This window comes from Glycine soja, chromosome 13 (genome assembly GCF_004193775.1).
Source record: "Glycine soja cultivar W05 chromosome 13, ASM419377v2, whole genome shotgun sequence".
Taxonomy (NCBI): Eukaryota; Viridiplantae; Streptophyta; class Magnoliopsida; order Fabales; family Fabaceae; genus Glycine; species Glycine soja.
This window is the reverse complement of record NC_041014.1, coordinates 10,798,361-10,869,704: the sequence shown is the minus strand read 5'-3', so window position 1 is coordinate 10,869,704 and position 71,344 is coordinate 10,798,361. Positions and strand designations below refer to the sequence as shown.

At 31.4% G+C, this 71,344-nt stretch overlaps 3 protein-coding genes and 1 long non-coding RNA gene across 34 annotated transcripts in view; 1 reads left to right on the top strand and 3 right to left on the bottom strand.

Moving 5' to 3' along the window:
• Positions 1–20,450: 20,450 nt before the first annotated feature.
• LOC114381265 (probable calcium-binding protein CML44) lies at positions 20,451–21,315 on the bottom strand. Its single transcript, XM_028340484.1, has one exon. The coding sequence runs from the start codon at positions 21,185–21,187 to the stop codon at positions 20,693–20,695; it is 495 nt and encodes a 164-aa protein (XP_028196285.1). The 5' UTR covers positions 21,188–21,315; the 3' UTR covers positions 20,451–20,692.
• Positions 21,316–28,817: 7,502 nt separating this feature from the next.
• Positions 28,818–30,694, bottom strand: LOC114382135. Its single transcript, XR_003660187.1, has 4 exons — positions 30,152–30,694; positions 29,792–30,058; positions 29,589–29,690; positions 28,818–29,399 (listed from the first exon to the last, which is right to left on the bottom strand). It is a non-coding gene; the product is annotated as an uncharacterized LOC114382135 (long non-coding RNA).
• Positions 30,695–31,983: 1,289 nt separating this feature from the next.
• LOC114380730 lies at positions 31,984–39,780 on the bottom strand. Of its 10 annotated transcripts, XR_003659854.1 has the most exons (5): positions 39,464–39,779; positions 39,223–39,262; positions 37,826–37,981; positions 32,449–34,709; positions 31,984–32,364 (listed from the first exon to the last, which is right to left on the bottom strand). XR_003659854.1 is itself a non-coding variant. In XM_028339747.1 (2 exons), exons 1-2 carry the CDS (start codon positions 37,784–37,786, stop codon positions 34,293–34,295), a joined length of 441 nt encoding a protein of 146 aa, XP_028195548.1. In that variant the 5' UTR covers positions 37,787–37,808; the 3' UTR covers positions 32,881–34,292. The 10 variants fall into 10 exon arrangements, 1 of the variants encoding a protein (XP_028195548.1); XR_003659860.1 differs by lacking the exons at positions 31,984–32,364; positions 32,449–34,709 and adding an exon at positions 38,776–38,889 and having other exon boundaries at positions 37,841–37,981; positions 39,350–39,780; XR_003659861.1 differs by lacking the exons at positions 31,984–32,364; positions 32,449–34,709 and adding an exon at positions 38,776–38,868 and having other exon boundaries at positions 37,841–37,981; positions 39,350–39,780.
• A 28,109-nt stretch (positions 39,781–67,889) lies between these two features.
• The window catches only part of LOC114380868 (pentatricopeptide repeat-containing protein At1g22960, mitochondrial-like), a 15,202-nt gene continuing 11,747 nt past the window's right edge, over positions 67,890–71,344 (top strand). For 20 of the 22 annotated variants that reach the window (XM_028339978.1, XM_028339972.1, XM_028339961.1 and 17 more), the window contains exons 1-3: positions 67,890–70,425; positions 70,514–70,600; positions 71,167–71,344. The exon at positions 71,167–71,344 is cut by the window's right edge and continues 6 nt beyond it. In XM_028339978.1, the coding sequence (XP_028195779.1) occupies positions 68,204–70,267 (2,064 nt within the window). In that variant the 5' untranslated portion in view covers positions 67,890–68,203 and the 3' untranslated portion in view covers positions 70,268–70,425; positions 70,514–70,600; positions 71,167–71,344. The remainder of the gene's footprint in view (positions 70,426–70,513; positions 70,601–71,166) is intronic. The other 2 variants (XM_028339977.1, XM_028339976.1) reach the window with 2 other exon arrangements.

The window sequence follows — 71,344 nt, the reverse complement described above, 5'->3', positions numbered from 1 at the left end:
GGCTTATTTTGATAAGAACTTTAACTTCAACTCATGTTATTCCTTAATTTTTTTTTAATCTGAGAGACTAAAAAACATGGAGTACTAGTGGAATTTTTGCAATGATAAGTAAAATGAAGTTGAGGGCACGCGGTTCAACATTGGAATTTCTACAATGATTAAGTTCCTTAATGCGACATATAAGGTATTTTTCTTTTGTCTATCATTCTTACAATATCTTGCCCCCCTCCAAATACATAAGGTATTTTTCTGTTGATATACCAACAATGGTGGAAGTAGCATGTCAATTGGTAGTGTGGAGGGGTGGCTGTAGCAATGGTTGCAAGCATGTGGCTGTGAACCTATGAAAGGCCAAAATTTTTGAAATGGTCATTCCTTTTAATTTGTATTGAATGATGTTATTTTAAGATTATAAATGTTTGCAATTTATTCCGTTTTCTTAATTTTAATCATGATCAACTACAACTTAAAGTGAAAGCATGTTTAAAATAAATTTAATATTTGTCTACATAGATCAATTTTGTTTACCTAAATCAATTTTGTCTTTTTTATTCTTGTTAATAATTTTGCCCCTAATTTCTTCTTGTTCTATTCTTGTTTAGTGGCTTGACATTCCAATTATGGATATATTAGCTAAATAATATCATCATGGTAATTCTATTCAATTTGAACAAATTTTTTTAAAGTTTTGTTACATTTTTTAATTTTTTTTTAAAAAATATTCTAAGACGGATTTATGAAAAACCATCTTAAAAATTCTATTTTCTAAGACGGTTTCTGGGAAAACCTTAAAATCCTCATTTTTTTTTAATTTTTTAAAAATTGTCTTAGAATCTTCAATTTTTTTATTTAAAAAATATATTTTAAGATGGTATTTGAAAAAATCATCTTAAAATTTTCATTTTTTTAAAAAAAAAGACATTATAAGATAATTCCAGGACAAAATCATCTTAGAAATTTAACATTTCTAAGACGATTTGAAAACTATCGTGGAAAGTCAAAACTTTTTATGACGGGAGCTTTAATGATGATAGAAAACCATTGTTAAAAGCCTATTAGAATCGTCGTAAAAAATGTTTTTTTAGTACTGTACCCAAACCTAAATCTATTCTGCTGATTTGTTATAAGTCAGATTTTGTAATTTTTTTCTCGTTAATTTGCATTTGGTTTTCATTGTCTTTCACCAATAAAATAAAAACACTTTAGCTGCATAATTTTCCCCTTGTGATTTACTTAAATATTTGGGTTGACAATATATAGTTTGATACTTTGATTCAACATTATGACATTGGTTTTTCCACTTGGGTAGGAAGTATCACCACATGTTATTACTTTGCTTATGTCGATTCATACTTGAGTATTAGAATGTTTTAACATGTATCCACTCCTTTCATTTGACACCACACAACTTTATCACATGAAGTTGGGTAAGAGGCATGTTTCTCCCTCTTCACTTTCACTACTCTCAAATTAAAGTACTTGTTTTAGTTCTCGTTGAAAATAAAATTAGATAGCCTATCTAATCCCTTATGTTTTGTACAATTTTGGTTTGGAAAAATATTTCCTTGTCTTACCCATATATTCTTTTTTTTCTTCAAATAAACTAAATGTAAAGTACATTTTAGATTAATAGCACATAAAAGTAAACATTAAGAACTTTAACATAGTGAGAATATCAAAACAAAATCATATTTGTAATATAAATTCAACTTTCACTACTAAAATAATAACATTCCACGATGTTCCGTCGACGATGATTCCCAAAAAGTCATTGTCGAAGAAAATGCGGTGGCAATATCGTAATTAAAATGAAATGGACGACGTCAGTTTTAACAAAACCGTCTTTATTTATTGTGTTCAACGATGATTTTGCACCTAAACTGTCGTTGTCTATTCACATTTTAGTAGCTTTTTACCAAGAGTGATATCTTTTTTTCATTTTTTTTCGTCTTTCTCATAGTGCATATGAAAAAGATGTTCTCTCTCTCTCTCTCTCAGCTGGGAAAACATCATCGATTTGGAGGAGCAGCAACGACACCACCTCCAAAGGCTCCACGCGAAGGGAGTGTTGTGGAAGCCACCATCTGAGGAGGAGGACTCGTCGTCGCTATCCTCCTCCGCCCTCAAATCCGTTGTCTTGGGGCTCTATGACCACGACAAGGTCTCCATCGATAGAAATCGCCTGTTCACGGCGTTGCTGTAGGCAAAGGTGGTGAGGACTTTGACATGTGCGAGTTGCAGCGACGAACGATGGCGCGGTTCTTGGAGGATCTCGGATTTGCGAGTTTTGAAGAGAGGGAAGCGATCCATGACACGGTTCTTGGGGATTCATGTTGTTCTGAACTGGATAAATAAGATTCCACAGAGATGATGACTTCGACGGTGGAAGCCAGTCACGTGGAAATATATCAAAGAACACGTTGATGAAATCGGCGAGGACTAAAAGGTAATTCATCATCTGAATTATGAGCTTTTTATTCATTTTTCTCTGTCTCCTTCCTCATGTTCATCTTGGGTGAGAACCCCACCTACACTTGGCAGCAGCTACACAACTTAACAACAGGTGAAAAGATCGAACTTGTAGCGTAATTATTTTTGTTTAGCTGAAATTAAAAGTAAATGCTTTCTGAGATTCTACAACCGCATGAAACCCTAGAAATGAGTGCCATAGGTATTTGGTTTTCTTTCCTTTCTCATCCTTTGCTCCACAAATTCCTCACAAATTGTTAAAGGATGGAAAAAAGACTTTAGATTCTATAGGTTAACTTCCTTTGCGTATTCCTAAACTAAAAATTTGTTTGTTGTGGACTATGAATATGAATACTCGCTCGCTTTGAAATGAAAGGTGGTGCATTTGGTGGCAATAGGGGGCTCAGTCCAATGCCTCTTGGAAAGGGGATAATCCCATTGGACCACATGCATTTGTGTGACCTCATAATATGCTTTTTCTTCTCTAACCTTAGACATTTTTTTACATGTTTCATGCCTTTTTTCACTTGTTTATTCATTTCAGGAGAAGATAAAATATCTCAATTGTCTAAAGACTATTGGGCGTCAGTATAAAAATTGCATGCAATTCTTAAAAAAATACTTGTAGTGTTGCATAGAGAAGTGAGTTAGTTGGTTTCAATACGTTACATATTAGTTTTTAAAGCATATTTTGTTTTTTTCTCTCCTTTTTACTATCCAAGGAGCTGACCATTTATAGAAATTGCATAGTCATTGCAACATTCTTTTTTATCTGCACAAGGACAAAATTCAAATGAAAGCTTGTCCTTTAATGACTAATGAGACATTTTCCAAAAGATAGCTTATTGATTTGGTTGCCTCACTTTTTATTACAATATGTGAACATTACAAGATCTTTTGAAAGTGTTTGAGACACTCCACTAGGCTCGCTTGTTGGAATGACTAATGATGCTGACTTGATATAGCGTAAACAACGTTCTGAATTTCAATGTAAGATCCTCTAGGTCTACATGCTCATGTGACTATTAATCATGTCAAATTCAACCGATCTCTCGTCTTAGCTGAGTTAGTTTTTTCTATTCTTACTGCTAAAGTTAAGGAAACACTTTTTACAGCCATAAAGGTATAATTTTGACTTGCATTTAACTGTAAAAATTGACTATGCATTTATGCAACTGTGACACCCTCTACTCTAATATACATATTTATATAATAAAATACATGAAAATATGAAATTACATAAAATGAGATTTATTTTCTAAGCATAAAAGAGTTCATATGGGTAAAAGGTTCATGTTTACTTTACTGTTACAAAAGAACTCAAGTTAAGCAGCAAAATAAAATAAAGTAAAATAACATATGCAGAACATCATGCAATTAAAATAGAAACTCATGCCCCAATGTCATATCTTATCATAGCATTGTGTCCTGACGTCCTCCAACACAAGGTTTCTTAAAGCAATCCACCTAGCCATCTGCTCCCATGAACACAAGGTTCGAGATCATCATAGGATCCAAACATAAACAACACACAGGGAGTGAGTTATCATATTCCTAAATAGGTAGAGATAAATAAAAGCACATATATGCATAGAATGTAAGTATAACAAGCTTAACTTAACACAATTCACATCATTTAAACACTCATTGTATAACGTCACTTGTCCCCAAGGATTTAATCACATATCACATTCCATACTTTCACATTAATCATGTGTTTAGAGCAACACATCTCTATTACAACACAACATCTGACACTCACACAATTCCTTACCCACCATAACGTAACAAGTTACAATGATCATTACACAGGCGTTATGCAACAGATATACTAAGACTCAATCCTATATGCAATGTTGTACCATGTTAATGAAAAACAACACCAGAACGCTTAGGAGTACATAACAAGACATACCACACAATGAGTATGTCAGGTAGTGTTGTGCAAAAAAAAAAAATCCAAATATATAAAACCAATCCATATCCTATCCAATCTAATCCACTTTAAATGGTTTGGTTTAATATCCAAATCCATTTTTTTTGGATTTTGAATCCAATCCAATTAATTGGATATTTGTTTGGATTTTTAAATCCAATACAATTTTTGGGACAATGATGGCTAGGTTTTTTTGGCCAACTTCGATAGGTGCTATTTTTTTGTCGATCTCGTCTAGATTTATTTTGGACAATGTGAATTGATGATGTTTTTAAGTCATCATCGGTTGAGACTATTTTTTGGTTAACGTTGATAAGGGTTTTTTCGGCCAACATTGGTCGGAATTATTTTTTGGCCAATGTCATCCAAATTTTTTCTGGCCAACATCAGTCGAGATTATTTTATGGTCGATGCCAACTAGGGTTTGTTTGTGATGTCTGTCGAGATTATTTTTTGGTCGGCGTCAGGTAGGTTTTTCGACCACCATCGACTAGGGTTTTTTTGGTCAACGTTGGACAAGACTTTTTTTTGCTGACATTGGCTAAAACTTTTTTGGCCGACATTGACCGAAAAACATCATTGACCGACATCGGCAAAAAGAAAACTAGCTATTGTCAGCCAAAATATTCCCCCAACTGACGTCGATAAAAAAAATCCTAGCTAATGTTAACAAAAAATATCCCTAGCCAGCGCTTGCCAAAAGAAATAGTCATGGTCAATGTTGGCTAACAAACCCTAGCTAACACCAACAAAAAAATAGTTTCAACCAGTGTTAGCAAAATAACCTAGCCAACATCGACCAAAATATAGTATTGGCTAATGTTGGCCAAAAAATATCAATGACCGTCATCGGCAAAAAAAAAAACCTTACTGATGTCACAAAAAAATTCCTAACCAACGTAGACAAAAAACCAGTCACGATCAACGCTGATCAAGAACCCCTAGTTGATGTCAGCTAGAAAATATTATCGACTGACATTGACTAAAAACCCTAGCCGTTCTCAACCATAAAATAACCCTACCTTAGATCGATCCAAAACATCCTTGACCGGCGTCGACCCAAAATACACTGACTGACATCGTTCAAAAAAAAGTCTTGGTTGACATCGGTCTAAAAATGCCTGGGTCAATGTCAGCCCAAATTGCCCTAGTTGAGATAGGCTAAAAATACCCAAATTGTTTTCACTTTTTAGCGTTTAATTACTAAAATTTGTAAAAAAAATATTTATAACATTTAAGTGGATATAAATTGGATATGACCAAATCCGTATCCACTTAAATGGATTGGATCTTGATTCCAATTTTTTTTTAAAATATGGATATAGATTTAAATCCAATCCATTTAAGTAGATATGAATTAGATTCTTAAAAATCCAATCCATGCCCACCCCTAATGTCAGGTCACTCTCACTAACTGAAATCATAAGGTGACCAATTAGGGTCATTCTATTTTGCAAGAATTCTCCAACCATATGGGATCAACATAGACTTAAAGAAACACTTAAATCGAGTGTATTTACCCTCAAGACCTAAACTTTGAATAATCCATTAGGGCCTTACATACCTGATTCAGGTTCAACCCCTAGAACAATTTTTTCATGCAAACACTGCTGATGAATTATACAATACCCACGACCTCACACTTATTTTCAAAACATATTCAACACAATGCACTACAATTTAACACCCCAAGTTCTTAACTTGGAACCCTACACTTTCTTTTTAACACCTCACGCATTGCGCTACAATTTCATACCTCAGGTTCCTAACTTGGAACCCTACACTTTCTTTTTTAACACCCCACGCATTGTGCTACAATTTAACACCTCAAGTTCCTAACTAGGAACCCTACACTTTCCTTTTAACATCTCGCGCATAAACACTTTTCTCAAGGTAAATACCAGTCGGGTTATTGTATAATTCACAACTTAAAACACAATTAATATCATGTCATGGAGAGAAAAACCCCTCAATCAATTTCAAGAAAACATGCAAGAATCAAGAATTCCCAAATTTCTAGGTTTCTAACATTCAAAGCCAAACACTCAATTAAACCATCCAATTCGCATCAGGGCATCAATTGACTCGTCAAACATGAACAATTTGTAGTTATCATTGTACAAACAAAATTAAAATGCATAAAACACTCCAAAATTTAACCCCAATTTGATCCTTCAAGGATCCCTACACATGTTCATTGTAACCCTAATTGCGATAAACCCATCCATTACCTCTAAACGGGCTCACGTGCGTAGTTCAACAACGATAATGGTGTCTCTAGCGGTTCCCTAAGATCCCTCAAGTTTTTCCTTTGGTTGCTCTGCTAGGGTTTCCAAGCATTAGAGAGAAGGAGAAGAGATTGAAACCTCAATTTTACTGTCTCATGTGCAAAAATAAGTATCAAACCTGGTGTCCAAATTTCAGGACGATCCAACGGTTAACGTTTTGGGATTGTAGTTTTACTGAGACGGGTTTGAGTGTATGTGGGAAAAAGAGAAGGTTTTGGGAGGGAAAGAAGAAACAATGAATTTGGGAGGAAGAGAGAGCATAAAAACATATATTTTAATGTAAAAATTGACATAATATGTCTCTATTTATAGTAAGGGTACTCCGAGTCTATTATTTACTCTATTTTTCTTTATTTTATTATTTTATAAAAATGAAATCTATTTTCTCATTATCAAATAAATAAATATAACATCCTTTTTATTTTCTAAAAACACATTTATTTTATTTACCTTTAAATAATTATTTTAATTAATACAATTGTTTCTCCTTATTTATTTAATTACAAAAACCTCATTATTTTTCTAAAACTGTATTTATTTTTAAATAAAACACTTTTTAATTTATTTTATGAAAAAACAGGATGTTACAACAACCCCTATGGTGTGCTTTCTTATTTATAAGTAGTGTATCTTAAATTTTTGGTTTGGTCTCCTTCAGTTGTATGCATAAGAAATTTTTATTTCATTACTTGCTAATAGTCATAATCTTTTCACCTTTTTATTTTCTTATTCTACCTGAAGCTCAGAAATAGGTAGACCAGAAAATGCATGGCTTTCTACTGCCATGAATTTATTAGAGGAACAAAAATGGAAATAGCTCATATTCCAAAGGTGGACCCATTTCCTATGCAGATGTGATCCACTTTGCAAGTTATACTTTTCATCATCACCTAGTTAATGCTTAATAGATATTAACAATACTTGTTTCTCATGTATATTCTATGTCTGTTAAATATGACCATTTATTTAAAAATTATTTGTGATTATGGTGGGTAGAAGTTGTGGAGATATGTTCTAATTCCCCTAACTTTATTGACTTAATTTTTGTAGTACAAAGTGCAGCCAAAGCTACATTTTTAGTTGCTGTCATTCGCAAGTGTAGTAAGTCATACATACCTAAAGTTCAACTTATTGAGGTGCCACCTACTAACTTTGATTGACACTTCAAATCGAATATTCAACACTTACCTGATTGTCTGATCATTTGTCAGGCTCTAAGAAGCTTAATGTTTTGGATAAGATTTCCATCTAAGCTTCTAGTTTGCACTGACAATATGATATTGTTACAAATACTCACCAACAATACTTCTTCTTTGTCACTTTGATGGTTTTCATGATTCAAAATCACTCGAGGTTTCACCACATAACCAAAGAGGAAATACATTTGAAGTTGCATCAGTTATTAGGAATTGATAATTGTCATGTATATGTAATTTGTGTATTTAAATCACATAACAATTACCTAATTTTCCTCTCTTTTATTGCTTCTTTGTGTTTAAACATTAGGAATTCAATATCTTCTGAGTTTTTATCTAGTAGATGCTAAAGCTAGTAAATTTATAGTGTTTTTGGTGGTATACATTTTTGTAGAGATACAATAGAAGGAACGAAAGAGAATTGAAAAGCTGGAGAGTCTCACTAAGCGTGTGAGGACCACTCAGTGTGATAGCCTCGCTTAGCGCCAGAAGCCACATGGGAAGCCAACTGTTACGTGCATGCACACTTAGCATGTGGTCACTTATGTTAGTTGAACTTTTTGCAGCGCGCTTAGCGCATGGTCACTTAAGCCAATTGTCCCGTGCTTAGCGCTTAGTGCACAATCAATGTCAAAAAACATGATTGTGTAGTGTTTTAAAAGAAAGAAAATGAGGGAACAAATATTCATTCATTCTATTGAGCAACAAAGAGCTAGGGCACGATCAGAGGAGAGAGAGAGTTATTCATTTGGAGCATTCCATCTCCATTCTTCTCCATCTTCCTCCATTTTCTTCCACTTCCTTTGCCCTTTTTTGTATTTTTAAGACTTTCATGACAATGAGAGGCTAAACCTCCCATTATTAGGAGTTCATCAACCAAACATTCTTGATGTAGTGGTTCTAACTATGTATTTAATGTTATTTCAATATTATTGTCTCTTTTATGTGCTTATTATCGTGCTTATGACTTGATCACCAATGCCCATGTAGTGTTATAAGGTTTAGGCATTGGAAAATGTTTATTTCTTAAGAACTGAAAAAGAGCATCTAGTTAATCCATCTCTAGGGATAGAATGATGTTATGTAGCCTAAATTATGCTTTTATGTTCATAATGCAATTTTTCTGATTTATCTCTTACCTTGTGTTTGGATTAAGAATTTCAAAATTTCAGAGAATTTAAGATGTCTAGAATTTGAATTACTTTGATTTTAATTTCCTTCATTTTTCAAATGCTTTGTTTGGATAAATCAATTCAAATTTCTTCAATTTTAAATTCTTTGTTTGGATATAGCAATTCAATTTCCTCCATATGCAAAATTTTAATTTTATAGTTTAAATAGATGAAATTTTAATATTAAACTTTATAGAAAACAAAAACAATCTAATTTTGAAATATTAATTAAAAAATATTTTTTAAGTTTTAATAATTTAAAAATATAAAATATTGCTAATTTTAACTAGGATTGTTTTGTCTGACCACAACGAGTGATATTTTTAAACCGACATCAACCAAGGCTATTTTCGGTCGACATCAAATATGGTTTTTTTGTCAAAGTATGCCCAAAATATTTGTCAATTGACATCAGCCGGGACTATTTTTCGGCAAACGTTGGTTGAGTCTATTTTTCAGTCGATGTTGGCTAGGTTTTTTTTACCAACATCGGCTAGGGTTTTTTCAAACAACATTGACCAATGGTATTTTTATCCAACGTCGGCCTAAATAAATCCTAGCAGGCATTGACAAAAAAAATTATCCAATATCAGCTAAAAAATAGCTTGCTCGATGTAGACCAATAGAACATACTCGATGTTGGCCGAAAAACATCATTGGTCAACGGTGGCCGAAAAATCCCTAGTCGAAGTTGACTAAAAAATAGCCATGATCAATGTCGGACAAAAAACCTACCCAACATCGGCTATAAAATAGCCTTGGCTGATGTTGGCTAAAAAATAGTTTTGGCTAATGTCGATCGAAAAAACTCTAGTGGATGTCGACTGTAAGAACCTAGTCGATGTCGACTAAAAATAGTCATGCTAGATGTCGGTCAAAAATATCTAGTTGCTATTAGCAGAAAAAATCCTAGCCAACATCAATCAAAAAACCTAGCTAATATGGTTAAGAAAAAGCTCTGACTGTTGTCAGCCAGAAAACCCTAGTCGATTCAGCAAAAAAATCCTAACCAATGTCGACTAAGAAAATCTAGTTGACATCAGCCAAAACACCCTAGCTAACATCGGCTAAAAAATAACCCTAGCCAATATTGGCTAAAAAATAGCTTTGGTTGGTGTTGGCTAGAAAACCTAGCTGACGTCGACTGAAAAATCCTTGCAGGTGTCTGCTTAAAAGTTAGTGATGACCGATGTCAGTAGAAAAAATCTAGCCAACATTGGCCAAAAAAACCATTGGTCAACATCAACTGGAAAAACCTAGATGACAACTGCAAAAAAAAAATCCTTGGCCAATGTCAGCAAAAAATTTCCATGACTGACGTTAGTGAGAAAATAACCATAACCAACATCATCTAAAAAAAAAATCTTTGCCGATATCGGCAAAAAATAGCTTTGGTTGACATGATACAAAAAAATTCTGACCGAAAAAACCTCGGGCAACGTTAGTGAAAAATAACTTATGTCGATGTCGGCTGTAAAAACTTTGGTCACATGTAGTTGCGAGTGTTGAGCGAGAAAGAGTCGTGAGCAAGAACGAGAGTTGGAGTAAACATCTCCGAAAAAAGAATTTCAAATTCTATATTTTTTGAGAGAATTTGAAATTTCATTGTTTTAGTCAATTAAAATAATTCATAAAATACCAAAAATTAAATTTCTTTTCAAATATTCTATCCAAACAAGCTATTTTATCATGAATCATTTTAAATTCCTTGAAAAAATGAATTCCCCCGCTGAATTGCTCCATCCAAACACACTATGTGCTTATTATCGTGTTTATGGCTTGATCACCAATGCTCATGTAGTGTTATAAGGTTTAGGCATTGGAAAATGTTTATTTCTTAAGAACTAGAAAAGAACATCTAGGTAATCCATCTCTAGGGATAGAATGGTGTTATGTAGCCTAAATTATGCATCTATGTTCATAATGCAATTTTTCTAATTTATCTCTTAAGGAATTAGGAGTGAAATTGGGTAAGTTAGGCTCTTTCATGTGAGGAACCATGGCTAGAGTATGTAAGTAGATGTAGGTAATAACTAAAATAATATTGAATATAGAAAAATCATTAATGTTACATCAAGAGTAGTTATGGTAGGCTGAGCACCCAACATGTCCGTAATTCTGCATCAATTGTCACTTCATTGCTTTGAGTGCTTGTTTTCTCACCCTTGCACATGCTAGCTCCATAGTTTAATATATGTTGAATTTACATTTATACGTCATCAAGTTACAAATATTCGATTCAATTCATTAATTACTTAAAATTAGACATATATAAACCCTGAGTATTGTGACACCCTCTATCCTAACATACACATAATTAAGAAAAACATATATAAAATCTGAAATTTAATTAAATCAATTTTATTCAAATCAATTAAACAAATTCACGAAGGTAAAAGGGTCACATTCGCTTCACTGTTACCAAATAAAACTTATTAAAAAAAATCTTCGGCTTAAAACAAGGTCGTCCAAGTTAACATAAGAACGCAAGTTAATCAGCAAAATAAAATAAAGTAAAATACATGTTTGGAACATCATGAAATTAAAATATAAGCCCATGTCCCAATGTCACATCATATCTAAGCATCATGTCTTAGCGTCTTCTAGCATGAGATTCTTTAAAGTCATCCACTTAGTCATATGCTCCCACGAACACAAGGTTCAAGATAATCACAGGATTCAAACACAAACAATACGTAAAGAGTGAGTTATCAAATTTCTAAATAAAATACAAACAAACAAAGACATAAGAAAAATATATTATAGAAATATTTATAACATAGTTCAACTTAATACAATCGACATCACTTCACATTATCATTTAAAATTCATTTTTCAATTACCAATCACATTACACATGAATCACACACTCGAGTCAAGACATAACAACACTCACCAATTTCATAATAAAAAATTCACAGACATTATGCAATAATTATACTAAGACTGAAGCCTATATGCATGTGGTACCATGTCAGTGAAAAATCACACTAGGACGCTTAGGAATACATAACAAGACACGTCACAAATAAGGAGAAGTAAACTTAAAGAAATATAAACACAACAGAAAGTAAAAGAGATTAAGGAAAGAGAGAATGCAAAACCAGATTTATACTGGTCCGGCCACAACCCGTGCCTACGTCCAGTCCCTAAGCAACCTGCTTGAGATTTCCACTATCCTTGTAAAATCCTTTCCAAGCAATGAACTACAAAGGACTTCCCTCCTTTGTGTTCAGTGATTACAACCAAGAAGTTATGCCCACTTCTTGCAATGAACCTCAAGGAACGTTGGTCCCTTGTGTTCAGTGATAACCAAGAAGTTATATCCACTTCTTACAATGAACCCAAAAGACATTGGTCTTTTGTGTCCAATGATCAACGAAGAAGCAAATCATGCTTCTTGCAATGAACCCAAGGAACGTTGGTCCCTTGTGTTCAGTGTTTGCAACCAAGAAGACCTTCTCTTGAAAACAGTGCCCAAGAGTAGGTCTCTTGAAAAGCTTTTTGTAAGAATAGAGGAGAGGAAGAAAAATAGAATAGCACAAGTTTTTGCCCAATGAACTTTTCTTGACAATGAAAGTGTTGAACAAAAACTCTTAGAAAGGTGTTGAGAATAATCATTTTTGAAATTCGTGCCATGGTCACATATTTATAGCCATTTGATGGCTCTTGAAGAAATCATGTTAAAAGTTATGACTTTTGGCAATTTTCTTCAAAATCAGTCACTTTAAAAAGTTGTGACTTTGGTAATTTTCTTCAAAACCAATCACTTTAAAAGTTGTGACTCTTGACAATTTCTTCAAAAACCAGTCACTTTAAAAGTTGTGACTCTTGGCAATTTCTTCAAAATCAGTCACTGGTAATCGATTACCATAATGGTGTAATCGATTACACAGTTTATTTTATCAAAAGTTGTGACTCTTCATGTTGAGGTTTGAAATCCAACGTTCAGAACCACTGGTAATCAATTACAAATATTGTGTAATCGATTACATTATTTTGAAAATATTTTGTCACAAGTTGTGACTCTTGAGATTTGAAATTCAATGTTCAAAAATATTGGTAATCGATTACATGCCTATGGTAATCGATTACTACTTTGTAAAACAGTTATAAAATTGTTTTGGGCTTCTGGTAATCGATTACTGCCTTATGATAATCGATTACCAGAAAGTAAAAACTCTGGTAAAAGATTTTTCTTTGAAAAATTCTTTTGGGCAAATTGTGCTATTCAATCTTTTCTTTGAAAAATTCTTTTCATACTTATCTTGATGCTTTTCTTGAGGTTCTTGCATATCTTGAGTCTTCTCTTGAATCTTCTTGATTTCTTTAATCTTGTTTGAATGGATCTTTAATAATCTTTGGCATCATGAAAATAATTTTGGAAGCTTTGCTTCTACATCACTAAGTAAAATCATAAAGTGACTAGTTAGGGTCACTCTGTTTTGAGAGAATGCTCCAACCATATGAAATCAACATAGGCTTAATGAAGTACTCAAACCATGTGTTTTTACCCCAAAGGCCTAGACTCCGAAGAATCCGTTAGGGCCTCATCTTCCTGATTCAGGTCCAACCCCTAAAACAACTTTTGCACGCAAACACTGCCCATGAATTATACAATACCCACAACCTCACACTTGTTTTCAAACACGTTTAACACATTACGCTACAATTTAACACTTCAGGTTCCTAACTTGGAACCCTACACTTTCCTTTTAACACTTCGCGCATAAATACTTTTCTCAAGGTAAACATCAGTCAGGTTATTGTATAATTCACAACTCACAACACAAGCAATGTCACATCAAGTATTAACCATACACTTATTCATAACCATATCCCGTGTCCACAATTTAACGTCTCACAATTCATTACATATTCAATTTATCACTTACACACAATTTTAATCATAATTTCATGATCCCAATATAACAATTTATCACTCTAATATAGTAAATCTTGTCCAAAACACAAACAAATTATACAAAAATGTTTCTCTTAACATGGGGAATAAAACCTTTCAAATAATTTCACATAATTATATCAAAATCAAAAGAATCAAAATCATAGAAAAAAAATACAAAAACACCAAGAGCACTCAATTTATCAACCAATTCATATCAGGGTATCAATTGATTCGTCAAATACAACAATATCCTAATTATAATCATAAAGGATGAATTACAATAACAATACAATAAACATTCCAAAATAAACCTCAATTTGATTTTCTAAGGATCCCTACACATATTCATTCTAACCCCAATTGCAATAAACTCATCCCTTACCTCTAAGCGGGCTCACGTGTGTAGTTCGACAATGATAGTAGTATCTCTAGCGGTTCCCTAAGATTCCTCAAACTTTTCCTCTGGTTGCTCTCCTAGGGTTTTCAAGCATTAGAAAGAAGGAGAAAGAATTGGAGCCTCCACTTCACTGTCTCCGTGCGAGGGATATTTGTCTCACCACACACATTAATTCGCGAATCCCAATGGTGGGGATGTGTGAAAATGAGTTCCAAACATGGTTATCAAATTTCACGATGATCCAACAGTTAACGAGTCTAGAATCGTAGTTTTACTGAGACAGATTTGGGTGTATATGGGAAAAAGAGAGCTCCATGCGAGGGACATTTCTCTCACCATAGATATTATTTTGCAAATCCCAACAGTGTGGATGTGTGAAAATGAGTTATGAACTTGGTGTTCAAATTTCACAACGATTCAACGGTTAACGTGTTTAGGATCATAGTTTTACTAGGATAGATTTGAGTGTATGTAGGAAAAGAGAGAATTTTGGGAAATGGGGAAGGGGAAAACGAATTTGAGAGGAGGAGAGAATGTAGAGATGTATCGTAAATATAAAAACTAACCTATTATGTCTTTATTTATAGTTAGGGAACTTTCAACCTATTATTTACTCTATTTTTTTATTTTATGAAAAGGAAGTCTATTTTACTCCCTATCAAATGATTAAATAAAATATCATTTTTATTTTCTAAGAACATATATTTATTTTATTTACCTTAAAATTATTATTTTAATTAATAAAATTATCTCTCCTTATTTATTTAATTACAAAAATCTCATTATTTTCATAAAACTCTATTTATTTTTAAATAAAATTATTTTTAATTTATTTTACAAAAGATGAGATATTACAAGTACAGTCAAAGTTCTTATAAACTCGACACTCGATCTTACCATTTTAAATTATTATTTAAACAAATTGATATATTTGCTAAAAAGTTAACAGAAATTAACAAAGCCAGTCAATGAAATGATGAAGATGTACAATCTAACTTAATTCAATTTACTATTGTTGTTGTTATTTGGGCAACAACCTTTTTCCGTTAATTTTTTCCCTGCACATGGCCGATATTGTATCTTGTATTGCTAATCAGATAAGGAAGTAAAGCAATCAAAAGAAATGGAGAAACAATCACTTTTTTTTTTAAGAACTAGATTGGAAGCTTGGAACTAAAATATGAACGAAGAATTGAACCAGAACTACATTAGCATAATTGTCAATAATTGGTACAAGAACTAAAATATTTTGAAGATTTGAGTGGTTATTACTTGTGGCTATAGCACGAGGTCATCATGATATAAAGAATCATTACTTAAAATTTTGTTTCTTTTCCTTGCCCCTGTTAAACTGTTAATGCTTTTGTAGAATATTTATGTTCCCTTTTGTCTTCAGGATTCTTGTTATTCTAAATTGTAATTTTTAAGAGATGGTTTTGTTATACTAATTATTTATTTTGTGGGTTGCATCAGTCGTATTTGGAACGAGACATGGCTGGCAGGTTTCTTTTATAAACCATGCAATTATGAATTTTTTGTGAAGCAATCCCTCAAGATGGAGATGGCTATTGTTATGGCTAGGGTGTGGCTAACTATTTTGTTGCACAAATCCTTATTTTTCGCCATTTTTTAAAATTATGGTTTGGTTTGATGCGTAATTTGTTCATCAACGCAATGTTTTGCTTGCTGAAATGAAATATTAGGATTCTGGCATGGACTGGATTCTTCATCTTGATACAGATGAATACATCCAGCTGGTGCTCGGGAATATTCTTCAAGGCAGTTGCTCCTTGATGTTCCAGGACATGTTGATATGGTCATATTTCCTAACTATGTGAGTAGATAGAATCTGCAAATTCTTTTTAATTGTTTATTATTGATGTTTCATGGTATTGGAAAATATTTTGCTATATTGTTAGCTTCAATTTTGTAACTTGTGTTGCTATGTTTGTCTCTTTTAGGAGAAGTATTGAGCGAAAAGATGTCAAAAAGAACCTTTTAGTGAGGTAATTAGTCTTGGAAGTTGTACATAATCATTCCAAAAAGTGTCTAACTTATTGCAAAGAACCTGAAATAAACAACGTGTCATGGATATAATTGTAGTAAGCTCGTCAATAATATATGTAAATTCGTTTGCAATGCTATTTCTTTTATTCAATTATCCCAAAAAGTTGTTTTGTTATTTTGTGTTTGTATATTAAAATATCCACTTCTATGTTGAAATAATGTGTTATAGTTTCTATTAATTAAAGAAATGAAAATGATTTGTAATTCAACTTTTTAAGGAAATTTTTGCCTATTTTGAACTTGAGAAAATATATTTTCTTTCTGTAGTCTAATTGGGTAGCTGTAGTCAATTTCTTGATAATTTTTAATTTTTTTTAAAAAATATTCTAAGACAATTTTTATATTAATCATCTTAAAATCATCAATTTTTTAAATTTTTTACAAAAAAATATTATAAGATGATTCTTTGAAAAATCGTCTTCTAAAGTTTACATTCTAAGAGAGTTTAAAACTATCTTAAAATCATCAAATTTTTTTAATTATTTCTTTAAAAAGAATTTTAAGATAATTCTTTCAAAAACTATTTTAGAAAATTTATATTTTAACACAGTTTTAAAAATTATCTTAGAATCATCAATTTTTTAATTTTTTTTAAAAGATATTTTAATATTATTCTTTGAAAAACCTTCTTAAAAAATTTATTTTCTAAGACGGTTTTAAAAAAAATAAACGTTTTAAAATTTTTAATTTTTTAAAAAAACATTCTAAAATGGTTTCGAGACAAAATCGTCTTAAAAAAATTTAAGACAATTTAAAAATCTTCATAGAAAATCAAGATTTTTCATGACGGTGACTTCAACGATGATTGAAAATCATCATAAAATATCTCTTAGAACCATCGTAAAAAATATTTTTTTAGTAGTGTTTATAATTTAACACTACCATATAATTTAAAAACTATTGAGAAGTCAATTAAAATGGAGTTAGAGGTGAATATTCATATTCCTTAACTATTATACAAAGGGAAAACCCATCTCCAACCCCAAGCTTGGGCATTAAGTTTTTCTTTCAAAAGGCAGGATGAAAGTGAATTTTTTTGGGGGGTAAATTGAGATTTGAGAGTGGATAGCTGTGAGTTTTTGTGATGATAAAACTCAACAAGAAAATGAAAGAATTTTAATAAATTTGACTAGTGGCTGATAAGTATCTAATCAAATAAAGTTTATTCTAACTTCCAATGCTTGGAATGTACATGTTCCTGTAGGCTCCTAACGTTGTAGGTTGTATTTGAAGTCAACTAAAGAATACATTTCCTCTGGACACAACCATTCTACGCTATGGTCCAGTCATGACCACACACTATAAAAGAGAATTTTGTTTCCACGGCTAACCCGAGGCTATTTCAGCAAATGCGGATATATACTATAGAGGAACATAAAATAATTAAGAGAAATAGAAGTTAATTAGCAACGTTTCCATTTCCTTTTACTTGATTATACACATCAAGACAATAAAAAGTTTGGTTAATTTCAGTAAAAATTAAACACTGGGTTCCTAACCATAGTGCATATATACCGAAAAAGGTGGAGTACTTCAGATACGCACGCACCTCATCATGGATATCTTGGCATGCATGTTATGAAAAGTATATCAAAGCCAAAACGAATAAACCATCTATTCATCTTCAAAATATTATTCTTTCATATAAATAATTTTTAAAGGAAATAAATTATATAAATGATTCTTTAAGTAATAAAAATCATATTAAATAATATCTCAAATATTGAAAAAATCTAATTAATCACTAAATTTTATTAAAATATGTTAACGAATGAACTAAAATAATAGATACCCATGTTACTCTAACTTCCGGGACTGTGAAATTCCTTCTCAGCAGTTTATATATAAAAATTTGCAAGGAAAAAATAATACCATGTGTTGGTCAACTTGATTCTGCTACTTGCCTTTATGTGTCATATTCGAACATTTGCAGGACCATGGTTGAGAGGAAAGTAGCCATACTTTTGTGTTGAACATTATATACGTAGGAAAATAAAATTAATAAGTTCATAATGAATTGCAAACAAAAAAAATGCATTAAAAAAATAACATAAGCATTTCTATGAAAACTTCTCACTCGCTATGCGAAGTTATAGTCACGTATGCAGATTTACCTTTTGTATATGTAAAGAGATCATTTTGGAATTGAATCCATGACCTGTTATAAGGCGCGACTTACTATTGTGTTAGGGAAGTAAACAAAATAAAGGCATAAGAAATAATACGAAACCAAACACGAAAGAAAGATAGATGGATGGATACAATACAAGGGTGCAAATTAAGCAAATCTCATTATTGAAATTTGAAACCTGATTCCGACTATGTATATATAAGCCAAACTCCTGAACTCTATAATAGTACCATCCACAAATCCAGAGTAATATACTTTGATGAAGTGAGAATTTTCGCAATCACAAATTTAAAGTAAGAAAACGTAATTACCACAAGAGCTAGCCTGCTTACAATTTGATAACGTTCTAGGAGAATCTGCCTTGTGGGTCTGAATTTTTAAAACTAAAAAGAAGAAAAGAGAACTCGTAGGAGGGCATGCAGATGGGAAGATAATTAAGCAAGGCATGGAAGAATTAGGAAATAAAAAAATCAAGAGTATAGATATTGTGAAGGCCAGGTCTCAACGAATATGATCAGAACGCTACAAATTAAGGCTTTAGATAATGAAAAGAGATAAGACAAAAAGACTTTCAATTATATACCCAATAATGATGAAGTGATAGAGGAAGTGCTTCGTTGCAAACGTGGAAACCATATACACCCACAGCATTTTTACACCATGACTGGTGGATGATAATAAATTGCTGTGGACGTCGAAGATTTCTCATACTGAAATGACAAGTTGAATAATTATTTTCATATAATAAAATTGAAACTTAAGGATGAGTACAGTGTCAATTTATTTAGACTTGAATAATTATCACAAAATTTCTTATTATAAAAGCCTTGACTAATGAGTAATGACTATACAATCTAGAAGGTCAAAACTAATTCGTATAACTACTATAACGAGAACGTCTCGTACGGTACACTCCCTTTATACATATATATCATCATCAATATTTTATTTACGTGACATATGTGATACGCATGCACCGCCCAAGGGTTTAGAAAAATTATTATCAATAGCTGACGGTTTTTTAAAAAACCCAGCTAAGTCATTCTAATATTCAATTTTCAGTTGCTGTGCCTTTCGCGCGCTGACTTTCATAATACGGAGTAATCTTTTTGGGTAGTTTCGTTGATAGATTTGTCTACCTGGTAATGTTGGACTTTTTCCAACACCTACAAAATTAATCACCAATGTATCAGAAAAAAAAAAATCACCATTTTAGGCATAATTACAGAATTTTCATAATAATATATAATTTCTGCGCGTACCAAATTCGCCGTAGCCACATAACATTTCAGATCCTCTTTAAAGGAAGTCTTGTAATAATAAAGACAAAAATTGAGGAATTGCATAATTGTAGCAATGACACACTCTTTTCTTTGTTAAACTTTTTTCTTTTATCAAATAAATCATTAGTTCGAATAAAACCGAATTTACATTTCTTGTGCAAGGATTCAGGTTCAAGTTTGTGGTGGAAAAATATAGTTAAAGGAGCATAAATACTTCATTAAAGATTACCAATTAGATTATTTAGCATAAATTAATAATTGATCAAATTAATAAATACTAACTATAAAATAATATGGTCGCTCAGGAAACCTTTTATTCCAGAAACAATGTGCATACGAAAACATCCATAAGAAGCATATTTGACGAACTTATATAGATATTTCGTATATGAAGGTAATTAACAATCTGCATTAACTATGACTTTTAGCAGGGTTACATGAAAATCTCATTTGTCATATTCATATATAACCTCGAAAAACTAATGAATTTCCATATTCTCTCTTATGTTTTTACCTTAATTGGAGTATTCGTAGTTAATTAGCTAAAAACCAAAAAAGAGTATTCATAGTTTTGTACCTACAGAGTATTGATCACATGCATGATAGATAGCCTAGACAACTCTGCATCAATTAATGTCCAGCATTTGTTGAACAGTTTCAATTTACAACAGTAGCAATAATACACTTTTGGGTGCCATAGTAAGCAGCGATTGATTATTATCACTAACATATACAATTTACAATAAACCGCAAAATTTAAGGCCAATAAAAAACAATGACCACGAACAGACATATCATAATGATCACTTGGTAACCAAAGTGTAGAGCTCAGCTCAAAACAAAACGATCAAGAAGTAGTAAGCAGCATCATGTCCTTAAACTCCTGAAAATCAAGCTTGCCATCAAAGTTAGTGTCATAGGAGCAAATCATGGATTTGCAATCCTTGCCACACCTTTCATCATCCCACATGCCAAGCCTCTTCAGCACAAACTCGAGCTCTTGACTTGTGATGAATCCATCACCATCCAAATCAAACACTTTAAAAGCCTTCACAAGGTCCCTCTCCACTTCCTCAACCTCATCACTATCATCCCCATAATTACTAGCTCCTAATTCTTCCTCCCCATTATTGTTCTGCTTCAACATAGATTCATAAAAGAACAAGAACTCACTGAAGTCAAGGCTCTTCTTTCCCACTAGAGACTCCAATTCCTCAATGCTGTAACTGAACCCTGTCTTCTCCAGCAGCATCTTCAGCTCCTCAAGGCTCAATAACCCATCGCCATTCATGTCCACCTTGTTGAAAATCCGCTTCAAGTCACTGGGTGTTAGGGGACACATTTTGTACACAAAACAAAAGGGTATTTGAATATACTGAAGTTTTTGTTTATAGTTTAATCAAACTCAAAAGCTCGCAATAGTTATGTATATGCTCAATTGCTCATACATGTATATATGCAAGACATGAAATGTTTATATATATACACATAAATTTGTAGGGAGTAGGGACCACTTTCTCTTATGTGCGATTATCATATAATAATTCGATTGAGACTTATGATATATTGGTGATGTGGCTGAGGATGATCCAAGTCTGAGAGGCAATTTGAAGGAAGTTTCACAGCATTTGGCTTGAAAGCAACTTTTCGATTATTCCAAGTAGATATTTATGAGCTGAATTTTCTAGAATATGATAATTATGAGTCTAATTGATCCAAGTCTTTTAATTTTTATGGTTAAATACTTCCTTATTTGTGTACAATTATACTGCAATTTTGTACAAATGTATGTGTGTATTGTACATGGTATTTTTTTCCTCTAGGGTCACTTTCACGAAGATTTTGGACTGTGGGTTGTTTAAACACGGGAATATAACTGACAAAGTGTGCATTCAAATGCGTGTTCAATGCGTGTGCGGTGCAATTGTTCCGGACTTATCTAGAGGTTACACGTGTCAGATAGACGTGGAAATTTCTGGAGCCAGACATTACTACATGCCCATACACCAAATACTGTGTGCTATCTTTCGTTCAATATTTGTGTTTAGAAATTATTTTTTTTATAATGTAATTGTAGAAATGAATTGGGATGTATTAATAATGTAATGATGTTTAATATCATCATTTAATTTTAAATTATTATCTAATTACAAGTTATTGATTTTTCATGATGATTACTTAAAAAAAAAATATAACTAAAACAGATGATCTTTTCTTTTATCGCGGAGTTGTTTCTGCAGTAAAAAAAAAAATCATAGGCAAAGAAAGAAAGATAATGAAGAATTAAAAATACCTAGCCTCCCCGATCATCTTCACCCATCGTCCAAAAGTCCAAACTTTAGCTACATTTCCTTTCAACTCAAATATTAAAAAAACTAATTTTACATATAAGTTAATTAACATAATTTAATTTTATTAATTTCAATTAAAAATAATATTATTCATTATAACTTGATATCATGAATAAAAAAATAGAGTTACAATTAAACTAAAAAATAGAAATTATATCTTTAAATAAGATAGAATTAATTAGTTAGATTTATTTATATTTAATTTTTTTATAATATACCAATTTTTCTTATATTAAAGTAGTAATATTTTACCTCCCATCAAATCCTTCAAAGATTTGGAGATAATCTCTCCTTTATCCTCACTCAATCTCACAGGTCATTTTTAATTGGGTCTAGATTAGTCAAGACGGACAATAAGGCTTTGTTTGTTTTAAAGAAAGAAAGTAATATATCAAAGAAATTTTATATTATATTTTATGGGATTCATATTTATTATACTCTATTTTAATTAAAAAAATTCTCATATATTTTTATTTATTTTTTTCCTCTAAATCAAACACATCCAAAAAAATAATGAAAGAAACATATTGTCAAGGGACTAATGACAAACACGTGAAGAGCACAAACTATAGAACTGTTGGGAATAAATTTGTATGTCCACGATTTAAGTCATCATGTAATCAATTCTAATTTTAATAATAAAGTACTATTTTATTTTCATTGTCATATTTCGTTATTTAATTAAATGGTTCATTTAATAATGTCCTTGATTAAAATTAAAGACTTGCTATTATAATAGAGATTATGATAATAAAAAACAAGTATGTTCTAATTTTAATCTAAATCGTTCTTGATCATAAGATTATTGTAAATAGGATATTAATAATCCGGATAGATTAATATATATGTGATAGTATTTATTGGATAAATATTAATAGATTTTATTTATTAATTTGCATATATAGATGAGTTACATGTTGATGTGATCATTGAACTGACTCAATTGAAATTTTCTAATGGTTAAAATTTACTATAAACTATCAATAGAAAATTCTCAAAAAGAGGTATAATAGTTTTCTTTGACCTGAGATTGTCATAGTAATTAACGGGTTATTTGTTGTATTTTAATTCCAGACACCTAATGCTTTAGAGCACTTGTTGAATGGATATTGAATATGATTAAATACATGTAGAATTAATGATTAATCAAGAAGGAATCCATCAACTCTTGGTAATGAGCTTGAGCTCTATGAATAAAAATTATATCCTAACCAGGAAAATTAAATGAAAGAAGAAATGAGTTTCTTAAGTCATTATGAGTTATCTCAAAATGGTTTGACAGTAATATCATACTCTAGAGTTAACCCAGAGTTGTAAAGATGGAACAAACTATAAACTCATTCCCTCTTGAATCATTTTTGGTTTTTTAATCCTATATTTTATCTTGACCTATAATTGATATTGTATCAAGTCATGTTACTCTTTCCATATAAAAGAGAATTATTTGGAAGAGAGAAGATTTTGAAATTTAAATTAAAGAAGTATTGAAAATAATTTAATTTTTTGTTAAGTATGTGGAAGCAATGTCTTCCAAGATTATTTTGATGATGCCAAAGAATCCAGAGTTAAGCAAGTTCCAAAGAATCAGGAGTCAAAAAGCTTCAACAATCAAGATTCAAGAACAATCAACTTTCAAGATTCAAGACTCAAGAACAATCAACTTTCAAGAATCAAGATTCAAGAATAATTAAGATCAAGATCTAAGACTCAAGATTCAAGAATCAAGAGAAGACTCAATCAAGATAAGTATTAAAAAAAAGTTTTTCAAAATATTGAGTAGCACAAAATTTTTTCACAAAATCTTTTACCAAAGAGTTTTACTATCAGGTAATCGATTACTAAAAGGTAGTAATCGATTACCAGTAGCTAGCATTGTTTTCAAAATAGATTTACAAAGCTGTAATCGATTACCAATATTTTAAAACGTTAGATTTCAAATTTCAAGAGTCACAACTAGTGATAAAAACATTTTTAAACTTGTGTAATCGATTACACAATACTTGTAATCGATTACCAGAGTTTCTAAACGTTTTGATTTTCAAATTTAAACATGAAGATTCATATCTGTTAATGTGTAATCGATTACACCTTGATGGTAATCGATTACCAGTGACTGATTTCGAAAAATAAATTTCCAAAACTCACAATTCTTAAAGTGACTTGTTTCTGAAGATTTTTTCAAAACTCACAACTTTTTAAGTGACTAGTTTTCAAAAGAGTCACAATTTTTAAAAGGTGACTAGTTTTAAAGAAATTGCCAAGAGTCACAAACTTTAACTTGAGTCATCAAATGATTATAAATATGTGACCATGGCATAAATTTCAATAACGTTTTTTACAGAACTTTCTGATTCATTTCTCTTCATCTTTCTAAGAGTTTTTGTTCAATACTTTCTCTTTCAAGAAAAGTTCATTGATAAAAAAACTTGTGCTACTCTTCTTCTTCATTCACTTCTCCCTCCTGCCAAAAGAATCGAAGGACTAACCGTCTGAGTTCTTATGTGTCTCCCTTCTCCCTCTTCCAAGAGAATTCAAAGGACTAACCGCTTGAAAATTCTTTTGATTCTTCCCTTCCCCTTAAACAAAAGATTTCAAAGGACTAACCGCCTGAGATATTTTTTGTTTCCCCTTACAAAGATTCAAAGGACTAATCGCTTGAGAATTCTTTGTCCTAACACATTGGAGGGTACATCCTTTGTGGCACAAGTAAAGGGTACATCTACTTGGGTTGTTATACTGAGAACAAGAGAGGGTGCATCTCTTGTGGATCAGTTCAAGTAGAGGGCACATCCACTTGGTTTTTCAAAGAGAACAAGGGAGGGTACATCCCTTGTGGATCTTTGGCTTATAAATGATTTTACAAGGTTGAAAGAAATCTCAAGAACCGTTGGTTGCTTAGGGACTGGATGTAGGCATAGGTTGTTGCCGAACCAGTATAAATCTTGGGTTTGTCTTCTTCTTCCCTTCACTCTTTAATTTCCGCTGTGTACTTTTAATTGCCGCTTTTACTTTTGGTTAAGTTTATGTTTCTGTTATTTACTTTCTTAACTTAGTAGTAAAAGCCTAGTTGAATCTAGTAACATTAAGAATGATAAATTTTTAATTAGTCAAGACACATTAATAATTAATTCAACCCTCATTTCTTAATTATTCAGAGGCCACTTGATCCAACAAAGTATAGTAGGGCAGAAAATTTTAAATTAAGTAATATATTTTAGTCATTAAAAGTGTAAAGTGTTATCACATTAGTCTCTCGAATTAAAAAAATCAAAATATGCCTCTAAGATGTTAAACTTTAACTACTTATTATCATTTTAATTATTACATATATATTAATATAATCATAATGGAATCATCCTTACTAACTTATGAGCAATTTTATTAGCTTGTATTTTTACAAATCTTATTCCTAGGATGGATAATGAACTGACAACTTCCTACATTCAGCGATATATAATGTCCCCTTTCGACAAATCATAACATGCATGGAACAATCATATTTGTAGAAATAAAAAGAAATAGATTTTTTTCTATACCTGATAAGTAAGCCATTAGTAACAACTTTATTTTATTTAGTATTCATTTTTTTTATATTAGTATTCCTAAAAAAATGAATATAATAAAAGTAAATCATCTTTAACACAATAAGTTAATTCTTACGTTTTCACACTAAAGTTAGATATATGATTTTTTTTTCATTTTATGTCCATTGGTGTTCTAAGAGTACCCTTTGGAAGCCCGGGGAAGAAGATGCATCTTGTCAATATATATATATATATATATATATATATATATATATATATATATATATATATATATATATCATTTTCTAATTTTTTGCTATTTTTTTTAGTTTCCTATACTATAATATAGAATAGAATATGAAAAAGAAAAAAAAAGATTCTAAAGAAATATAACTAATATTCTTTAGAATAAGAAAAAAGAATATGAAATTCAAATAAATTATAGATAGAAAAAAGACTTAAAAAAGGAGGATTCAAAATGCGAGATCTAAAAACATTTTCCTTAGAGTGTAACCTATCCACTATCATTTTGCAATCTATTTCAAACTTAACCTTTGTATATATAGCCCATATCAGCTGCAAAAGGAAGGGCTAGTAGCAGACCCTAAGCTTCTCCCTCTTGCACTTTCAAGCACGATTGTCTGTCTCCAAGTTGTTATGGCTTTCACGCACCTTCCATAGTCATCTTGCAAACACATGCTCGTCCCTGTTATGTTTTTGTTCATATGGAAGACTCAAATATACATTGCACTTTAGCCAAGGCTTCCTCCACGATCTCTTTACACTCTTCCAGCCATGGAGAAACTCTTCACCTCTCTTAATAATGACTTTCTCATTAGGGACCTCCTTATTCTCCTAGGTTTTATATATCATTACTCCTTCATATGCTTCCATAACAACATGGCCATATTTTGTTGATTTGCTAGCAACCTTGAAAGCATGTTGAAGAAAAGTTGATTACAAGAATCTGCTTGAAGGATCGAGCCAACGATAAGCAAGGCCTAAAGAAAATTTTAAAAGTTGATTACTTTAAATATATATGTTGGACTTTTTGCTAACATATATGGTTTTATTATCAATGTACGAGACATTTTTTTTACTTTATAAATACTAATGGAAAATACTCTTTTGTTGATGGACCTAAAGTGTAAGATTAATTGCTTTACTCTTGATCGGTTTTGTTTGCCTACAGTAAGGCTTCCTCCAAGCAGTGGTTAAGATTGAGTCTCTCCCAACAAACTACATTCACCCTACACATGAAGAAGACATGCAGAGATGTCTCAACTTCTCATTCACAAAGTGGGCAAATGATAGTGCAGTGCACCCCACAAGAATTCAAACTAAATCATGTAGGATTACATAGCCTCCACAACAAATTCTTCACTCTAGGTAGGACATTCACTTTCCATATCATGCTCTAATCTCTTGGCACTGTAATTTTTCCCGTTTCCCCAACATCTTGCAAAATCAGCTTGTATGCACTCCTTACTGAATAAACGCCATTTGGAGTATGGTCCCAAATCCTAGTATCCTGTTGCATAATTTATAACCAGTAGAGAGGTTCTCATAATAGCATGAATGTCTTCATAACAAAAAATATGCTTCATAGAAGTTAAATTCCAACACATTTTCTCTTTATCAATAAGCACTCTCACTTTTAAATCCTCCCAACTGTTAACAATAGGAGATCAAATCAAGTTCACCATCCTCCTTTGAAACACATAACTTGTCCTAAGCTAACCAATTCATACCTCTTGAGTTCCTATTACTCAAACCCTACCAATATGAATTCATCATCCTTTGAATTTCATCTCCAAGCATTGTAGGAATGAAGAAAATGCTCATACAATAATTAGGAATAGCTTGCAAGACAAATTTTATCATCCCACTCCAATAATTTATTTTTTTCATACTTGTTGGGGGGGGACACACTCATATTTTTATTACTCAAAAATCACACAACCAAGAACAAGAGATAACACCATAAACAAAATAGAAAAAGATCACAAATTGGTTCAATGGGGTTCAGGCCCTCACTCCTACATCCACAACCTCAACCTCAATTTTTTTAGCATGGTCTAGGCTTTCTCCTTTACATCCACAACCTCAATCTCAATATGTTTAACATGATTTGGACCCTTATTCTTATATCCATGATCTCCTTAATTTGATAAAATTAAATATCACCTCCTTACTTCTCCCAACACAAGAAGGGAACCCTAGATATTTCCCTCCACCACTTCCTTCAAACACTCACAACACTGATATAACCTCATCCTTTAACCCTTGGTCCACATTCTTACTAAAGGTAACTACATATTTTTTTGAAGATTAATCAATCACTAAAAAAACATGATTTAATTTGATCGCTAAAAGTGTTAGCAACTGAAATAGAAACTGACTTCTCTACGTCTCAAAAATCCTAGTCGCTAAGTACTTAGTCACCGAATTTATATTCGGTTGCTATTTCGCGACTTAACTATTGGTCGCAAGACAATAAATTTGATCACTATAGGTTACTATTTTTCTTGGGATCAATTCAGCAACCAAAACTATTTGTCACTAATTTGGTTGCTAACAAATAATAAATATTAGACATAAAATAAATTAAAATAACATTCGATCGCTATTGAATAATTAATTTTGAATGTAAAATCAATGAAAATAATGTCTGATTGCTATTAAATGATTAATTTTAAAATAAAATTATAAAAAATTATTGTCGGTTGCTAATTCAGTGGCTATGTTTATAATAAAATACAAAAATAAATATAATTCAATTGTTAATTTGGTCGCTATTTATTTCGGATTAAAAGTATAGTTCGATTGTTAATTCGGTCGCTATTTATTTCGGTTGTAGATTTGGTGGGTAAACAAAAAATGCTGTATTTTTTGTTTTTCCATTTGCTACATTGTTTACTAGCTGAATAATTAGCGACTATAAATATAATTTTTAATTAAATTATATAATCAAATTTATAAATAAAAGTGGACATTCATAATGAGTAAATATATCTAATAACAAAGTTTTAATTTAAAGATTGATAAATTGCAAATTCAAAGTTTAATAAAGTCCAAATTCATAACTAACATGACATAATCAAAGTAAAATAAACAATAACCAAGAGTCAATGATCCTTTCACATGTCATGAGGATGATTAACCTAAGCATCATCAACATGGTGCTCACTTCCATTTGTTATGATAGTCGATGGACTAGGAGTTGGCATGATAGACTAAATATGCAAGTGTTGTAATATAAGTTGGATTTGCTCATTTTGTTGACGAATTTGCTCATTTTGTTCTTGCATTTATTGTCGCATCTCCTTACTTTGGTGGTCATGATTCTCCATCAGCTACAACATCTTTTCCTCAAGTGTCTTCTCCTTATTTGCCTTTGTCAAAAACTCAACATTCAATTTATTAATTGTCTCGTGCATTTCCTCCATTTGGTCTTCCACAGGAGCAATAGAAGTAGATGAAGCTAATTTTGAGCAACTAAACCTTTTGCTCAAAGTACCTAGTTTGTACATGCTCCCCTTATAATTTGGGCCTCCAACAACATTCAAATACATTTCATTATCATTAACAGAAGTAGCAGTGTTAGGGGAATCATGTGTAGATGTGTCTTCCTTTGTCGAATGTTGTATATTTCCTCTCGACGATGTTGATATTTCTCCTTCAATATAAAGTGAGGTATGAAGATAAATTGTTAAATGTGTAGACATATAAGGATTAATATTCAGGAAAATCACCACTAATACAAGAAAAAATAAGTTCAAGAGATATTAACCAAAGGTAAGAGTTCATTTATAATACAAGTCACTATATATCAAATAAAGTGATAAAATTAGAAAAAACAACTTACAGCAAACTCACGAGATTTATCATTGACCTATTCTCCCGACTTCAATTTCATAGTTTTCTCCATCATTTCCCAAGCAGTTGGTGGTCCTTGAAACTCCTTTGACTACATAAATTTAAAAAGTTAAAATTGTAAAACATTTAATTAATTACATTCAAATGAGATTCAATGAAGTGTGTGTGTGTGTGTGTATAAAATGAAATTACCTGCTTTTCAAAGTGAACTGCAGTAGATATGGAACCACCACAGTATGTTAAGGCTCCTCTGTTAACAGATCGATTCGCCTTAGCAGTGGAGCTCTTGTCTAGGAAATTTGTAGGACCCTAATGTTCATCCAAGGCTACTCGAATATTGGTTGTTATCTACTATCCTTTATCTTGACCATTTTTTATCTTGTTCATTGCACTTTTCAAAATGCTGAACCTTTTGTCTCAAAAACAACTCTAATGTCTAGCTCTTCTGCTAGGTACCACCTATATTGTTTTTGCATCAAATAGGAAACAAGAACTAAATTAGAAATTATATAAGAAACAATCCATTTTAAATTAAACCATAATTCAAGTTACCTTAAACTCTCCAAACCACCTATCGTGAAGGTCAACTAATACCTTCAACCAACTAATGATATCTGATATGATATTCGAACATTCATATGTTGGTTGAAACCTATGTACAAAGACATTGTAAATATCACATTTAAAAAACATTTTAAGAAAAATTAATAGTTAAATAGAATGCACTTACTCTCCTTTATATGCGTGAATGAAAGGCCTCTAATCAATAATATGTTCACAATTTGGATCATGTGGGTACTTAGGTGTAAGAGAATAATCTAGTGCTAAAGGTGAAGCATCTCCAATAGGGGTAGTGGGAATTGACTCCCTTGCAAAGGTTGGATTTTGTTGGTCTTGAGCTATAGGAAGTGTGTTTAGTGTTGGTGCAACGACCTGAATCATCGACTCTAAGGTTGATATGTGAATGGAAGAGGTGGAAGGGTTGGTGGTAATTGGAGCTCCTAACTAACACCACGTCTTCTACAACGATTAAATGTTTTGGGACCACCACCTCTTCCTCTGTCTTCCATCTACATGTTTGATTTTATTACACACACACATACATACATACATACATATATATATATATATATATATATATATATATATATATTAAAAACTGAAGTACCACAATCAATACACTTTAGTAAACAAATAAATTTAACTTGTTAATGAAAACTCACATAAACATGTTTTTTACACCAAAATAGGTCGCTTATCTTCTCGTTCATATTCACTACAAGAGTAAAAGTAATAATTATTACAAACCACAATCATACAAATGTAAAAGATATATATATATATATATATATATATATATATATATATATATATATATATATATATATATATATATATATATATACAATGAACATAAGACATGCAATTAACTTTAATGTATGAATTACCTAATAAGTATTTGTATCATCAATGTCACTCTCAATCTCATTCTTACTTAATATCCATTCATCCTCATCTGATTCAACCAAGTCTAGTTGTTTAAGTAAATATGCATCTATCTCTTCTCCACCTCCATCAACATCCACAAGAGATTCATTAATGACATCAGACTCAACTTCCAACACTTCTTGAAGCCCTACAAGCTCATCATCTTGGTATGGAGCCTTTTGCTCAGTTTCACTTACTATATTTTTAGTGATTCTATCATGAGCTTTTGTCTTCATTATGGCTAACCATCCTCAATGTCCCTTGGGATATGTTGTGAAATAAACTTGTTCTGCTAGTTATGCAAATAATAATGGGTCGTATGCTTTAGTATATCTTTTTGATTGCCTTACTTCAACAATCACATTATTTTCTCTACTCGTGTCCCTATATAAGGAGTATTATCAAACCAATCACACTTGAATAGAACTAACTTCATCAATGGGATGCCAATATACTCCAATTGAATAATATCAGACAACATTCCATAAAAATCAAATTCTAGTTGGCCATCAATTCCCTAAACGTAAACACCATAATTACAAGAATTCATGCCTTCATTATAGCTAATTGTTTGAAATTTGTATCCATTTATAACGTAGATAGGCCATCATTCAATTTTTATCTTAGGTCCCTATGCCAAATTAACCAATATTGAATCTTGAATACTATTTTCTAGATTTAGAACCTAAAAAAATTAACAATTAATGTCGTATATAAGACCACATCATTATGGAACAAATATTATTTGAATAATATATAAGGTGTTAACCTACATATTGCTTGAACCATGTAGGAAAGTTGGATAAAATGTCTTAGTTAAGTTGAGCATCTGAAGTAGTGGGATTCATCTCCCTCAAAAAATTCTCATAAATACTGGAAAGGATAAAACAAATTACTCAAAGTACACAACAAAACATCATTAAATTATTAATTAGAGTCATACAAGTATTAAAATCATCTTACTCTAAATATGGCTCAACCTCTAGACAATTTTGAAGAATGTACAAGTGAGCAACATGAAGATCAACTTGGTCCAAAATATATGTTTTGGATTTACCGCTCGCTCTTCCTGGGTAATTGAAAATTGATATAGGAGGAGAAGATGAAAACTTTCATCTGCATCAACATTCTGAGGCATCCTAGTCCTTCTTGTTGCAATTTAATTAGGATAGTAAGACGAGGCAAAGGTAGATGTCTCCTCCACTAAGTACGCTTCACAAATCAATCCCTCGACTCTAACCTTATTCTTGACTTTATTTTTTAGGGAGTGTAAAAACCTAAAATTAATATGAATAAGTATTTTTTTTTTAAAAAAATGACTATATAATACAATGGTGTATAAATTATTACTCACTTTATACCTCTCAAAAGGATACATCCAATGATATTGGACCGGACCACCAAGTCTTGTCTCATAAGGTAAACGAACTCGAAGATGCTCCATTGAATCAAAGAAGCTTGCTGGGAATATCTGTTCTAACTTATACATCAACACAGGTACGTTATTTTCCATAACTCTTAGTTGTTCAACATTTAATGTTGTCGAAGTTAGTTCTCTAAAAAATTGTCTAAGTTCAACAAGTGGCTTCCAAATAGGTTTTGGTAATTAGTCAAATGCAATTGGAAGCAACCGTTGCATGAAAACATAATAGTCATGACTTTTCATTCCATTAATTTTTTCCTCGTTAAGAACCATACATCGACCTAAATTGGAGGCATAGCCATCTGATAACTTTAGTTCTTTGACCCATTTAAGATTAGTCAGTCTCTAGGATTTGGTCATTGGTTTAAAGAACTTGTCATGACCGACATCTACCAACTCAAGCTCTTTTTTTTTTTACATATTTTTGCTAAATCTATTCAAGCATTGTGTGTATCCTTGCTTTTTCTATTGATGTCCATCACAATGTTAAAGACATTCATAAACACATTTCTCTCTATGTGCATGACATCAATGTTATGATGCAGAAGTTATGTTTTCCAATACAGTAACAACCAAAATATATTTTGCTTCTTCCAATTATGTTCAACACCATAACCAGGAAAATCTTTTTCTACTTGCGACTCAAGACAAAGCGGTAAATGTGGAAATTTATTCTAAACGTCAAGACTAGACAAACATGGAGGAAGGGGTGAGGTCTCAACCTGACCCTTCTTGAATGATTTTTTATTCATCCTATATGCATGATTAAGTGGAAGAAATTGGCTATGACAATCAAAATAGCATACCTTGTGAAAATTTAAATTTGTGAATGCCTTCAATCGTTCCAACCTGATAACATCCCATAAGTCGGGAAGTCATTGATTGTCCACATCAAAGCAGCCTTCATAAAAAAATCTTGCCTCAATGACACATCAAAAGTTGGTATGCCATCATTCCACAAAGTGCACAAGTCATCTATGAGCGGTTGCAAGTACACATCAATCTTGTGCCTTGGATCTGATGGACCTGGAATTAAGGCAGTTAAAAAAAATTCTTTCTTCATGAAAATGCCAGGAGGAAGATTATATGGAGTTAAGATGATCGGCCAACAAGAGTAAGTCTTCTCAAATTGACGAAAAGGACTAAACCCATCTGAACATAACCCTAATCTGGCATTCTTAGGGTCCTGACTAAATTATGGATGCATTCTATCAAAATGCTTCCACACTTCACCATCAGATTGATGACACATGACATTCGGGTCTCTCTGATTCTCACTATGCCATCTCATGTGAGATGCAGTGGCCATTGAAGAGTATAATCTTTTTTGTCTTGGAATGAGTGGAAAGTGCCACATTTTCTTAACAAGAAACTTCTTTTCAATCCCTCTCCTATTAACTGTCAAGTACCGATCACTTTTACAAAATAAAAACAATTATTTATATTCTTATCTGAATTTTCTTTGTAATACAACATGCATCCGTTTAGGCAACAATCAATTTTCAAACAACCAAGACCAAATTTTTGCACCGACCTCTTAGCTTGATAAAAAAATTACCCACCATAGTATTGTTTTTTGGCATGGTGTCACCCATAAATTGAACCATACAATTAAAACACCCTTTTGACATATTATAATCAGATTTCAAGCTAAGGCAGGCTAAAGAAGATGGCAATTTTGAATGATGCTCGCATCCTTCCCATAATATTGCTTGCACAGTTGCAAGCATATCAAAGAACTTTTGAGCTTCAAGATTAGGATTTTCCTTTGTGCATTATGTCTCAATTGCACCCTCTTTTTCTATGTATTTCCCAATTGATGGTCCAGCATGATCCGATCATTTGCTCATAAGGATTCAATTCTTTCCTTTGCCCACCACTTCCATAATATGAACCTTGCAACACTACTGGAGGAAATTGCGGTAACTCCTCATCATGGTTTGTCCACCAATAGTAATTGGGGATGAACCCTTCCTCATAAAGATGCCTCATCACATCATCCACAAACTTGAAAACTTTACATTTGCATTTCTTGCATGGACACCTTGTTTGTTCATCTTGCATTTGAAACATGCCCTGACTAGTAACAAATTGTACGAACTCAAATACTCCTTCTCTAAACTCATTTGGCCAACGTTTATTAGCATCCAACCTCTGATACATCCACCTTCGGTTCTCAAGAATCTCCATTGATACAAACTACCAACAACAAATTTTCATTAAGAAACATCAAGAAGTAAGAATATATAATCATGAAATGAAATGATTTGGTAATATTTAATGGAGTTTGTTCAAACAAACACACAAGAGACATACTATTACATCAATGAAGTCACCACTTATATAAGTGTGAGGCACATCAAAACCTTACACCATTTATCTATAAGAAGATCCAAAAAATTATCATTTTAACATTAATTTATGTTGTAGGAACAATAATTATGTACATAAAATTTTATTATTAAATTTATGAAAATAATAATTATTTTAATAAATTTCATACATTTTAACATTAGTTTTTATTGTACAGTGTTTTTTTAAGTTGTTTATTACATTGGAATTAAATTATTTTAATTTATGAAATGTTTGGGATAAAACCACTAGCTTGTGATGAATAATTTGCTTAAAATTTTTATCAATGCATAATACCCTTTTATTGTCACACATAGAATCTGATTCTACAATAACTAGTGCTTGATCCTGATTAAACAAATTAAAACAGAGATTTGATGCTTTGGCTTTTCCATGGGCAATAATTATTCCAATGATATACTAAAGCACAGTAGCTAGGAGACTTCCACATAAAGAAACTTTCTTTTATTCCCTTTTTAAAATTTGGTGACTCACTTAAAACCACTTTTGTTTCATTCCAAAGTTATGCTCATGGAAAGCTTAAACCTACTTAATGGGTCAAAAAGCGATTTCATCTTTATTTTCACAAAAGCTAACTCCATGTTCATGTAGCTAGTGATGCATAATATTTTATTTTTTTCTCGGCATCTACTTTAAGAATTACCTTTGTTTTTTCATACAAACAAAATTGTTGCCATTTGCCCTCGTTTTATGTGTGTCCAATGGCTCTACTTATGTATCGAAGTTTGTCTTTTCATCCAGTAGACGCATATGGGATAAGCAACCAAACAAACAAGAGAAAATGATGATACACGTAAAATGCCAAATGTAACTAATATCGTAAAAGTATACTACTTTGACTTTATATTTTGAGTTGTTGTTTATCATCGGATGCAAAGTTGACTCGTACAAACCATTGGAGTGTACATATCTGCAGTTTTCTTCCACACTTTAATCAAATTATGCACCAAATCTAACATTGTATTGTTGAAATTAAGAGATTAAGTGTAAGATACCTTCATGTAAGATACCTGAAGTGTGTTTACATCATCCATCATCTTAGTTAAGTAATGTCAATAAACCTATTAAACAACAACTAAGATTTTTTTATTTATTAATTAACTATACGTATAGACGTATAGGATAAAAAGAAGGAGAAATAATTTAATGGATAATGTTACTAAAGTGTAACTCAAGCTTACTCTTAAAGCATTCAATAACATTTTGTTAAATAATTTATTCTAAAACTTACCATTTAGTTGATTAAAAATTCTTATATATAGATTATATATATATAGAGAGAGAGAGAGATTTTATATATATATATATATATATATATATATATATATATATATATATATATACACAAAATTTTAAATTATTCTAAAATTAATTTGTGGAAAACCTGGCCTAATCTACTCCCAAATGATCATTTTACTCTTATTGTTAATGGGTTAGTGCATGTAAATAATCATGAGTATCCAAATCACTTAGTACTTCTAAGGAACAAATTAAAAGCTTGAGAATGAATCAATGAACACTAAGAATTAACTTTAACCTCTCCTTAATGAATGGCATTAAAATCTTATTGGTACACACTATATAATTATTAGTTATTATCATAATAAAAATGTTACCAGTTACCACTGCTAGCTTTTGAAGCATATAATTAATTATCCTATATACTATGTCTTGTCAATTAACCTAAAAAAATATATACAATAAATATATATATATATATATATATATATATATATATATATATGACACATCGAATGCCTATAAGCTAAAAAGCAGCATTAGTCAAACCAAAATTAAACATGTTGGAAAAATAACAGCTGGACACTTTAACTACATTACTACAAATTAAAATTTGAGTCCAACACATCTTTAAATGTGAACAAAACCCTTCTCTCTCTCTTGAAGACTCAAATGCAGGATTAGTGCCGAAGATGAAACTATTTAATATCTCTTATTATTTTTTAATGACACAACCACTGATTTATAGGCAGAATTAGTGCCGAAGAGGAAACTAAATCTGCAATAATTGGGGAGAAAAATTAGAATGTAACTAGATAACCACGGACATTTAGTTTCTAACCTTACTCCTATGAAGGTGTCCTTCTTTGATTAAGAAGGTGCCCCCCATGGACAATGAAACATTTGCCCATTTAGAAATAGTGATGTAATCCTAATCCTACCCCCAAGGACATTGGATAGAAGACTCTAAGAAGATTGGGCAACAGACACAAGAAAAGGCCATAAGGTTCTCATGAGCCTTAGAGTAGATTTCGGGCTCATGGGCTAAGTATGAGTCCACTTATCCTTGTACATATTAGATTAGGATTTCATTATTTTTGGGCCTTGTATTTAGGGCTCCATAATGTAGGTAGGGTACCCTATAAATGTAGGATTTTTTAACCTTTGTATTTTAGGGCACCTAGCCTAGTTTTGTATTAGGGATAGTTTTGTAATTTTGCATGCATTAAGTAAATATTTGATGCGTGTTGGGAAATAAATTTAATTGAATTGGGAGAAACTCAATCCAATTAAATTTTAGAGGGGGAGGTGATCATTTGCTTATTACACCCCATTGTCACATCATATAGTTACATTTTGTGCATGTCCTTCATGATTTACATGCCTCATGACACCTAAGCACACTTAGTGGAAAATCTTTGATTTGATCTTGGATTAGTGGGTTGAACCATAGCTAAAATTTACTAATCATAATTAGTGAAATTTTGGCTCCAAAATTTGGCTCCACAAATTCAAATGAAATTTGAATAGAAATTCAAATTTCTCTCCAATTTTGTGTGACACTTAGGTTATAAATAGAGGTCATATGTATGCATTTTTTCAACTTTAATCATTTGAGAATTACACTTCAAAGTTCAGACCTCATTTGAGACACAAAATTTCATGCTCTTTCTCTCCCTCTCCTTCGACTCCTCTTCTCTTACCTTCAAGCTCTTATCCATGGCTTCCTATGGTAGTGAACTTCTTTTTGACTCATCTTCTTCTTGAAGTGACATCTCCAATAATCTTTCTTCCTTCTCCATTCCGCTTCCATGATCTTCAAGATGCAAAATACTCCATTGATGAAGAAGATCCAAGGCCTACAAGCTCCACATAGAGCTACATTAAATAGTCTATCACCTATGATCATGATTCAGATTTTATTCAAATATGTTTATGAACAGATATGTTACAATATCAAATCAAGACATAAATTAAGAAATGATTGCTAGAAAATTAAGGATAAAATTGCAACAATAACAATGTTGTGAACATTTATATGCAAAGTTATTAAGAAGGAAATATAAAATAGTCAAATATGTGGTGCAAAACTTATAACAATGTATCAAGCATGGCCCATGTATTTCATGGAGTATAAATTCAACATGGCCCCATCTATGTACCCAAAAAAGCATTACAAATGTGGCGAAGTGAATGAAAAATGGAACAAAGTTATGAAAAGGAAGAGATAGAGAGTTCAAAGTATGGTCTTCCTCTGCAACCAATTAGAGCATAAAAGGCTTGCCCTTGGGTTGGGTCAATTAAGAACAACAAACAGTGTTAGTTATTTATTCCATAAGAAAATAAACAGGTTAGTACTATCCCTATCCTTAGATTGAATCAAACACCTAACTCTTAAACACATGTGGTATTCCTTAAGAAAATTAATGCATTGGAGAAGGAGAGAAAAATATATAAAATATCTATGGATGAGAAACTTACATGGATGGAAAAGCAAGACAAGAGCAGGACGAAGAAAGAGAAAGATGAAAAGAAAAGAAATAAATAGCAGCAGAAAAAGTTGCTTAAACTAAATGTAATTTAATATTTTTATTCCTATGGTATGTATGGCAGTCAAGTTCAATGAATTGATTTGTATCAAAGAAGAGCTTACAAAATTTGATGGAGACAAATCTCTGCAAGTCTCAAACAGCCAAGCCTCGCTCGCCTCTAACTCATATCTTTCCTTTTTCTAGTTTTACTGTTACTACACCACCAGGCACCACCTCTAATTCAATTTTACATTAATGTTGTTGTAAACATCAAATCAAAAGGGAAAACAAAATAGAACTTTTGTAATTATGAATAAAAAAATTTAAAAAAACACATTTTCCTGAACTAAATGGACTAAGTTTCATTTTCTCTATTTGGTTCAAATGTTCTAATTTGATGAAGTCACCTAAATTTGGAAGAAGTGTTTCAGTTTTCAAACCCTAGAATCTGTCAATCTATAAGATCTGCTACAAGCAAGAACTAGCAGGCACAAAATATTGCTTGGTCCATGAATCAATTCGTGAAATTGATGTTAACGAGCTAGAGTGAAGCTAGATCTGAGAATTACCTAACAAATATGGAACCTTTTCACCTCAAATCTACCATTCCTGTGAAGCAAAACCAAACAATGAATTAGAAAATTAAAATCACAAGCTGAAAGGAATATACTTTAGGGGGGAGAAATGATTTCACACCATCTGCTGCACTTGGAAAGGAAAATGACACAGAGTCATGAAATAAAAAAAACATGGAACTTCTGAAGCATCACAAAAAAACAAAAGTGACAAGTGAGAGACACAATAATTCACCGATAAAAAAACGAGGACTTAGGCAAGAATCCTTCTTGAGCTGAGAACAAACAACCAATGGAAATGGTAACAGTGGGATGAGAGAGAGAAAGAGAGAAGTATATAGAAGAAGTTATGCAATGAAAGGAAAAGAATATGAAACAGTAGAGAAAGCGAGTGTGTGGAATTATTTATTTACTGATTGCCATGTTTACTGGTCACACGCGCTCATAGAAATGGTAACAATGGGATGAGAGAGAGAGAGAGAGAGAGAGAGAGAGGGAAGTATATGGAAGAAGTTGTGTAGTGAAAGGAAAAGAATCTGAAACTGCAGACAAAGTGAGAGTGTGGAATTATTTATTTACTGATTGTCATGTTTACTAATCACACACGCTCATAATTATTTATTTATATACGTATTACTAATTTTTTTAGTATAATATAATAAACATTTCTGCTGAAAAATGTACGATTTACTAACATCATATTTATTATTAAAAATTAATGTATAAAATTTGAGATAATAAATATGTTTAAATATAAATTATCTTTTAGATTTATGCAAAATACGAATACTTCATATTGTGATTAAAAAATATATTTTAATTATTGATAAATTATTTAAAAATATATTCAAATTTAATTTAGAAATAAAAATGTAAACAACATATTAAAAAAGATAAGAAATTAAGAAAATCTCTAACAACACTCTCTTTAAAGAAAAATAGTTAAAAACACTCTTAGACGATATAACTATTTTAATTTATATATATAATTTTGGCTAAATTACAAAATTAGTCCCTCTATTTTACTTATTTCACCAAACCAGCCCCTCTACTTTTAATTCACTACCTGAATCCCTTGTATTTTAAAATTCACTATCTAAGATAAATATAATAAATAAAATAAAAATAATATTTATATAAGTATAAATATTCTAATTTATGTGAAAATAGAATTTAACCTTATATATTATATTTTAAAAGATAATATATAATATTTTAAAAATATAATAAATTAAAAAGAATAAAGGTTTAATTTTGAACTATTTTCGTATAAAAAATTTATTATATTATATTTTGCACCAAATATTCAAATCAGCATTTGATTGTAGGAGTAAAGGAGTATGTCACAAAATCAGCTATGTGGACATAGAGAGTCAATTTTAATACTTTTGGATGGATACATAATTTGTTGGTAGAGACGCCAAAAATGGTCCAACCCAATGGACTGACCAGAATAGCTCGAGCATAATTGCAGGCTGGTAATATGTTATTTTTCTCAATAAACAATGGCTAAAAATATTTTAAATGAAAATTTAAAATAAATAAAAATGATTGAGTTTAATAACCAAAAGGTAAATTAAGCATTTTGCTAACTATTTTTTTAGCTCAATTTAAATATATTAAAATATGAAAAAGAATATAATTTTTTAAAAAATAATTTTATTTTATATTTTTTCATTTTTTTAAAAATGAATGAGCCCATGGGCCAACCCATTTGGCCCATAGAGGATTCGGTTGGGCCATGAAAATAGCGGTTCATCTCAAAATTGGTCCAGCCCTGACACACCTCTATTCGTGGGTAATATTCGTAAGTAAAAATTACATTTTCCACGCATGTATAATCCATGGGTAATATGCGTGGCTAAAATTTAATTATTTTTATTAATTTTTCTAAATTAATTATCACTCAATTATCTTTATTGATTTTTCTTAAATTATTTTATAACTTTATTGATATAATATTTAATAGTTATTTTTATAGAAGATAATTAAAAAAAGGATCTTAACATGTAATAGCTGACATTAAAAAAATTAAAACTTGAGTTTGACTTTTATATATAATCAAGTGAAAGTGATATCTAAAAAAAAGGTATCTTAAAAAACGCGAGAGTATATGATACATTTATATATGTTAGTGCATGATTTTTTTCCTCATAATATAATTAATTTTACTATTTTTAAAATATATTTAATCCTAAATTATTTTTTATAAAATGATAAAAATTATTAATTTATCAACCTATGAATCACATGGAAACACACATTAGTAACTTTTAATTAGTTAGTGTATATATTACACTAAAGTGATATTGAGCTTTAATTAAGCCTTATTAAGTTTCAATCAATCATATGTCTATTTATATATTATATAAGATTAAATTCTATTTAAACACAACACTAACACACATACTAACACAATACTAACAATTAAACATAAAACACGAAAGGATTAAACACACAACAATAGCTAGCTATTATGAATCTTTGGACACTGCTCCCCGGCAACGGCGCCAAATTTGATCGAGGCCGTACCCGAATCAAATAAACATTAAAATGTAGTAACTAGGAAGTGATCCTAGGTCGTTTCCCAACGAGCAATGATAAATCAAATGTTCATAACAGATAGTAGGAAATAGTAACAAATTGGGGGGGGTTGTTTGCTTTTGTAAATTAAATAGCGAGTAACATTGAAATAGAAAAATATCAAAATTAAAATACGTTGCTTCCCCTTGATTCACAAGCAAGTCTCTTATCCTAGGTTGCGAGAATTTATCCTTTATCAGTTTAACCACTTAATCCAACCCTAAATTAAATTACTAAGCGAAATTCAACATAAGGCATTCATTATGTGATTAAGCATCACATACACCAATTACTCATAAACGATCATTAAGCATTAACGTAAATTAAGCGCAGAGACAATTAATCAAGCACTAAGCATGCATGAATTAAAAGCAACAAATTCAAAGTAATTAGTGAAGAGGAAAAACTAAACAGAATTTAACAGTAATAATAGAACCTCAAAGAGAATTGTGCTTGATCCTCAAGGGAAAACAACGCTGCGGACTTAGCCTTCCATTAATCAAATAGAGAATGAAATTTTATTGATAAAACTAAAAGTCTGAACTGGAATTGTAAAAAAACGAAAATAAAAGAGAAAGAGAAGAGAGACTAAAACTAAAAACGAAAAATAGAAGAGAGAGAGGAGAGAGAGAGAGTCTCCCGCGAGAGAGAGAGGGAGTCCTCTAAACTAGAACCTTGGTGTTGTTATATAGTTTTTTTTCAGCCCCAAAGCTTACAAATATGTTTTAAATCCAAGCCCATAAGTAAAATCAAATCAAATCTATATAAGATAAGATAAGATAAGATCTAGATGAAATAATATCTAGATGAGATCAAATCTAAATAATATCTAGATAAGATAAGATCTAATTTTATAGAATAAATTAGTCTGCCCTCTTCAAGTCCAAGCCCAATTCTAGATTCAAGCCCAATGTTTCATTAATTCCTGAAATTAGATTAAAAACATCAAATTAGCTGAATGAGCCCAAATAATAAAACTGCCTAATAAATTTGACAATTAAAACTAATCAGTATTTAAAATGGTGCAAAAAGGGTTTAGAAAATAGAAGAAAATGATGGCACATCAGTGTATATATTACACTAAAGTGATATTGAGCTTTAATTAAGCCTTATTAAGTTTCAATCAATCATATGTCTACTTATATATTATATAAGATTAAATTCTATTTAAATAAAACTTATTTAAATACACATATTTTAACTTATGTGAAAATAGAATCTAATCTTATATATATTATATTTTAAAAGATAATATATAAGATTATAAAATATAATATAGTAAAAAGAATAAAATTTAAATTTTGAACTATTTTCGCATAAAACTTATATTAATACTATATTTTACACCAAATATTCAAATGAGTTCATGGTTTTAGTGGTGAAGGAGTTTGCTTCTTACTCCAAGGACCATACTTCTAGTCCTTCCTCAAGATTTTTAAAGTTCTTATATATATATATATATATATATATATGGTCTTCATCATTGCATAAATTTCACTTACACCATATTGAACCTTAATGAATCATTAGTGTTACACTTATGTCTTATATTTTAAAATACTTAATTTTACAAAATTTGATTATGACATATTTTTAGAATATAAATGGTATTTTTATTATAGTTTTTCAACAATTATATAAAATAGACAATTGTTTTTTACAAAAAAAATTAAAATACTAATGATAAGCATGATTTATTTATCATAAATAATGTAAATATTGGTTTACTAATTTTATTAAAAATTGTCATAGTATAATTAAAAATATTATATATTTATTATTATTTATAAAATATTGGTTTGTTAATTCAAAAATATTACTAATATATTAATTTCAATACTTTTCAAGTATAAAGTTTATTTAAGTATATTAAATATTTATTATAATTTATACCAAATTAAAATTTTAGTTTCTTAATTTATTTGACAAAAATATGCACGCTCTCTCTAATTCGGTCGCTAATCCCAAATTTTATTTAGTCTATTAGTGACTGAAATATATTCGGTCGCTAACATCATAACATAGCAAAGGAACTATGTTCAGTCTCTAACATCAAACTATAATTCGGTCGCTATATCAAAGTACATTTCGGTTGCTAATTCGGTCTCTATACTAATTGTAAATATTAGCTAAGGACCGATATCGAGACCGAATTCTTCAGCGACCCTTTATTTCGGTCGCTAAATCAGTGGCTGCCCCAGTTATCCACCGTGAATAAATTCAGTTGCAAAATCATTTGTGAGTAATGATAGAAACTGTTTGGTCGATATTTTGGTCACTGATATCGATCCAATCAATTCCGTCTCTAAGTTCGGTCGCTAAACTGCATTTTTTTAGTAGTGAATTACCTAGATGTCTCAACATAATCATATAATATTTTCCTTACCACCAAAGCCTCCTTATCCTGAGCTCTAAAGAAAATGAAACTATCATTTGCAAATAAAAGATGAGAAACAACATGAATTTCCTTACACACCCGGACCTCATGAAAATCACCCTTTCTTTTCTGCATCTTTGATTAGCACAGATAAACCTTCAACTCAAAATAAACAGAAAAGGTGATAAAGGATCACCATGTCTAAGCCTCCTCTATGGAGTAATGGGTCTAATCACATCCCCATTCACATTTATGTAGAACTTCACTAAAGATACACAAAGCATTATCCATTTAACAAAATTGGAATGGAAACCAAATTTAATAAGCATCTCCTGCAAGTAACCCCTGACAATCCTATCATATGTTTTTCCATCCCCCTTTTTTCCCTTCCTTTTACACTTCATAAAATTTACTTATTCTAGTAAATTGTAATTGCACTTTTATGGACTCTTTTTTAATTTTCTTATGTTGAGAAACTAATATGAGAGCACTATACATAGATACGCAAATAGTGTTTTACTAAAAAAATTACTTATCTTTAATTAAATAAAAAAATGTATTATTATTTATATTTATCCTGACTCTTTTTTTCTTTCTCTCCTTCAAACATTTCATTTATAGGAATGATTTTCATATGCGAAAATTGAAGGTGTTGAATATATAAAAGATAGATAGATATACATTGGTATTTTATATTTTCACATGTTTATTGCATAAAATAAATATTTACTTTATACAACTAAAATTTATAAGTATTTATAATAAATAAATACTTTTAAATATATATTTTATATTATTATTGAAATTTGTAATAAATAAACATTTTTAACATATAAATGATATTTTAAATTTATGATAAATAAAATATATTGTGATATATTGTTATTTATTATTTTTAATTATTGATAATTTCTTTTAAAAATATTCAAATTAAAGTCAGAATAAAAAATTTGAAAATAGTTTTTTTAAAAGAATAATATATTGAAAGAGATAAAAAGAAAAAAAAAAACCTAAGTTAAACCCTTCCAGTTATATTGAAAACATAAGGTCACATTATATATAAGAATATTCATTATGACAGTGGGCTAAAAGCTCACTATAATAGCGAAAACCTACTGCAAATATCCCTCAATAAATATCACGTTGGTAAATTTTATCGACGAGCTCAAAAGTCCTTGATAATACAGTAAGTAACTCGAGGGTAATATAGTAGGTTTAATAGTTAGTAATTTGACCGTTAATAGTATCAAGGAAAAGTCATTGGTAATTGATGAGTAAAAGTATATTCGTGGAAAAAAATTTAAAATTATAATGGGCTAAACTGATTATATTACAATGGGTTTTATCCACGGTAAGAAACCCACTGTAATATAAAGGATTTAGCCTTCGAAATTATCTATTTTAAAAGAAATTATTTATGAAATTATCATTACCTGAATATATTAATTAATTTCAAACACAAATAATTTTAAAATAATATCTATTTATACATAAAATTAATCCATACCATAAATATTTCATTTTTATAACTTAAATCACTTAAAACATAACATAATCCATATAAGCATGAATTTGACAACAAATAAAAATGACAACAAACATGACATAAATTTTAATCGAAGTACTATTAAGTCATAATACAAACCCATAAAAGTGCTACTAATTAGTCATATCATAAAATCATAGAAGTGTTGCTCAATCATAATAACACAAGTTAGAGAATAGCGAGTTTAATACGCACCCTCACTCAAGGTGTGCCAACATTGGAAAATAACAAATTCTAGCTAGTACAGAATACCCTCTTGGCTCCGAGTTTGTTGTTGTGAAAGGAGAAAAGGAATTTTGATTGGACGTGTTAGGAGAGTGTGTGGGGGAGGGAATTGGAGTTCTTGAGGAAAGTGTGCGATGGCGTTGCTTTTTAATGTAAAATATTTGCAGACTCATAAGCCTTTTTTACTTTGAAGCTCAATGGCCTATAATAAATCAGTTTTTTCCTCGAACATCTCCCTCCAAGCATATCTTGGGTATTGTATTCCCTATAATTATATGGTTTTAGACAGATGTCAATTCAAAGAATGTCAACTGCAAGACTACAACACATTCATAATTTTACACTTCATCATTTCATGGTCATAGGTCATAGCTCATGGTAAAAAAAAAAATTCTTTAAATTGCAATCTTACTTGTAAACAGAATAGCATGTGTGCTTTTTGCGAACACCCAATTTTATCATTTTTATTCCAAAAGTTTAAACTTTATTTTTATTGTTTATCTATTTTTCTTTTCTTAAAACAAACTGGGCCAATTGGCCCAACAACTCAGTTTTGTTGTTAGCCTAGTTGGTAAAAAAGAAAAAAGAGGTAAGCAAAATAAATTTTAAAAATGATAAAAGAATAATAATGTTTTTTTTTCTTTTCTCCTGTTGCAACTGCAACTATCAACTCTCACCCACTTTGCTGCATTTGCATGTTCTCCTCAACCCTTCCTACAAATCTCTTTTTTTCTTTTTTCTCTTCAGACTGATGATGCACACATCTGATTACTTCTTCAATCACCCATTTCTCTTCGTCAAAGTTGAATGAAATGATAACTAATTACTTCTACAATTAGACATATTATTCTATATATCATCACATTAGACCAGAAAAAGGGGTCTAAAATCTGAAAGGAAGAGAGTAAATAAAGGAAAATTTTAAAATCTAAAACTAGAGTGAATGAGAGAGTTCCCAGCTAGAGAAAAGAAGTCAATGATAGTGGCAGAGAAAATCAAAGCATCTGAGGCTACACAATTTGCTATATAATTTTTGCTCCTTTATTATTTAATTTCTTTGATATATACTTAGTTGTCTAGTACACAAATGTACCTATACATCAAATAGAAAATAAAGAAATAAATAATCTCTCTGGAAGACAGAAAATAAAACAAGATAAAAAAAAAAGGAAAAGAAAGCTTTGGCGCCACTGTGTTACGCCATTTGCAGCCGTCGGAGACGATTTTCGGTGGCAGCATCTCCCTCCATTATTCTTCTTCCTTTCTCCCTCATCTCTTCCCCTCTTCCCTTCAATTTCTAGTCCTATCATGAACCTCCGTCGAGTGCGCTAATTTGACCACTACAATGTCGGAGGCACCTCTCTTGGCCATATCATCGGTCGTCGATGTTGGCTTGAGTGTTGTCATTGTTAGTGTAAGAATCGTCATCGCCGCCACATTCTTTCCCTTCTCTCACAATTTCCCTATTTTGAGTAGAATAGGGGCAAGAAACAAAAAATTGGGCTCGAGCGTTGTTGTCGTTGGTGTACGCGTCGTCATCGTGCCGCCATCACCGTCACCACGCTTTCTTTTTCCCTCACGTTTTTCTCTTTCTCCTTCCCTCATTATATTTACTTCTCTTAAAATTATAAGTTAGTGGAGAAGGGTTTTGCTTGGCTTTTTTTTTTTCACCGCACTGAATGGGTTGATCCCATTTTGGGCCTAAAAGGCTAAACTTTTAAGCTTAAGTATAAAATCTTAGTAAGAGTTAGTATAAAATTTTGAATGAAACCTTAAAATTAGTTTTGAGCACGGTAAGTATATCCTTATTAGAAAAATTAATTTTTGCGCTAATCCTTGAACCTTAAGAGTGCATTTGGATAAAGAATTTTAACTAAAGAAAGTAATTTATTAGAGAATTGGAATTTCTGTAATTTAGAATTCATTATTTGGATGCTTTTTATGAAGAATTTAAAATTTTAGAATTTTAAAACAGAATTTTAAACAAGAATTTCAATTCCCTTAGGGTGAGAAATTGAAATTCTCTTTTTACCGTCTTCTTCAAGAAACACCGACCGAACTCCTAAAATATCGATCGGGTCTGAGCATAGAGGAAGACATATAACTAACACAACAACAATATCTTCTCTTTTTTTTTCATCCTCATAATTTTAATTTTTTTTATCCAAACACAAAATTTTGAAAATAAAAGAATTTCAATTGATGTATTTAAAATTTCTCATAATTTTCAATTTTTCCATCCAAACACACTCTAAGAGTGCGTTTTAACAAAGGATTTTAACTAAGGAAAGTAATTTATCAGAGAATTTGAATTTTTGTAATTTAGAATTCATTGTTTGGATGCTTTTTATGAAGAATTTAAAATTTTGAAATTTTAAAACAGAATTTTAAACAACTAAAAATCTGGAATTTCAATTTCCTTTTAAAAGGTGAAAAATTGAAATTCTCTTCTTACTCCCTTCTTCAAGAAACACCTTCTTTTAAAATATTGATCGGGTGTGAGCATACAGGAACACATATAACTAACACACCAACCATATCTTTTTTTTTCATTCATTTTTTTCATCCTCATAGTTTGAATTTTTTTATCTAAACACAGAATTTTGAAAATAAAAGAATTTCAATTGAAGTATTTGAAATTCTTAGAATTTAAAATTTCTCAGAATTTTAAATTTCTCCATCCAAACACACTCTAAAATCTTTTGAGGTTTACTATAAAATTTTAATCTTTACAATAATAAAGATATTAGAATAAAATAATTAGTAAAATATCAAATAGTAATAATAAATAAATGATGAAACATGACTAGAAAATAAGTTGAGCTCCATTGGGTTAGTTAATTATTTTATAGTGGTTAATTATTTTGTAATTGCAATTATTAAAAAAACAACTTAAGAAGAATACAAAAGGTTTAGTAATAACTATTTTGGATGTACTTCTGACTTAATTGTTATCAAAACTATAAAAGTTTAATAATAATCATTATGGATGTAATTCTAATTTTATTATCATGAAAGTTTTTTTTAAACATATAAAAAATCAAAAAGGACTAAGGCAATAAAAAATATCATCACACAAATATTTTCTACAAAAGAATTACATAATGTTGATTCTCCATTACTCTTGGAGATACATGGAGCAAGAGAACTCTTGTGAACCAAAAAAGAGTAAAAAAATATATAAATTCAGAAAAATAAAAATACAATAACAATCTTCTTTTTTGAAATAATAATTTTCTTTTAATAATAAAAGTTCTCATTAAAAAACAATAAATTGAATGTTTAAAAATGTTCTTGTTGGTGGACCTAAAGCATAGACTTTAGTTGCTTTACCTTTGAATTGACCCTAGTAGTCACAAACTTTCCTAGGGAATATTTAGTACAAGAAATATTTTTTTCTTGTCAAAGGAATCACCATTCTCGAGAATCATGAATCTTCCAAATCATGATTACTATGAATAATTAAATTTATTTGATTGATCATAAATATTGCTATATAATTTTCTTGGGAATATAAAAATAAAATAGTATATTTATCATAATCTTTAATTATTTACCTCATTAAATAATTTAATAAGAGTAATATGATTTTTTTATCATAATTAAACTTGTTTTTTTAACTCAAAAAACTTAAATTCCCACCCTCCAATGAAAATATTTTCATGGGAAATTAAGTCAAAATATTTCCCAAGAAACATTATTTCCTAGGAATGCTATTTTTTAAAAATCAAATCAAAGATGAGAAATTAAGGATGTGTTTGATTTGTATTTTCATTTTTTATTTTTATTTTATGCTTTCATTTTCTGAAAACTATTTTCATTTTTAAAATATTAGAATTTTGAAAACATGTTTAGTTTGACTTCTTATTTTTTGCTTTCAAGAAATAAAAATACTGAAAATATGTTTTCAAAAGAAAATGTATTTTTAGAATTGTTTAAAATTATATTTCTTGTTACCGCATTTTCATTTTACCCAAAATGAGGTTTCTGATTTCAACTAAAAACAATATTTTATTATTTCCAGTTTTTGGTTTATTTGAAAAAATATTTTCAGTGAAAATGAAAACAAAAAATAACCAAACTAAACACTCCCTAACATTCCCAACTTAAGATTTTGGAAAAACTAAAAAGTTTTTCTTGTACCAAATGACCCCTGAGTTATCATACAATGTTTTCGGGTATCCTTCATTTCCAGGTAGGATTTTAATTAATTTTATAGATTTATTTTCTTAATTAATTGTTGTTTAACATTGAGTTATGCCTTGAAAAATATTTGTGCATTAAATAAATTTAAATATTATTATATTGATGTGAATTTAATTTATTTAAGTTTAAACGGTTATATTTTTTTATAGAACGGTTATATTTTATTAAGAATAATTTATTAAGGAGTTAAATAAAAATATTTCATGTCATGATTTTATTTTTATGAAAAGATATTGGTATGGAAAATAATTTATGTTTGTATTTATTTTGCCTAAGTTTCGTTTGAATTAAGAATATAATTAATAGAGCTTTTTTTACATTATATTTTTTGTTCAATAATTAATGTATTTAATATAATTAAATATAATTATTGATCATGTCAATCATTTAAAAAATACAACCAATTTAATTTTAAAACGATAAGGAATTATTTAGGAATTAATTGTTAAATGATACAACTAAATGCAATGATAATAAATGTAAATACATAATTAATGAACTAATTAATTATTATTAATTTTTGTTTCAATATAAAATTTATATGTTACGATTTGATTGAAACTTTTGATTTAAATAATATAAATATTTAAATTGATTTAATTTGTGTCATTTTTTGTTACAAATAAGAATTTAATAGTGGTTGAATTACACGTTGTATTTTTTACCCTATTTAATGTATCTAATTTTTATTTCATAAGATTTCGTATTATTGTTATCAATGTAATTAGTTCAGTAAAAAAAATTATTGTTAATGTAATCAATGAATTTTTAAAATAGTAACCAATAATTTACAAAGGAAATTTTAGAACGGTAACCAATCAATTATTTATGATAAATAGTTAAATTATATAATTAAATTAAATGGAAATAACTGTAGACAAAATAGTTAATGTTTAAATTAATATTATTAATTTTTTTTATTAAATTTCAAACTATAACATAGGTATAATAAAAATATTTCAAATAATTTAATAATAGGCTTTATTATTTTAATTTAATAAAGGCTTTATTACTCTAAATCTTGGAGAACAATATCTCAAGCTATACGATTAATAACATCTGTTTCAAATAAAATAAAGTAAAAAATCAATTATAAATTATCATTCTAAATTATAAAATTAAACTAACAATTTAATAGCTAGAAAAAATTACTAATCAAGAAGTAAACCTTATTTGACTTGAGTAAGAATATCCGAGAAAGACATAAAATCAAAGACTATCACGGGTATTTCATCTACCTTTATTGGAGTGCAACTTGTGGTGCCCATAAAGTGTACTTTGAAATTATGTTTAGTAATCCTGAATTTATTCTTATTAACTAACGGGGGTTCAAACAAATAAGTAAACCCTTCTTGAACAACATCCTTTTAAGTCTTAATGTTAGTTTTTTTTTTTTTTTGTAGGATGGATCTTTTCACCCTAAAAAATAACAAATGCAATTAGATGATGTTTATAAAATCATAATTCATTTCAAATATTATAAAATTACCATTTTATCAATTAGCAACATCTAAATACTGTTAATTTTGTTTGGATTTTTATATTCTGGGATACACCAAAGACGTATGACTCATGCCTGAGTTTTCATTTAATCCTTCCAAGTATGACTTTAGAAATCAATGCAAACTTGAACGCCATTGATTATATGAATGCAATGAATATGAACGATTCATAAACTTTATTTACGGAGGAAACGGATAAACCTTTTTTGACACTAACAATAATGTGTTGATATGGTAGCTTGTATTTATAGCCTCCATTGCAAGCATGATAATGAAATGTATTTGGATCTTCTAACCTCCATAGTAATGCTATTGGTTTGAAACGTATGACAAACCATTTAACGCAAATTAAAGCAAAACAATTAACTTGAAATGTATAGGTTGACAATAAATTACAGAGGCTAAAACACTTGAAACACAATTTCTTATCATCATTTGGCTATTATAAAAAGCAATTAGGTTTATTATTGCGTGAACATAAAGAATTTGATTCCAATCTGTTTCGAAAATTTGATTCCAATTCGTTTTAGTGAGATTTTTATCTATAAAGGAAATCATTTGAAATCAATCCGTTCTAAAAAAAAAATCAATGAGACGAAATTCATTGCCAAAATCCATTGTCAGCTATGTTATTTCAATTAGTCTTAACGAGAATTTTAGCTTAACGTTTTAATAAATTAATTCAAAATTAATTCTTAAGAACTTCCCTAATTAAAATTGGGTTTAATGTTAAAGATACTTTGAGGCAAAATTGACCTTCTACCCGACACACATAGAAATAAATTCATAACATTCACTTCACTACTACTACGGGTAAAAATAGATCAGGCCAAACGTTAAAAGACCTCTGAGCCTAGCTTACGATGAATTTTTCATGCTTGAGCCTGACCTATAGCCTATCAAACCTGACTAAACAAGGCCTTAATATATAATTTTGCTTAATTTTTTAATCTAACATTAATTTAGTTAGTAGTCCCACAAATATATTAATAATATAAGCTGAAAACACTGAATTAACCTAGGTTCCTTCCGTCCTTGGGTGTTGCCCAGTGGCTTGGCCACCGACGGAGTGAATCTTTGCTCTCTACAAACGCTAGGGTTCCTTCTTCGATCCTTGGGAGTTATGACTGCCTCGGTCTCCAAAGCTTTTCCTTGTTTTTTCCAATTGCGTGCCCTATCACTTTTTCTCATCTTGGGCTATGAAGTAGTTCGTTTCTACCTGCAATAGCTAGCTTGAACTGCTCCTAATGAAGAAGAACAAGGGTCGTCAATCGCACTCAGCTGCAAAGCAAATTATGGTGAAGGGTACTACCTCAGGTTCAGGTAAATCCCTAACATCTGCTACTTCTGGTCTGGCTGGTTGCTTGGATGTTGTCCAAGCAAATCAGAATGTTTATACTGCTTCACAAGATAATCTTGTAGGCAAGGTGCTCGTAAAAAAGGCAAGGACAAGTTCTGCAAAAACTGATGATGTCGCACACCAAGTGTTTGATAATTTGTCGGAATGCAATGCTGAATCTGAATCTTCCCTAGAGGTTTCTTGCACCTTAGGGGACAATGATTCAACTACTGATGATGATTCATCTCACTCATGTGGCTCTAAGTCATCACCACAGCTAAACGACAATAAGGCTCCCACTCCTTGGGTCAATATGTTCAAAGATAACAGAAATCATTCCAAAGGTTTTGGAATGAAGTTCTCCCCTCCACCCTTTGATGATGAAGTGTTGTTGGAAGAAATTGATTTGCAACCCCTGGAAGAGGCTTGGGGACATAGCCTTATTGGCTATGTGGCTGGCCACTTCCTAGGAAAGAAAGCTCTGCTGGATTGTTGCCAAAAATGGGGAGTCAAGTTTTCATTCTCAGCTCATGCAAGTGGTTGGCTGGTGTTTAAATTTGAGTCTGAGGACGATCTGAACCAAGTCCTTTTTGCATGCCCTTACTTCATATTTCAAAGACCCCTACTGCTAAAGGTTATGCCAGCATTCTTTGACTTTGGCAATGAGGAGCTCAGCAAGATCCCTGTTTGGGTTAAACTCAGAAATCTTCCTCTGGAGCTTTGGAATCCTCAAGCCTTAGGGAAAATCCTGTCCAAGATTGGTTCGCCCATTCGATCTGACCATCTTACTGCTTCTAAGGGATCTATTTCTTTTGCTAGAGCTTTAATTGAGGTTGATGCTTCTTTGGAGCTCATCGATGAAGTGCGATTTAGACTTCCTACAGGGAAGACTTTTGTGCAAAAGATTGAGTATGAAAATAGACCTTCTTTTTGCACTCACTGCAAGATGATTGGGCACCGCCTCACTAATTGTAAAACTGTCACTGCGAATAAGTTTGCTCTCATCACAGCCTCCCCCACCTTGGATCAGCCACAAGTGGGTGATTCAGCAATGTCCCCACATACCAATACAGTAGGCCCCTCTAATAATCCAAAGACTGTTCAGACTAATATGTCTATCCCTCCTCCCAGTAAACATGTTCTAGTTGCAAATCATGTTCATGTCCTTCATAATTCTTCTGACCTCAAAGAAACAGGGAACACTGAGTTTGGTGATCTTATAGAAGAGGGGTTTGTTCAGGTGAAAACAAAACACCAGAAAAAAGGTAAAAAAGTGTAACTCATAAAGACAACTCGTACTGAGGATATGCACACTGATGTCCAAAGAGGAAGAAATCATAAAGTTATAACTAGGGTCGGGGAGGCTTTCTCCCGTCCGAATCCATGATCGTTGCCTCTTGGAACATCGGAGGCTTTAATTTGCCTCTGAAGCATCATGCGATGCAGAGCTTCCTTTGCTGCAAGGAAGTTAAGGTCATGGTTGTGTTGGAAACTAAGTTGAATAAGGTTTCAATTGAGGAAATCATGAGAAGAAAGTTTGGTGACTGGCACTTCACCCATAACTTCGCTTCTCTTAATGCTGGCAGAATTCTTATCCTCTGGAAGCAAGATAAGATCCATCTTTCTGTTTTGGAGTCAAATGCCCAATTGATTCACTGTGCTATTGATTGTAAAACCACTGCCAAGCACTTTCAGGTTTCATTCATCTACGGTCTTCACTCCATTGGGGCAAGAAGATCTCTTTGGATAAATCTAAATAGTATCAATGCTAATATGAACTGCTCCTAGCTCCTCATTGGTGACTTCAACTTCATTATGTCTCCCACCAACCGTTTCAATGGAGCTGAGCCCAATGCTTATGAGTTACAAGATTTTGTTGATTGTTGTTCTGACCTGGGGCTGGGGAGCATCAACACTCATGGCCCCTTGTACACGTGGACTAATGGCAGGGTGTGGAGCAAATTGGACAGAGCTTTATGTAATCAGGTCTGGTTCAATTCCTTTGGAAATTCTGCTTGTGAAGTTATGGAGTTTATTTCTATTTCAGACCATACTTCTCTAGTTGTCACCACTGAGTTGGTAGTGCCTAGAGGTAATTCTCCATTTAAATTCAACAATGCTATTGTGGATCATCCAAATTTCTCAAGAATTGTTGCAGATGACTGGAAGCAAAATATTCATGGCTGTAGCATGTTCAAGGTTTGTAAGAAATTGAAAGCTCTTAAAGCTCCCTTGAAGAATCTTTTTAAGCAGGAGTTCAGCAACATCTCCAATCGAATGGAGCTAGCTGAGGCTGAATATAATAGTGTGCTTAATTCTCTAAAGCAAAATCATCAGGACCATTCCCTTCTTGCTCTGGCAAACCGCACTAGAGGGCAGACCATTATTCTTAGAAAAGCGGAGTCTATGAAGTTCGCTCAACTCATCAAAAACAGATATCTCCTACAGGTTGATAAATGCTCTAAATTTTTTCATGCTTTAATCAAGTGCAACAAACACAGATGGTTTATTTTTGCCATAAGGCTAGAGGATGGGCATAACACTTCCTCCCAAGATGAGATTGCCCTTGCTTTTGTGAATCACTTTAGGAATTTGTTTAGTGCTCATGAGCTGACCTAAACTCCTTCCATTTTGATCTGCAACAGGGATCCTAAGATTCCCACCGATTGCTTTGCGGCCTTACTTTGTCCTACTTCTAAGCAAGAGGTTTGGAACGTTATTTTTGTGATGGATAACAATAAAGCTCCTATGCCAGATGGTTTCAATGCTTTATTCTTCAAGAAGGCTTGGAATATCATTGGTGATGATATCTTTGAGGCAGTTAATGAATTCTTTACAAATGGAAAAATTTTAAAGTAGATCAGCCATGCTATTATTGCGGTTATTCCTAAGCATGATCAGGCCTCCCAGATTAACCATTTTAGACCCATATCTTTGCTGTAATTTGTTATACAAGATTGTGTCTAAAATTCTGGCCAACCGCATAGTCCTAGTGCTTGAGACTATTATTGGGGAAACTCAAATTGCCTTCATTAAGAACAGAAAAATGATGGACAACATCTTCCTAGTTCAAGAGATTTTGTGCAAATATGCACGGAAAAGATCCTCTCCGAGATGCCTCTTGAAAATTGACTTGTATAAAGCTTATGATTCAATTTCCTGAGAATTCTTGGATTGGATGCTTAAGTCCATTGGCTTCCCAGCCCAGTTCTGTACTTGGATCATGGAATGTGTTTCTCCCACTTCCTTTAGTGTGGTAGTCAATGGATCCATTTATGGCCACTTCAAAGGGCAGCGAGGTCTTAGACAAGGGGATCCTCTCTCCCCTTATCTATTTGTGCTTTGTTTGGAGTACTTTTCCAGAGATATGAGCAGCCTCAAGGATGATGCCAATTTTAAATTTCATCCTAACTGTGCAGGTATTCAGCTATCTCATTTGGCTTTTGTAGATGATATTATGCTTCTATCTAGAGGAGATATCCTTTCTGTGCCAACTATGTTTGCCAAGCTTCAACACTTCTGTAGGGTTTCAGGGCTTTTCATCAGCTTTGATAAATTTGTCATATACTCAACCAGTATTAGGCCTCATGAGCTTTCTCATATTCAGCAGCTTATTGGATTTAGCTTAGGTGACTTCCCTTTTAGATACTTGGGTGTTCCCCTTTTATCATCTAGATTAAATGTATGCCACTATGCTCCCTTGCTTTCCAAGATTACTGGCCTGATTCAGGAATGGAGCAGGAAGTATTTATCTTATGCAGGTAAGCTAGAGTTGATCAGATCAGTTATTCAAGGAATTGTGAATTTCTGGATGGGGTTTTTTCCTTTGCCTCAATCTGTTCTAGACCAGATCAATGCTTCATGCCGTAATTTTCTGTGGGGCAAAGCGGATATTGGCAAAAACAAGCCCTTGGTTGCTTGGTCAGTAGTTTGTTCTCCGAAAAAAGAAGGGGGTTTAGGCCTTTTTAATCTCAAGGACTGGAACCTTGCGCTTCTTTTCCGTATCCTGTGGGACTTTCATTGTAAGAAAGATTCTCTATGGGTTCAGTGGGTTCACCATTAATATTTCAGAGGGAGCGATGTGTGCAATTACAATACTTCTTCATCAGATTCAGTTTTGATAAAGAAAATCATTCAAATAAGGGACTTTATTTTCTCTAAAGAGCTAAGTACGGAAGAGGCCAAAAAGAGGATTCAATCTTGGAGCACCAATGAACAATTGCTTGTTGGCAAAGTCTATGAATACATTAGAGGTGTCAAGCCTACTGTTAGTTGGTGTTCTGTTATATGGAACCTAGCAATCCCCCCTAAGATGTCTTTCATTCTATGACTTGCTAAAAGGAACCGGCTGCTTGCTCTTGACAAAACTGCTTTTTTGAACAAGGGTTCCCTCTGCCCTTTATGTTCAAATGAGGCTGAGTCAAATGCTCATTTGTTCTTTTCTTGCAGGAAATCTCTCCAAGTATGGGCTCACATTCGTGATTTGACTCCTTTTCGCAGGCGTTTCACTTCTTTGCAGCGCATTACTGACTCTTTAATTAGGGGCAGATCCACATCAGGTGTTCAAGGAAAATTTCGTTGTCTGGCTATAGCAATTGTAGTCTACTACATCTGGTTGTCTAGGAACAAGCTGATTTTTGAAGATTATCAATTTTTTGTAATAGAGGTTATTAGCAAGATTAAGTTTCTTATGTATAGACAAGTGCACCTGTTGCATTTGTTTTAGCATCTTGATATAGGTCTTCTTGTATTAGGGAGACTTTTGATTTTCTCTAGCTGCGGGGTATGCCCCCTTTATTGTTATATCATTTTGGGTTTAATATAATTTATATTTTTTCCAAAAAAAACAATATAAGCTGAAATAACCAGATGATATAAAATATTCCAAAACAAAAAAGAACATCATACTTGAGGTAGCATCATCCAAGTCTATCAAACCAACATATTAACTATTACAAACAAAAAAATAAAGTCTACATCTCTATTCCATTTGAACAAAACTGGTATATAAAATATCTACCAATAAAATTAATAGTAACATTATTTCATCATTAGTTCCTCCAGAACTTGAACCATTAAAATTGATGTCCCAACACTACATTGCATCTGTAATGAAAAAGCTATCTAAATATAATAGTTATAATGACATGCAAAAAAAGTATTGATAGGAATCATATATCACCCAGTAACAAAAAACCAACATGAACATGCCTAAATCAAGACTCATAATGAAACTTGTTAAAGGAATAAGAAGATAAAAGAAAAAATGGTAAGATTTTGAAGTTTTACCTCTATCAAAGCTTGAAGTGAAAAGGATATAATTTTTGTTTGCTATGAAATTTTTGTTAGTTGTGTTCTTTATTTTACTTCAACAGAGAGAAACTTAATAGGAACGTTAAAAGGAATAGAAAAAATAAGCCAATAAAAATAATGAGGAATATAAAGGAAATGAACCGAATCTCTTAAAACTAGTAAAAAGAATGAGACGTCAGTCAACACATGACTCATACCACTTAAATTGCAATTAAAATCTTACTTGAGTATAGGAATGGAAGTTATGGAGCAGTAGTATGTAATCAAAGTCTACTAGTTTTAAAAAAATATTAATTATATCGTGTGTTCTATTCAATGCAATGACACATATATATTGATACCCAAAAAAATAATATACGTATATATATATAGGTTGGCCTATCAGACTTATAAGGTTTTTTTAATAAGTCTAAGCCTGGTCTATTTAATTTAATAGGCTTTTAAAAAAGTCTAAGCCTAACCTTTTTATTAAATAGGTCAGTCCAGACCAGACTTTATGTAGGTCAGGTCGTAGGCCCCTATAGGCCGGCCTAGCCTATTCCCACCCCTAACTATTACCAAATAAAACTTATTAAAAGTATATTTAACTCAGAACAAGGTCGTCAAAGTTTACAAAGGAAAATTTGTTAAATCATTGAGGTAAAATAAAATAAAATAACATCATGCAATTAAAATAAAAACTCATCCCCAATGTCACATCTTATCAGAGCATTGTGTCGCAACATTCTCTAGCACAAGGTTCTTTAAAGTCATCCACCTTGTCATCTGCTCCCATGAACACAAAGTTCGAGATCATCACATGATCCAAACTCAAATAGCACATAGGGAGTGAGTTATCACATTCCTAAAAAAACAAATAAACAAAGACGTAATCAAAATAAATTAGGGAAATATTTATAACATAACTCAACTTAATACAATCCACGTCACTTCACCACTTTATCATTTAAAATTCATTTTTCAATCACCAATCACATTACACATGAATCACACATTCGGGTCAAGACGTAATAACACTCATCAATTTTATAATAGACAATTAGCAAGCGTTATGCAACAATTATAGTAAGACTCAAGCCTATATGCAATGTGGTACCATGTCAGTGAAAAAACACACTGGCGCTTAGGAGTACATAACAAGACATATCACACAATGAGTATGTTAGGTCACTCTCACTAAGTAAAATCATAAAGTAATCAGTCAAGGTCAATTTGTTTTGTGAGAATGCTCCAACCATATAGGATCAACATAGGCTTAAAGAAGCACTCAAATTGAGTGTCTTTATCCCCAAGGCCTAGACTCTGAAGAATCCGTTAAGGCCTCACCTGTCTAATTCAGGTCCAACCCCTGAAAATATTTTTGCACGCAGACATTACTCATGAATTATACAATACCCACGACCTCACACTCATGTTTCAAACATGTTTAACACATTGCTCTACAATTTAATACTTTAGGTTCCTAACTAGGAATCCTACATTTCCCTTTAACATTGTGCATAAACATTTTTCTCAAGGTAAACACCAGTCGGGTTATTATATAATTCATAACTCAGAACACAAGTATTGTCACATCAAGTGTTAATCACACACTTATTCACAACTAAATCTCATGTCCACAATTTAACATCTCATAATGTTATAATCGATCATCACATGTTTACGTGTATCTCACAAATTAACACATGTTCAAATTTTCACTTATACTCAATCAATAACAATATTATAATCTCAGAGCAACATGTTATCCCACAATTCATCACATATTCAATTTATCACTTATACACAATTTCATGATCTCAATATAACTATTTATCACGCTAATCATATTCAAAATAAACAAATTATACAAAAATACTTCTCACTACACAAGGAGTAAAACCCCTTAAATAATTTAACATAATCATACAGGAAGAATTACAATACAATGAACATCCCAAAATAAATCCAAAATCCCCTAAGGATCCTTACACATGTTCATTTCAGCCCCAATTGAGATAAATTCATCCCTTACCTCTAAGTGGGCTCACGTGTGTAGTCTGATAGTGATAGTGGCGTCTCTAGAAATTCCCTAAGATTCCTGAAGTTTTTTTTCTGTTAGGGTTTCCAAGCGTTAGAAAGAAGGAAAAGAGAAGCCTTCATTTTACTGTCAAAATACAAAACTAATTTCTCTATGTAGAAACATGATTTCGCAAATACCAATGGTGAGAAGGTGAAAAATTGGGTTCCTAATGTGGTGTCCAAATTTCATAATGATCAAACGGTTGAAGAGTCCAGAATCCTAGTTTTACTAGGATAGATTTTGGGTCTCTACAGGAAAAGAGAAAGTTAAGATGTAAAGGACATTTCTCTCAGCTCAGACATTGTTTTGTAAATTCCAACGGTGTGAATGTTCCAAAATGAGTTTGAACCTAATGCTCAAATTTTACTCTATTTATAGCTAGGTACTCCCAGCCTATTATTTACTCTATTTTTATTATTATTTTGTAAATAAGAATTCTATTTTATTTCCTATGGAATGAATAAATAAATATCTTTTTTATTTTCCTTAAAACCATTATTTTAATTAATAAAGTTATTTTTTCTTATTTATTTCATTATAAAAATCTCATTATTTTTCTAAAACTATTTATTTTTAAATAAATAAATAAATAAAATTAATTTTATTTTACAAAAAATATGGTGCTACAAAAGTTCTTAACTTTTTATATATACTAGATCTAGACCTGGGTGATGCCCGAGTTTGTGAATAAGATAATCAAAAGTTCAAAATATTAGGAGGAGATAAATTAATTTTAAAAGTCTATTTTAAACATATAATTATAAATAAACAATCCGAATGATCACAAAACACAAATTAATTTCGAAATGCATTATTCTAAAAAATTAGAATAAATTTAAAATACACAACATTGGCATCTTTTTTTGCAAAAGAAACAACATTGAGATTTCAATGTGTCACTCTATTATAATTAAACTTAATTGTGGTCAAAAACTTATATTTTTAAAACACTATCTTTTACATAGGACAGTACATGTCAAAACAACCATTTTTTTAAACACTTGTGGATTTTGTTTTCCAATGTAGACCAATATAAATAATAAAGTCTTATAACAAGCACAATGATAAACTTAATTATAGTTAGAACAATCCATTCAAAATAAGATTAAATTGATACATTAACCATAAAGAATCTTAATTTAACTAAAGAATGCAATCACATTTCAATGTAATTCCACCATTTGTCAACAAAAGAACCAACTTTGTCATGTTTTTTAATAACCTTGACTCATATATATCCACCTGAATGATTGAATACATTAGATATAACATCCCATTGTATTCAATACTCAAATTACAAAACTAACAATCAAGAAATCACTTTATCTTGTGTTGAAATATTTACTGGTCAATCTTATAACAATCTTATAACAAAAAGTCTGAGACTTATGGGTCATGCTGAAACGAGTAGTGATGGGAAAATGGAGTGAGAAGTTGTTGAACATTGAAGAGGCAAACGAGTGTAACAAATTGAGCATTTAAACATAAGTTATTGTCCAAACCCATAAATCACATCACACCAACACTAACAAAGAAAAACGCAAGCAAATAAAATTGAAACAAATAATGAAGAAAAATTAATGGTGAGAAATAAGAGAAGATTGACCCATATGTGCTCCCGCTAGTTTGCTCCAACATCTTGAAGCAATTGATGCTTTTTGAACCCCATGAAGGTGACTTGTTCACGTTGATCGAGTTGTCTCAGGGCTGCCATAACCATTACTCATCCTTGCAAACCCTAGAGGCTCTTCTTATGCCCCTAAAAACCATTGAAACTAAAGAGAATTAAAAAATGGTCTTTTGGAGCAAGTGAGGGAGAAAGAGATGAAATTATAAACAATGCATATACATGTTACAACTTACAATGTTTCAAAAATTACATATAAGGAAAAGAATATACTTAATTGGACGACTACCTCTTGTAATGGTAATTTATTGTAGGAATTAATTATAGATTATCAAGAATACCACATAAATGAGCAATGAAAATTACAATTTACCCCTCAGCTTGAGCAGAAAAAATAACTACAGAAGTAATTGGATCTATTTATATTAAGATAAAAATGATTTGTTCAATGACAATAGATTTTGTTTACTTCAATTGTTCATTTATTAGCGAATCTTCACATGAGTCAATATATATTAATCGTTGTTAGAAACTTGTGCCAAATTCATAGTTATTAATGCAACCAAATTCTTCCCTTCAATCCTAATTAACCAAACTTGTACATTGATGTAATATAGGAAATTAGCTATTGGTTTGACACATCTAAATTGCTATGTAGCTTGTACGTTAATGCAATATTAACATGATTTTTTTTTTCTTTTGGTTGAATATATCAAGTATGTGTTTACTATGTAATTTGGGCATAACATTTCTTGGTTTGCTTTTTGGAGGGTACAAACACACACATATTTCTGTTAAAATTATTGTTAGTTTGAAATGATATCATTATTGTATAATAACTAGTCTCTTAGCAAGATGGGAGATTCACAACAAGAAAATAATAAAAGAAAAGACAAGGAGAAAGAGAACTATGAATCTTGGACTATGGAGGATACCAATTTGTTGTTACACCCCTAGGTGACATCGTGGTAATAATAACAATATTATAAACATGTAATAATTACTTGTGCAATTTAATATCTTTCTTTCTTGAGATTTTTTTATTGTTCATAGTCTTGTATATTTCTTTATATACATACAATGTCATAATGGAGCATGTACAAAGGTAATAACACAGAGAAAGGAGAAATTAATGATGAACAAATAAAAAAAGAAATGAACGAAGATATAGAGGATGAATAAATGGATGACAAAGATATAGATAACGTAGAAATGGATGAAAATATTTATGAAGTTGTGTGCACATATGAGATAACAATTTATGCATTAATACATGTGCTAAATCAATATTTGGTTATAATCTGGGGTGAACATATTGAACGTCCATTAACTCGATAATGAATTACTAGATTGGGGTATGACAATATACATCAAGCATTAAACAATGATTGTGAAATCTTCCAACAAGTATACATAATGTATCCATATATATTTATAAAGTTATGCATAATTATGAGAGAAAACACATCGTTGGAGGATACAAAATTTATTTGCGTTGAAGAAATGATTGTATTATTCCTATACATCGATGGTCATAATGTATCCTATTTCCTTTATTCGTAAAGAATTTGGCTTATCATAATTTGCTACAAGTGAAAATTTTCACAAGATTTTGAAGGCCTTAAATTCAATAGCATTTGATTTAATGGTTAAACTAAGATTGACTATACTTGGTAAAATAAAGGAAAGCATAAGATTTCACCCTTACTTGAAGATATGAGATAATTATTTAATTATAAAAAAATTGTAATTTGTCATTACCATAATATGATTATTCAAATATATGAATAAGTTTAGGATTGCATAGGAGCTATTGATGATACACATTCCAACAATGGTGAAGGAATGAGAAGTAAGCAATTATTGTGATGCCATGGAAGGATATCACAAAATGTTAGCAACTTGTAACTTTGATTTGGAATTCATGTACATTCTTAGGGGTGGGAGGGTTCAACTCATGATTCTAAGTTGTTGAGTGATGCTTTGGCGAGGAGGAACAAACATAAAATGCCCCAAGGTAAGTACTTAAATTTTAGATAATAAATGTTTTTTCTTTTTTTTTTTAACTTTTCATACTAATTTTATATGTGTTGCATATGTAATTTGGTAAATATTTGCTAGTAGATTGCAGATTTCCTAATCGATGCAAATTTTTAGCTCTATTTTGAGGTGTGTGATATCATCTACAAGATTATGCAAGTCATGGTAATGACCCTGAAAATGAAATTGAATTGTTTAACTTTTGTCATGCATCCTTGAGGAATGTGATTTTGACGATATTTGATGTTTTTAAATTGTGGTTCACAATTTTCAAGACAACACCTCCTTTTTCATTTACCACATAGGAAAAACTTGTGTTAGCATGTGCAACACTTGATAACTTTATTCATAAAGAATATCACTTTGATGAATTTCCAATTAAATTAGTAGACGAGTCTTCATCTACAGAATTACCAATTAACGAAGACCTTAGTTTTGAACCTATTGTTCAAACCCAAGAACATGAATGAGAAGATGTTAATGCATGAAGGACTAATATAACTTTAGATATGTGGAGAAATGTTATATAGGAGGAACAATGAGTTTTTATATTTGTCCAACGTTAATATTTTATTCATTTTGCATACTCTTAAACTTTTTTTCTCTTTTTATTATATGATTGTATTGGACATTAAATTACTGGTTTGCGTTCAATGATATTTCCCATGCACATTATTTTCAATTTTATTAATTTCATAACGAAGAATGCGGGCTGAATTCAACCCAATTTTACTAATTATGTGCTTTTATCTTGTTGAGTGGTCAATTAGTGTGCCAAAAAATAGAATTTCAAAATGTAAAATGTGCAGGAAAAATTCATCATTTTTAGTTTACAAATATTTGGTCATCTTGGCATTAAGCACCAAAGTAATATAGTAGCAAGCTAGTAACATCTAGTCATTTTGAATATATTTCTTAAAATTCCTAGAGTCCTTTAAAATCTTTAAAATCTATAAAGTTCTTTCAAATTTTATAAATTTCTAATTATAAATTTATTAAAATACAAACTACAAAATCCTAATAAAAAAACGTCTTTTAAAAAAAGTCATTACATTCCTACAAAGTTTTTTAAAATCCTAATTGAATGCATTTCCATTGAAATTTTGTATGTTTGATTATTTTAATAGAATCAATTTTAAATGATTTTTTTTATTGTGAAGTTAAAGCAAGTAAGAGTAATTTCTACTTCTACCAAAATTAATTCTAGTTAAATTTTGTCTACTTTATCCTCACTTCAATTCCTTCATGCTAATATAATACTTTTATTATCTATTTGTAATGCACTTTATATTATGTATAATTTATACTTTTTTAATTTAGATATGTTTATGCTTGATGTTTATGCTAATTTAATAATTTTACCATCTATTTTATCAAATTTTTTTTATAAAGAATGTAGTTCTATTTCAAAAGTTAGCATATTATAAACATATTTTCTTGATTTTAACTATTTATATACACATAAGGGGTTATTAGATTGAGGTAATGGTGATGGGAGGGCAAGAAGTCGTTGATTTGAATTCCTCACTAACAAAAAATTAACAAACTAATTACTAGTATTTACGGATAAAAAACACACATAGAGTACAACTCACGTGAGAACACCTACTTATATGAGAATATAAGAATAATGGATAATAACCATTTGATTAAATTTTACGGTCAAGATTAAAACAAAAAAAAAGGCACGTGACCTCCAATTCACATTCCCCATTCATTTCATTTCTCTTCCTCAATTGATTTTGATGCATATGTCACAACCTCTATTAGCTCTCAACTATAATTTTTTCTCCATTCCCACCTTGGCTATTTAAATTCGCCACCATCCCCAGTACTCTCTAATTGTCCCACTTATGCAACTCCTACTTTCTTCTCGATCTCACTTGTTTTCCTCTAACAGTGCAATTGAATGGGTGAATCCATTGCCAGAGAAAACAAAATAAGGTTGGGGGTTCACATTCCAATTTGCTAAAATGACAATTGAAAGTGGAGTGAAAATGATCGGTTATCTATCATTAGCATATGGATAGAGTTGATGAAATACAGATCACCCCACCCCAACCCAGCCTATCAGGTCAAGCGTGAAAAATGGATTGGGTCGAGCCAACCCATATTTTATGTGGACTTTATTTTTGAAGTCCAGCCAGGCTTAGTGGTCCGTTGGCTAACCCATACTAACCTATTTTACTTTTTTTAGTCTAAATTTATACAAATTTAAAATAAAAAATAAAAAACTAAAGTCAAAATAGGGCTGATTGAATTTAGACCTATGTTTCTTAAGTCAAGCCTGGCTTGATAGGCCCATCAAGCTGGTCCAAATAGGCCCGATTCTATTTGGGCCAATATTTTTTAGTCCAATTCAACTCAATCTGGTAGGCTAATGGGTCAACCTAACAAGCCCGATCCATTTTACTAGATCTACATATGAAGAAAGTACAAAAGATAATTTTCAATCGTTTGAATTTTGAAAGAATGAATTGATCTTATGACAAAATTTTAAATCCTAATTGATATTTTGCTGGTTTTGTTAATACAACTTTTGACATTTAGATAAACATTGATTTTGATGTTGATTCCGAATAAAAAGGGTGTGCCACATGACGAAGAAAAAGGCCTGGGGCATGATAAATAGAGAAAGGTGTGTGGTTTAAGGCATGGTGAATTCAATGTATCCAAACAACATTCTCTTAAAAAGTTATTTTCATTTATACTTGTTATCCAAACAAAAATCACATTACTTTCTAATGAATTTTAACCATAATCACTTATGTAAAAACAATTTTGTTATCATTAACCCAAAAACACAAATTATAAAATTTTAAATTCTATCAATTTTGTAAACTCAATGTATTTTATAAAAAATATTAACATTAAGTATATTTTAAAAGGTTTCGTAAATTTTTAAAAAACATTCAAAATTATTGATAAATATTCATCAATTTTTCTCACCTATTACATAACAAATCAATTTCTTCAAGCATATTTACAAATACAGTAGACCTCGTTCCCCTTCAATCATTAATCATGTTAATGGTATAAAAATTATATAGTGCAATGGCTATTAGTAGCATAAATACTTTTAATCATTCTCACAATAACAATCCAACCAAACAAAAAACATGTCCAACAATTGTTTCAAACCCCATTTATAGATATATCAAAATAACTAATTTACTAAAAAAATCATTTATATATTTATTCACTTATATATGAGTCAACTTCTCATGTTCATTAAAATAAACATGTAATCAAGATATTCCAAATTCGAAGAATTGCAAAGAACTCTCATACATTTGTTCCGGGACATGTTGTCCATAGGTTGCAAGAGTAAAAAAAAAAAATCATGAATGTCTATCGCTTTTAACAAAGAGACAAATGGTTATGTATAATGAAAAAAGAAAAAAACATGTCAATTTGCAGACAGCGAAAGAAAGAAAATTTCATAAAATCTTAAAAATTTTGGTGAGATTGTTTAATATGTATTTTCTACTAAAGTTTCATGAAATTCATCCTAAAATAAATTCATCAAAATATATATAATTTTAAATAGCAAAAGACTTTTTTTTAAGTTACAAAATATCTTAAATGAATACCAACAAATTTTGATTCAATACCATAAGATTTTCTTACAAATAAAAAAATCTTTTAAAATTGTAATTAAATACATCGCAAAGATAATCTTATAATACATGTATTATTATTACTTTCTTTAAAATTACAACTATTTGTTTTTTAAATCTGATTATTGCTTTCTGACAAGAAAAATCTGATTATTGTTAAACATTTTTAAATCACTCTTATAACTAAATCTGAACTCTAATTTATTTTCTTTTCCCTTTCACCACAATACACAATTTCTTTCTCCATCACTCGGTAGCAAAACAAGAACCAGGATGTGTTCTCCTCTGTTTGTGGTTTATTGAGGCAAAAGGAGTTAACGTTGATGCACAGAACTAAAATAAAAAAAAGCAGAGTGGGGTTGGAAAATGTTGATGGCATTATCGCCATCATCGTAGCCGCCACTCATAAACTGCATCCACCCACCCTTCGCGCGCCGCCAGCACCTCCTCACCCTACGACGGAACCAGAAACTGAAACCCCACCCTCACCTCAAATCCCTTTTTTTCCGCATGTTTTGTTTTATTCTTCTACCCAATGACCCTCTCTGTTAGAGCCTCCTCAAAACCCTTCTTAACCCTCAATGAAGCGCGCTTCCTCTTCCCCTTTTCCTTCTTCAGCTTCAGCACGCTTCAGTACAACAACAAGTTTCTGTTTCATGCCGCGGTCGCCGAACCGAAATTACTGGTCCGGGTTCTTAACACGGTCCGGAACCGCCCTGTGGTCGCGCTCCGGTTCTTCCGCTGGGCCGAGAGGCAAACCGGTTTCAAGCGATCCGAAATTTCCTACTCCGTCATCCTCGACATTCTCGCGCGGAACGGCTTGATGCGCTCCGCCTATTGCGTCATGGAGAAGGTCGTCTCTGTTAAAATGGAGAACGGCGTCATTGATGTCGTTTCTTCCTCCGAGGTATCAATGCCATCGGTTAAGCTTATTCTCGATTTGTTGCTTTGGATTTACGTGAAAAAATCGCTGCTTGAGAAGTGCCTGTTAGTGTTTTATAAGATGGTTAGTAAGGGACTGTTGCCTGACGTCAAGAATTGCAATAGGGTTCTTAGATTGCTTAGGGATAGGGATAATAACATCGACGTTGCGAGGGAGGTTTATAATGTGATGGTGGAGTGTGGAATTTGCCCTACCGTTGTTACTTATAACACAATGTTGGATTCCTTTTGCAAGAAAGGGATGGTTCAGGAAGCTCTGCAGCTTTTGTTTCAGATGCAGGCGATGGGGTGTTCGCCCAACGATGTCACGTATAATGTTTTGGTGAATGGTTTGTCTCACAGTGGGGAGATGGAGCAGGCCAAGGAGCTGATCCAGGATATGTTGAGATTGGGGCTCGAGGTTTCCGTGTACACGTATGACCCCTTGATTCGCGGATACTGCGAGAAAGGGCAGATTGAGGAAGCCTCGAGGCTTGGGGAGGAGATGTTGAGTAGAGGAGCTGTGCCTACTGTGGTGACCTACAATACGATTATGTATGGCCTTTGCAAGTGGGGGAGAGTGAGTGATGCTAGGAAGTTGCTTGATGTTATGGTGAATAAGAATCTGATGCCGGATTTGGTTTCGTATAACACTCTGATTTATGGTTACACCAGATTGGGAAACATAGGGGAGGCTTTTCTCTTGTTTGCCGAGTTAAGATACAGAAGTCTTGCTCCCAGTGTTGTGACCTATAATACACTTATCGACGGTCTTTGCAGATTGGGGGACTTGGATGTTGCCATGCGGCTAAAAGATGAAATGATCAAACATGGGCCTGATCCTGATGTATTTACTTTTACGACTTTTGTTAGAGGATTTTGCAAGATGGGGAACTTGCCAATGGCTAAGGAATTATTTGATGAGATGCTTAATAGAGGATTGCAGCCAGATCGTTTTGCGTACATAACCCGAATAGTAGGTGAGCTGAAGCTTGGCGACCCATCTAAGGCTTTTGGTATGCAAGAAGAAATGCTAGCCAGAGGCTTTCCTCCTGATTTGATCACTTATAATGTCTTCATTGATGGTCTCCACAAGTTGGGCAATTTGAAAGAAGCAAGTGAACTTGTGAAGAAAATGCTCTACAATGGACTTGTTCCAGATCATGTAACATATACTAGCATCATCCATGCTCACTTGATGGCTGGGCATCTTAGGAAGGCTAGAGCATTGTTCCTTGAGATGTTGAGCAAAGGGATATTTCCTTCAGTTGTCACTTACACTGTTCTTATTCATTCATATGCAGTTAGGGGAAGGCTGAAACTTGCTATTTTGCACTTTTTTGAGATGCATGAGAAGGGTGTACATCCAAATGTGATCACCTACAATGCTTTAATCAATGGACTTTGCAAGGTGAGAAAGATGGATCAGGCATACAATTTTTTTGCAGAAATGCAAGCAAAGGGCATTTCTCCAAATAAGTATACTTACACTATTTTAATAAATGAGAACTGCAACCTGGGCCATTGGCAGGAAGCTTTGAGGTTGTATAAGGATATGCTAGATAGAGAAATTCAGCCTGATTCATGCACACATCGTTCTCTATTGAAGCATCTAAACAAAGACTATAAATTGCATGTAGTTCGGCATCTTGAGAATGTTATTGCAGCTGGTGAATAAATTTATGATGTAAGGATGAAGAATGGTTATTTATTATTATCATTTTGGCTTTCTCACATGGCTAATGAGTAAAAGAAAACCCTATATTTGAATGGGTTTTGCCTTTTGAGGTGTAAATTCCCCCAGACAGAATCTTGTATATTTTTCTGACTGTCACGGTAAGAGTCCCTCTTTTTCCTTTGATACGTAATGCCTTATATAACTGTTATACTCCTCTGGCACTGATACAGTTTCTAATTTTTACAGGTTGAAGATGCCTGTGGTGTTCTTGATGATTAAGATGGACAGACTTCAACTATTAACAAGTTTTCACTCGTTATATCCCTAGACTAGGTAATACTTGGTCTTGGAAGAGTGTTAAGTTGTCCTGTGACAATATGCTGATTCAATTCCTCCCCCCATCAGAAATAAGAAATATTTAAAAACAAAATTGAAGAAACAATGGGTGTCCATGCTTCTTTTTGTTCTATTTTCAGAATGTGATATACTTTCAATGTAGTTGGTGATTAAATTGTACTTTTTTGGTTTATTGCTATATAACCATGTTTAATCCCAAAATGAACTAGAAAAAAAAAAAACTGTTGACCAACTTATATTTCTGCTTGTGGCTTATTTTATGTTTTTCCACTCACTCCCCTTAACATGAGCCCCATACTTCACGTTGGATATAAAGATGATATTATGTGTATATGGTAATGGTAACACATATCAAGGAATTTTTCAATTATTAATGGATGTAGAGTTAATGGTGTAGCATCTTATTCAAATATATTCTAAGTCTAGACAGTATGGTTATTTTGTTAGAATAAAATAATAATGAAATGAATGAATAGTACAAAAGACTTTCATGGTTGTATAAGCTATAGATTTTGTATATATTATTTGTTTTTTTCTTGCAGTCAGGGGAACCAATTTGCTTTGTGGCTATTTAAGCAGTGTGTAACTGCTAATTTTTCTTCAGCTGTTATTTGACTTCTGACATAGATACTGGACCTGCATAGTTGGTGGTCAATTCAAATACAGAAGCCAAACAATCAGAAAAGATTTAATCATAATTGATTCCTGATGCATTGAAGT

Bases quoted from the DNA above. Each gene is read 5' to 3' on its own strand.
- LOC114381265 (XM_028340484.1), bottom strand. From the start codon at position 21,187: ATGTGTCCCCTAACACCCAGTGACTTGAAGCGGATTTTCAACAAGGTG.
- LOC114380730 (XM_028339747.1), bottom strand. From the start codon at position 37,786: ATGAAATTTTGTGTCTCAAATGAG. The intron at 34,710-37,762 runs GTCTGAACTTTG...TGTTGTTGGTAG, and splicing joins AATTTTGTGTCTCAAATGAG to TTTGTATCAATGGAGATTCT.